This window comes from Nycticebus coucang, chromosome 15 (assembly GCF_027406575.1).
Source record: "Nycticebus coucang isolate mNycCou1 chromosome 15, mNycCou1.pri, whole genome shotgun sequence".
Lineage (NCBI taxonomy): Eukaryota > Metazoa > Chordata > Mammalia > Primates > Lorisidae > Nycticebus > Nycticebus coucang.
In genome coordinates this window covers 30,264,017-30,336,105 of record NC_069794.1, presented here as the reverse complement: position 1 = coordinate 30,336,105, position 72,089 = coordinate 30,264,017, and the positions used below count along the sequence as shown (strand labels likewise).

General features: G+C 37.9%; 1 non-coding gene across 1 annotated transcript; it reads left to right on the top strand.

Moving 5' to 3' along the window:
- The first annotated feature begins 46,703 nt into the window (after nt 1–46,703).
- LOC128567080 (U6 spliceosomal RNA) lies at nt 46,704–46,807 on the top strand. The gene has a single exon (XR_008374752.1). It is a non-coding gene; the product is annotated as a U6 spliceosomal RNA (small nuclear RNA).
- The last annotated feature ends 25,282 nt before the right edge of the window (nt 46,808–72,089 follow it).

Genomic DNA, 72,089 nt, shown 5'->3' with positions numbered 1-72,089 from the left:
GGTCATCAAAAGGACTTTGGAAGATTAAAAATGTCAAAGAAGAAACAGCCATAAAACGCAAAAAGGAAAGATGGGATGATTAGAACCTAGAGTGACCTAGAAGGCAGTTTGGGGTTGTGCTGTGAAGGGATTTTTTTAATTCCTTCAACAATTAGTTATTGAGCATCTTCAAAGTATAGGGCTATGCATTGTGAAGGGTCTAGCTATGCTGTTCACATGTAGCTACTGTTCATCTGTGACTATTTAAATTTAAATGAATTAATATAAATAAAATTAAAGTTTAGTTTCTCAGTTGTGCTGGCCATATTTCAAGTACTCAATAGCTACAATGTGTCTAATGCCTACCATATTGGACAGTGAGGATACAAAATATTGCCATCACCACAGGAAGTTTTATTGGAGAATGTTGGCACAATAGTCAAAGGTGTGGTCTGGATGTTTCCCATGCTTGTTATCCATTTAAGGAAATGAGGTAAACAAAGAGCTGCACTCCCAAACAGTGTATGGTTTGAGCAATTCAAGAGGTATAGACAAGGCCACTGAATGAATTCTGAGAAGAAAAGATCAAATTACATAGGATGGTTGGAATAGAATCACAGAAAAAAGTAGAATTTGAAGTCGGGGCTGAAGAAAGCATGAGTTTAGCAATTGTCTTAGCTTGGGCTACTAAAATATAACATTGTAAACTGAGTGGCCTGAACAGCAAACATTTATTTCTTAGAGTTCTGGAGGCTGGAAGTCCAAGGTGTTAAAAGATTCAGTGTCTGATGGGGACTTGCTTCTTGGTCAGCTGATGGCCATGCTCTCATTGTATTCTCTTATGGCTGGGGGAGAGAGAGAGAGAGATGGAGAGAGGAAGAAGGAAGCTCTCTCGTGTTTCATCTTATAAAGGCATCAATTCCATTCATGGGGGCTCCACCCTTACATCTTCAACTAATCCTAATTATGTCTCGTAGACCTCAACTCCTAATGCCATCATATTAGAGGGTAGGGTTTTAACATGTGTATTTTGGTGGGTGTATACAAACATTCAGTCCATAAGGACAGCTGAAGACAAGGTGAAAGCATTCTGTAGAAAAAGGAAGACGTGAGTTCAGGGGCAGAAACGGAGGGCAAGTAGGTTGGGCAAAGAGCTTAGCCGAGGAGTGTGTGAGAAGACACCGGAATTCACTGGTGTGCTGATTGTGAAAAGTTGTGAGGGCTAAAAGTTTAGACATTTTTCTGAAAGGACTGGGAAACCGCTAGAATTTTTGAGTAGGAAATGTGATCCAAATGTTATTTCTGGGAGATATATTTGGCAGCAGTGTGCAGACTGGATGGGCAGAGAGAAAGTTGATAGACCATATTCAAGCCTGTTGAAAATAGACCATATGTGCAGTTGTAAGGACTTGAACTTGAATATCAGCAACTTACTTTGGACACATACTATAGTGAATCTTGAATTCAAAAAGCCTATTTTATTTTTTTTTTTTTGGCTGGGGGTAACAGCATTATTAGATATCCAGGTCCCCATTATTTCCCTAAATGACTGCTAATTTTTACATCTCTCTTTCATATTCCCCCACAGTTGGAAGGATGCAGAGTGCCCCAAATTCATAACAGAACAAGACAAGAAGATACAAGAAGGTAGGGTCAGTGGGAAAAAGTAAGGATGTGGAAAAAATCCAGGCTGAAGAGTGAACTAGGATCAGACCATTTTATAGTGGAAATCACCTGAGAGAGTAAGTGAGCTGAAATATTTATCATAATAACAGCCATCCCCAGTGCTTGTTCTGCAGCGAAACCAGCTAGCAATGGCACAAGAGATGCTGTTGTGAGTTTCTCTTCTCAACTTTGCTTCAAGTGAGGCCTCATGTTGGGAGTGTTTACACCACAGAAATTGGCAAATACTACAGATCAGTGCTGCTTCCACCCCCAGCTGTGCCCACAGAGCTGCTCACTACTATGTCCACAGAAACCACACAGGTAAGACTGATTTCCTTTTTAAAAGACAAGACTAGAAACCAAGGACACCATTGCACCTGAGCAACCTTACCAGGGGCTGGGAGGCCAGTTCTTCCAACCTCAAGTTTATAATCCCAGGTGTACGTATGGATCTATGCTCTGAGGTCGTGTATATGCTCAGCTGCATATACACATGAGTGAAATGTACCAACGATACCAGGTATATCTGCATATACAAATGAGTGAAATGTACTAACTATACCATATATGTACTCAGCTGCATATACAAATGAGTGAAATTTACTAACAATGTCGTGTATACCCTCAGCTGCATATACAAATGAGTGAAATGTACTAAATGTTTTTAGTTTATTCTTCCTTTCTTGACTTGGCACACTGCCATTCAGGAGTCCCTGAACAGAAGAGAGACTCTTCTGATTTCATGGTATATACATTTTTTGTAGCTTGACCTGTGACGTATGGACAGGAGAGATGTCTGCGAGGTTACATTCTTACTAAGTGGTGCATGTTGCATGTCCCTCTTTACGTTTGAAGAATAAAATGTATTTCTTCTCTTTTAATGGACTTAGCCTCCGCCGTAGCTGTGTGCTTTTCTTACTTCTCCCGCTGCAGCACTGGGATCGATACCTGCCAGAGCTGCTGTCTTACTATAACTACCAGCTGCGTTAGTTGAGTTTTTATTATGTACCAGTGGTACCCTCACCACTTTCCATGCACCATCTCATTTAATCCCCACCACCATTATTTCAGTTAGAAACTGTGGGGATGCCCACCTTCCAGATGAAGAAATTAGACTTGAGAAGTTAAGAGACTTGCCCAAAGTTATAAAAGCAATTGAGTTAGGGTGTTAATTTAAATCTCTGCCTTTATAATTCTGACTCTTAATACAAATGCCTGCATATTAAAGAACACTGCAGGGAGAAAAACCCTTTTTTGATAGTGATGAGGGCTGCCAGGTGCATGACAAATGGCAGCCTCAAAGGCTTTGGTGATCAGGAATAACAAGGCCTTTTTCATTGTGTGCCCAGGAGAGTGCATTAGGCCAAGGTGCACACAGGCACACTAAGGTGCTGGTTCTGGAGATCTGACATCCTCCAAAATCTCACAGGGGTTGAACGGATTAGGTAGATCTAATAAAATGCTAGTGAGAATTCCCAAATCAGGGTCCCTAGATTGAGAAAATCTATGACCAAGTTTTCCTATTTTGCCTCACCCCAAAGTCCTAAAGTTTAAAAACAACAACGATAACTCAGACATTTCTGGGATTTGTAAGTCAGAAAAGAATTATTTCTGAGTTGCATCCTACACAAAGGGTTGTGGGGAGAATAATTCATTTTGCGAATATTTAGAATGTTACAGCACAGGCAAAGGATTCTAGGGTCAAAAATGCATAAAACCTGCTGCAAAAGGCACCAGTTACAGCTTTTGGTGAGGTTTCCGGAACTAATGCCATCTCGTGAATTGGGTATGTAATGTGGCAAACCCATCAGTTTTTATAATGTCATGTTTATATATCCACACTTATGCATGGACATGCATCTATTATAGTAACTTGGTAAAATAACCAGAGGGCATGGCAGTTCCTGCCTAGACTTGGGTTTTTAGACATGCTTCCTTTATTCTCAACACCCGTGCACGTGAGAGACTGCAGCTTGAGCACAGACTTGGCAGGCAGAGACTGTTCACTGTTTTCTCAAATGCTCTTCCTTTCTCTGCAGTGGTACCTATTTGGGGGCCACTAAGCAGCCTCACACTCGCCTCTCCGGCTTCTGAAGGGTATTGAAAACTTGTTTGGAGCACATAATTTATGCTGTGCTGAAAAATAGCCGAGGCCGTAATGGTGCCCAGAAAATCCAAGTTCTCTGAAGACCAAGCTCACATTAATATGCAGTATTTCATTTACAATCCCCTCCTAAGTAGGTTCAAGAGGATAATGCCTTGTTTGAATAATAATATAGCACTTTTTACTATTCAAAGTGCTCTCACATAAATCATCCATCTCAATTTATTTTCGAAACAATGAGGGAGATAAGGCTAGGATTATTACCTACAGAGACTCAAAAGCTCAGAAAGGTCAAGTGACTTGCTCAAAGTCACCTTGCAAATTCTCACAAAGCTGAAATTAGGAGCTGTGATTCTTCATTCCCAGTTCAATTGGGTCTTTTAAATAGAATGTTAGTCCCCACAGCTTCATGGGTAGAATACTGAAATTCTCAGGCCCAGCCTCTTGTCTCTAAGTGTTTCATTTCTGTAGTTTCCTTTCAGCATCATTCAGAATCTGCATCCTTTTAAAATGGCAAGGAATTTTGAATTAAAAATTATAATTTCACCTTTTATTTTAGTAAGTGACTTAAAAACCCAACCTGAGAGCATAGCAATTTATTAAACTAAATTTACAAAATGGAATACAAGTTTCACATAGCAAACTGATTCTCACTATTTGTTTTTCATCCTTCTGTTCAATCATAGGCAGAAGTCAATGAGAAAGCACTTGATAATCTCTGCAGCACTGTGACAGTGAGAGCTAATGTAACAGGCTACACGTGTCAGAAACTGGGAAATTCATTTCATTTGTACTTTAACAGTTTTAACTAGAAACTATGGTTAGAAATGGCACTTTGACTTGATCACATAGTATCTATGCCCAGTCCCTTTTCATACATTTCATTTTAAGATTCTTCTAAATACATGTATATTGTTTTACCTAATGCATAAAGTGATTATATATATGTGTGTGTGTGGTATGCATATACACTAAATATGTGTAGTGTGATACTATTTTCTTGTATTTTTTACTTGTAATAACTTCTTGTTATGTTCATATTTCCCCCCTCTGACCCATAATAACAATAACATATTTATTCAGCTTTTATAGATTTTACCATGTTTATATAATTGCAAGCAAAAATATACACAAATGTACATGTGTACATGTACATCTATGCACAAGCATAATCGTGATTGTTTATGATCATTGTTTTATAGATACAAAATTATATCATAAAAGGTTCCTGCAACATACTTACCAATACCAATGGAAATACTTCTGCCATATCCAACAGTCTCGTTCTGTTTTCTTATCTCTGATGGTTTCATGATATTCCTTGGTAAGAACACACTGCCTGAATCTAACCATTCTCATATCCATAGGTGTTCATTTGTTCTACTCAGTTTCTTTTGAAACAATGTTGTATTAAATACGTTCAAACAACACTGCATAAAATATCCCAATATAATATTGCTTTTGTTTCTATAAGATGATCATAATGGGAATTCTGGATCAAAGAGTATTTTTAGTTTAAAAGACTTTGCCACTTTGCTTTCTAAGAAAGACTGCAACACGTCTCATTTCCACCAACACTGTACAAGAGTTCCTGTACTCTTTTATTCAAGACATATTATTTCTTTTAATCCAAATTTGCTAGTATTCTTATACATATTTCTCCAGTTTGAGGCCTAACTGATAGTGATTTACCATTGTTCCTTGAAGTCCCCCATTTTTGACTGCTAGTGAAGTTACCCATCTTTTCATGGAATTACCCATCATTTCGATTTGCTTTTCTACCAACTGTGTACAACTATCCCATGTCTATAAGTCAATAGTTTTTCCTTTTCTTTATTTGTAATATCTGTTATAATACACATATGTAATAGCCTTTTGTCTATTATCTAATTTACAAGTATTTTTCCCATTCTGAGCCAGTACTTTCACTCTACATATTATTATCTTTCACCAATTTAGTTTTTTGAAAGTATAATTTGTCTACTTTTATTTTATAAATTCTCACACATGAGGTCACCCAAATCCTTTCCAAATATATATATTTTAATCCTTGTATTAACTGATCTTGTTTTTAGTCTATCTGGATTAAATGCTGCAAAATTGGAGTTCATGTTAATTTTCATCTGGTTTCATTGCTAGCAATAAAATAAATAATCCATCTTTCCCCCAATGAATTTCATGACTACTTTTGTCTTTATTAAATTTTCATACTTACTGGGATTCTATTATTTGATTCCCTGAAGTTTATTTTTTAAAAAAAAATAATTCTTAAAGTTGATGGAAAATAGGCCAATTAATTCTGTCTGGCACCATCATCTGCCTGATTCAAAGGGCTACTAAGGAAAAGGTAGGTGTTACAAAATAAGAGTACAAGGTATGGAATTCCCATTGCAAACAGCTCATCGGGAAGAAATCTGAGAGCTAAGTTACTGGTTATATGTTTCATAAAGATAAGCATGATGACAGAGAGTGTTTGAATGTCAGTGGAGACAGAAGTATGAAGTTGTGCAGTCCAGTGTGGACCCTACCTGGCATCTATTCTTCTTTCTGTTCACAAGAGTCTGGACCATGTCAATATTCATAATTGTTTCAGCTGTTATGTAATTGGTAGGTGTTGGCTCTGGGACTGATGCCAGAGTAACAGTAGATTTACAATGACAATACAGTCAAAATATATCTTTGTCAGCAAAGTATTTGACAATGTCTTGGAATATCCTGATATACATTAGAGAGAGCCAGACTGAATGAATGTTTTTCTTAGCCATGAATTTAATGCTAATTTTTTTTATTGAAGCCTTGGATGAGAACATTTAGGGGTGGGGTCATCGCATTTCCAGATGACACAGAGCACTGAGGAATAATTTCACCACAGGTAAAAGAATCAAGATTTAAAAGCACCTAAACAGGTTATAACCAAATTGTGGCATTTGCCGAGGATATTAGCAAAGTTACCTAAGTTGTTTCAAAACTTAAATCATATAGGTAAACATTACATTCAGACATTACAAATATTATAAGGTATTTATGCATTTGTCATCTTTTTCAGCTATAAGTGAACTACATGTTGTGGCCAGAAATATGTAGGTAAATATGGTATCTCTCTATTTTACACTAATATAAGATTCAACCTCAGTATTCCAAGTATTAGAGAGTATAGTTTTATGAGTATTCTTATTTCAAATCACTAGATGTCAGTTCTGTTCAGTAAATGTGTGACAGGTGCCTATGATGACTTGGGCACCATAGAACATTCCAGGTCTAAGAAAATCATACCAACCTTGATCTCAAAGAACTTAGAGTTTAAATGGGGCATTGGCAGTCCCCCAAACACACAGTATAAAGGTATTCACAAGAAGGGCACTATGGTACCTATCAGCTATAAAGGTTATTAATGGATTTTTTTTTAGATAAAGTCTTAACTCTATTGCCCCAGGCAGGGTGTTTTTAGTAGAGATGGGGTCTCACTGTTGTTCAGACTGATCTTGAACTTCTGAGCTCAACCAATCCACCTGCTCTGGGCTCCCAGTGTGCTAAGATTACAGGAGTGAGCCATCCATCGTGTCTGGCCTGTTAATGGCTTTTCCTTTTTGTTTATGCCACCTTTACCTGAAAGATGTCCCTTGCTCCCTCTTAACTTTGCCATGTAGAAGTGAGGCTATGAAGCTGTTTTCATGCTGGTGAGGAGTCATAAGTCTGCCTTTCCCTGACTAATGGCTATAAAGCAGCAAGAGTTTCCTAACTGGCATGTTGAAGAACAATAAGGATCATTTAAACACAACATGTTTATTTATGAAACTATCATAAACTACAGGTTCAGTTTGTTGGGCCTTCTGATAATTAACCCAGATTTATAATGGAGAAAGCCAGGCTATTCCAAATAATTTTGTAATTGTTTTTCCTACAGGAAAGAACCAAGGCACACAAACCAACCAAAAGAATAGTATCAACGTTTTCTTCCTCATAAAAGCAAGAGTTGAAAGGCATTCTCTACCTGGCCATTTGCCTTAATCTGCTTCTTGTAGGCAAATACTCATTCACAATCAATAACATCTGAATTTAGAAATAATCTCCTTATTAATGAGGCCTTACTTTTAGTAGGATTTCTCAAATAGCAAGAATGTATTAAAACCCTTCAGGTTATCCCCATATTATTTTTCCCAAACTGTTTTCTTCAGAATACCAGACTTGGAAGAATACAGTGGTAAAGGGAAATAAAATAATAGGAAAATATTTCGTACTTTTTACCCCACTTAGAATTTTACATTGTACTTTATTGTATTAAGTACAATACAATGACTTGATTTAGCCAAACATCTTACAAAAACTAAAGAGCTTTCTACATAAAACACCTGTCAACATACCTAGGAACTTGGAAAATACTACATTAGATAATAAAAAGTATACATATAAAATTTGATAATAAAAGTGGTGAAAATTTGCTTGTGGTATTAACTATCTAGTTGTATTGCTTTCAGAGGCTTTATTCTGATTTCTACTGACAATATTCACCTCCCCAGGAGAGAAATTATATAGGAGGAAAAAGTACTCAAAATTTAGAAAGGGAAAGAGGAAATGAGGAGATTGTGTGTGTATGTGTGTGTGTGTACACATTTGTCTTAGGAGAGACTCTGGGTGAGAGAATGTGAGAACATTTTACAGTTGATATTTTCTTCAATTAGCATTTAAGAGCACTGGATAAACTGCACTGTTTTTATAAATTTTAAAAGCACACTATATAATCACAAACCAATTAAGCTATTCCTTTGACAGATAATGGCATGGGGTTACAAATGTTCCAGACTCATGAAATGTACAATGCGTGGTGTTATATCACTTTAGAAGGGTATTAAACCTTCAACACCTGTGCAGTGGGTAACACGAATGTCCCAGTTTTACAGGTAAACAGGCACAGAGAGGTTAAGACACTTGCCCGAGGTCACAGAGGAAGAGGAAGTAAGAGACTGAATCTGGAGCAACTTTCTATTCTCCATTCCCAGAAAAAAAAAAAAAAACTACTACACCCTGCTTCATCTTGTCATGGAAGCTTAAAATATTTGATATGGTTGTCTTCACTTTTTTCCTTCCAATGACCGCGGAGAGGCTTCCTGGATGACGGCAGCCAGCTTGTCCTCCTTCACCGCTGCCCCCTGTTTTTGCTTCCCGCTGCTGCAGCGGCAACTTCTACTCTCTTTACTTGGCTTAGGAAACTCCAGTTTGGGGGTTTCTGAATTGCTGGCCTTTCTGTGACGTTTGATGCAACAACCTTCTCTACCTGCAACACCATCACTGACCTTGGTGCTCAGTGAACTTTTTCATTTACGTGTGCAGTCAAATTAAATTTGCCTGGCCTTTGAAAACGTCCATCTGTTGAGTGTATAATTTGTATTGCCATTTGTTCCACAGATGTGTAACAGGACAAATACCTGTCCAGGCTTACAAGGGATTCAGAAATGCTTATGTTAATTACGCTGGTAGAAAAGAGGTTAAGGGCGATACAATAAATCAGTCTCCAAATGGTTTCACTTGGAAAGGCTGGGGAGAACAGGGTTATTTTTATCCTAGGATGCTTTTAATTTGAATCAAAAATGCTTTACCACATGTTCTGCCACAAGTTCAAAAGGATTGGTAACAAACATTTAATCTTTTTCTTCTCGGATTGGCGCTAAGCCTTCATCAAAAAGCGTACGTAGTCAAGCAGCTTATCTCTACTGAGCTGCTTCCCCTAATGTGTTCCTAATTATAATCGTATATGTTGCTCACTGTGGCCGACGGAACAATATGGCAGTAATTTCTTTACAGGCCTCCCTGCTCTTTGAACTGTGAATACAGAGGGCTAGAACAGAACCAGATCAATGGAATTTGAGTACTGGCAAATCAAGCCAGATGCGATCTTTAAAGAATGATTTTCCAGCTGTTTCCCAGAAAGGGACTTCGACAGACAGCTGGGGACTTTATCATTATCCTCGTGATCACGATCATCGTCATCATCATCGCCACTAAATAAACTCACAACTCTGTACAAAATGTGCAACTATTCCCCATCTCTTCCCAAATCACCACTCACCATAAAGTCTCCCAAGTGCTTTGAAATGGGAGCCGTGTAACACAGATAAGCCTGTGACTGATGATGTGGGAAGGGAGACCTAATAATATTATATTGACACTCTGTATTTGTCAGTGCGGTGTGATGTGCAGCTGAAAACCATGTCCAAACTTTATTCGTAAGATACCAAATGCTCACACCATGTCCGTGTGTTTGTAAGAGGGAGATAACGTAATCCTCATTTTCTTGGTCAAAATGGCATGTTGTTGCTTTGCGCATGTATCTTTGTGTCTCCTGCGTCACTGGCACCCTGCCTTGTCTGAGGGAATATCCAGGCAATGCTTCTAGGAGGGGTCAGTACTAGCTCTGTGCAGCGCCTCGTGTTGCAGGGAAGGAGAGCAAACTTAGTACATTCCAAGGAAGTTGCCACAGTCCTCAAAGAGGCTCCCAACTGAAGAAAACTGAATACATGAGTTTAAAATGATCATTCCTGTGAGCAATTTAAGAATTGTTCCAATGAAAAAGAACATCCAATAGCAAAGAAACTCGTGGGGTGAGTTGACGTGCAACTTTCAGAGTTAGCTGGTGTATGTAATATGATTTATGCTCCCTTTAAAAGCCTACCTCCCTCATAAAATTCCCTCCCCTCCAGCCTGCTCTGCTGCTCCTGTGTCCCGCTCTTGGTCTCCCTTTTCCAGGACTTTCTGTGGATATCTCATTTCTACTGGGTTATGACATTGTATCTCCAGGAAGGAATTTGAGAAGAGCTGGGATTAGTCAATCAAAATTAAACTCAATATAATCTGTTGTCATCTAAATAAGGTTGGTCAGGTAAAATACAGAGAGGGTTGACATAGGAGGTCAAGGTCAGGAGAATGAGACTATTTAGTGATTCCAAGACCTGGGCAAACGAAGAGTAAGAACTGGGATTTGTTTTGTGGAGTGGTGGTCTTAGAAGAGGAAATCTGGAAGAAGGGGCAGGGAGAGGTAGACATGAAAGACACACGGCCCATAGGACTTTGTTCATACCTGGCTTATAACATTGTCTTCTATTTATTTCAACTTTCGTATTTCTTGTATTAGCTTGTTCATTCCATTAAGACAGGACCCACGAGCTTGGTGGCAGTAGCTCAGTGGTTAGGGTGCCGGCCACATGCACTGAAACTGGTGGGTTCAAACCTGGCCCAGGCCTGCTAAACAACAATGACAGCAACAACCAGAAAAAAGAAAGAAAAAAAAAAATAGCCGGGCATTGTGGCCAGTACCATAGTCCCAGCTACTTGGGAGGCTGAGGCAAGAGAATCACTTAAGCCCAAGAGTTTCAGGTTGCTGTGAGCTCTGATGCCACAGCACCCTGCTGAGGGCAACATAGTGAGACTCTGTCTAACAAAAAAAAGACAGGACCCACCAATGGTCTTTTGGTCATCACTTATTCCTCAAAACTTAACACTTGAAAAAGAAAAACAAATACTACTAATACACTTTCAAAGTGCTCTCAAATCAGACCCAGAGCATGTGGGTGATGAATCATGAATAATTTAGTTTCATTGGCTTAGCCAAACTAAAAGTTCTAGAAACTATACCACTTTATTAGGGGACAGAGAAAAATAATTTCTTTTAATCTGACATGTATATATATACACATTAGTACATAAATATTATCTGAATGGAAGTGAAACCATGCAATATGTTTTAGAATTGTTTTTTCTCAGGTCACACAGGTAGTAAACGTGAATTGCCTAAGACTCTGGTCTCCAAATATTTGTGATTTAATACTCTTTTATTAGTTAAAAAAAATTATAAATGAAGAAAACTTTTAAGCATGCATCCCCAATGTATGTATATTTATTCATAAATTATGCATGTACTATTCTTAATATTTGTATTAAGATTTAATTTCTTTCTTTTTTTGCTTTAGGTCAGAAGAAATTAAAATAAAAATTAAAATGACATTTGTCCATCCCCTGCTGGCTCAATTTGCTCCCGTCCTGGGTGGGTATACCTCACCTTGGAACAGACCACAGTTCTGAAGTGACTGCAAAGTTGTAGATGTCATTATTACCAAGCTTCACCTTTGCCCTCCTCTTTAGGACACAGGCATGCCTGTGGGCATGGGCAGAGAGCTGCATTTGGCTGTGCATGGTAAATGCTGGAGACCTGCCTAAGCAAGGGAGGGGACCAAATGCCCAGAGCAATGAGAGAAGCAGGGGTTTGGGGGCTCTACAGTGTCTGTTTCTTCTTGACAGATATTTTAGCAAGTGTAGCCAGTGTATCTCCATACTAGGGTTAAGAGAACCAGTGTCTTCTAAGAACATGTGCTTTGCAAAAATTAAAAGTGAAACTAACTTTCATTATGAATCTATTATACTTCCCTGTTCCTAGGCCATAGTTTGGTGAGCACACTTAAGAGATCCATAAATAGAGGAGGGGGAGATTGGGGTGCTCCCACATAATGGGCACAATGTAAGAGTCTATGACACATCTCTTGGGTGCAGGACACAACTCTACCTAACAAATGCAAACATTGTAACCTAGTTGTTTGTACCCTCATACTAACCTGAAATTAAAAAAAAATAAGTTGGATAAATAGGGTTAAATGGTTACCTCTGAGGCGCATCAGCGGGCAGTGCAATCAAGCATGGGTAGACAGAAGATTGCAACTCTCTATTTCTTTGAATGAATACAGAGATAATTGCTGTATGTACTTTATTTCTTATTAAATATCACTGATTAAGTAGATAAAGAAAAATAGTAGAGATTACACTGGAAATGTTTGAAGATATTTAGAAAAATCCTCAAATTTGATTTACTAGAATAATTTAAATAATCCAGTATATATGGTATTGGAGACACAAAGCTCTCTCGAGAGATTTGTTGTAATAAGGTTCAACTCACTGGAGCAAGTTGTTACAAAATGTGGTCTTCTTTCTTTAAATCCAACTTTGGAAGAATGAATACTGTGGTACTAACAAAAAAAAAAAAAAAAGCAACTTTCTTTCACAAGTGCATAACAATTCTTGAAGTTTTTATAAATATTTTATGCCAGTGGGGTCATCTCAAGTTCTGTAAAATCCTCCATTATCATTTTCATGGAAAACAAATCAATTCTAATTTAATTCAACAATTACACATTGATCGTCTAAAATGTGCAAACATAACACAGAACATGCATTTTACAGGAGAGTTGGGCTGCCCTAAGATATGCCATAAATCATCTGCAATTTTATAAAAAGGGAAGCCAGGCATGTTCATGGAGTTTGTTTTTATAAACATGAAGTGTTTGGGCATGTTTGATTTTTCAGTTGGGCTGCTCAGCCAAGCTTAGTTAACACCTTATAAAAAGTGAGTTGCTTCTCATTTCCTTAGTGGAAAGCAGTGAGAGTGGTAGTTAAGATCTCCGTATCAGCTGGAGGCCTTCTACTGCATTCCTTAACCATCTGAGGTTGGATCTAGGATACAAATCCATCTAGTACTTGAGACCAGAGAACGCGTTTCTCCTGAAAATTTACACTCTCTCCCCATAAATGCTGGACAAGTAAACTGTTTAAAAGCAGACCTTTGTTTCAAGTCTGTAAGTTGGAAGAAAGGTCCAATTGATAACCATTTATATCTTAATAATGTCTTGAAATATGTAGCGGGATGATCATTTCTACAATCCAGTTGGTCTTCAGAACATGCTGTTCTTTCTGCATCTGCATGGATATCACTTTTCCTAGTAATATAATGTTAACTTAAGAATGTGATAAAACAGGAAACATGCTGGAACTTTTTTTTGTCCTCTGGCCTTAACAAGCCACAGCTGTATCAGCAGCTGGCCACTGAAGGAGACTGGTCCTAGCCTCTCTCAGCGTCCTTTTTCAACTACTAGATCAAAAGGAAATAGACCAGGCAGAAAGTTTTATCATCAAAGCCTACAGAAATCTGTGGGAACCAATATTTTCATTTAGATTGCTTCAGCCTCATCAGACTGAAAAGATTTTTCTCTAAGTGGGACAGAGGTTGATGAATCAGCCAATTTGAAAAGCTTTTTCATCCTCGCTGAGGTTATCAAAGAGGAGGAATATGGTGTCAAAAACTTTGTTCACCCCTACAACATGCTTTGCTGACCTGCCAGCTTATTCTCTTATTGATTATTTTAAAAGTTGTACTAATTACCACAAGTGATTGTTTTATGGCATTTTTACTGAAAGTAGTTACCACCCAGTTAAATAATGAACTCCCAAATTCTTCAAATGTAGAGAAAGCTAAGGAACAACTACTATGAGGGAATGAATACCTTATTCACTTTTAGAAGGAATAAAATAAAAATTGTTTCATTTGAAGTAATAAAAAATAATTATTTATCTTAATTCTCTTAGATGACACGTTTCAGTATAATTGTTTGCTGAGTTCAACCTGTTGAAAGAATTCTTTTATGCCTTCAGAGATATGTCAACAAAAATTCTGTTTTTATTTTTAAACTGTATATTATACCCATGGTCATCTCAGGGTTTTTTATGCTAACTTTATTTTTAGCATTTTATTAATATATGAAACGTTTTGCAGTGGGGTGTGTCAGGATGATGATAAGTAACCCACTTCCACATGCTTCCTGGATTACTAGTTTTCATTGTAATTGGTATCTTCATCTCCATTCTTTTCTTCCTGAAGAATAATTCTACTCACAACTTCCAGATTTATCTTCTTGAAACATTGATTTTAATCAGTTTCATAGCTACTCAAAAACCATCAATAGCTCTTTCATGTATATATGATCAACTTCAAAGTTATTTTTTTTTAGGTTTGTATCCTGTTTCTTTAATTATTCTCTTGTAGTCATACCCAACATCATGAAAATCTCCTATTAAAATTTAATTTTAGGCTAAGTATTTTTTCTAGTACTGATATTATCCCCGGGAGGGTTTTAGATAATAATGATCTAGTTTGTTTAAAATATTAAACAATACTGTATTGAATATAAATGAGGAGATTCATCATAATGTTCTTAAATTTTTCATGTTTGCCAATCACATGCTTTCTTCTTGGGATTTTAAAGCTAAAGATATATTTTTTTTAAATTTCAGATTAATATAAGGGTACAAATGATTAGGTTACATTGCTTGCATTTCTTAAGTAAAGTGCAAGTTGTAGGTGAGTCCTTCACAACTCCAAAATTCTTAATTCTGTATATTTATGTAGTAGTCCTAACCTGTCTTGACTCTACCATCATTTACCAGTAAAATTTCCTATTTTCTTTCTTAGTCTCATGAAACATAAAAACCATTCACTAGACACAAATCAAGTTTTATGGTATTAGATGTAGCAATGACCTTTAGGATGCGACATAAAAGCACAGGCAACAACAACAAAACATCAACATTAAAAATGTCTGTGTATCAAAACACTTAATCAACTGTGGGGAAAGACAACTCATAGAATGGGAGAAAATATTTGCAAATCATGTATCTGATCAGGCATTAATCCAAGATATATGAAGAGCTTCTATATAATTCCACAGTAAGAAAGTGAACAACTCAGTTTAAAAATGGGCAAAGGACTTAGACATTCTTCCAGAGAAAGTATACAAAGGGCCAATAAGCATATTAAAGGAAGTGCAATGTCACTAATCATTAAGGAAACAGCAATGAAGGATAGGGCATGGTAAAGGGACACAGGCGTTGGAAAGAGTCAATGGGCCAAAGCTGGAAGAATTTGAGCAACAAAATAAATAGTGTAGTATTGGATTCAAAGTGTACGTATCTATGAGTCTGTACTAATATCAATGTATGAATAAATGAAAAAAAGGAGGAGATGGGACAAATCTTCTGTACAGAAGCATTCTACGTAGTGTACATAGACACTCTCTATGGAGGTGGAACTTAACTTCCCTCTCTGCCTGGAGGAGAGTATGACTGACTTAGTGAATGGAGTGGAGAAAGGGGATAAAATAGTAATTTTGCAGTGGGGCTACCTGGTGAGTAAGGTTCAGATCACCCATTCGCTTCTGTGAAGTTATGAGGAGGCCTTTCTCTGTGACGTTCGTCCCCCAAGGCCATAGCCCCAACCTAACCAGGAGAGAAATAGACAACCTCCGTGCAGGGGCATTTTACAAAATTCTTGAGTAGTGCTCTTTGGAGTTGTCAAGGTCCAAAGACTGACAGGAAAGACTGAGAAGCTATCACAGGAAACTAAGGAGACAAGAGGAGTAAATGCAATATGGTAGCCTGGATGGACCCTAGGGCAGAAAAAGAAATTAGTGGAAGAACCGTAGAAATCTGAATTAAATCTGTAACTTGTTTAATAGTGTGTGCTAATGTGAATTTCTGGGTTTTGAGAAATAAACCCTGGTTATGTAAGTTGTCAATTTAGGAGAAACAGGGAAAAGGGCATACAGGAACCCTAGGTTTTCTGTAAACCTAAAAATTATTTTAAAACAGAATTTCATTAAAAAAATAAGTTTCTTGCTTTTGGATGATAAACTATAACTATCTCATAATAATAGCCAGTCAGATGTTTGGAAATATTTCTTTAAAAAAATAAGCAAAAATTTAGAAAAAATGAAATAATACATAATGTTTATTGAGCAATTATGACAGGGCCTAGTAAATGATGTGTTCAGTAAGTGATACATGTTATTACATTGTTTTGGAACTACTAATACTTGGATGTGAAACAAATAAATAAAAATTATATTTTGGGTAAAGAAAGAAATAGTATTTCTCTTATTATATATTATTTCTACGATATGGTATTTGTCCATCCATGAAAACAGTAAAAAATCAAACTGAATGATTACTATTAGCATAAACTAACTATCATCATTAGAAAAGTTTAATGATGTGAGTTAGAATAAGATATATATGTAACATGTACATTTAATAACTTTCCTATGCACCAGGATTAATCATATTCATAAATAAACTGGGAAAAGAGCCCATCAATAAAATCAAACAGCCCAAGGTATGTGGAAATACTAAAAGTGCCCCCAAATAGAAAAATCAACAATTAACTTATGATTTATATATATATGACATAAATATTATGTAAGTATTTATCATTGTGTTTTCACAATTTGTACTGTTTTCACAATTTGTAATTCAGGTGTCTGACACTATAGAGTTAAGTGAAAATTCAGCAGAGTAAAGCATTTGATCAGTAGTTACAACTGGGATAAATCATGCAAGTAAAAAGCCCTAAAACTGTTCTACTTGATAATCAGAGAAAAACAGTAAAATAGTAAAACTTCTCAGGAGAGGTGGAGCACAGAGCGACTAGCTTTAAAAAAGATGAGGAGCCTGGTTCTTCATGTCCTCCTCTTCAGGGAGGGTTTCGGATGTAAACGGGCGTGAGCCATCTGGTCATTCACAGTTGCTGGCTTCTTTTTGTAAATTTCAGGTGGTCCCATTAGTGAGAAGAGACAAGAAGGTTAAGTTTGAGATGGACATTAAAAATGGACAGAAGGAGTTGGCGAATAAGCCACTGAATAAAAAGCAGAGAGAGTTTAGAACTAGTGATGTGAATTTGGAGGTCATCCAAGGCTGGTTAAAGCCAGAAGCCTCAATGAGATCATCTATGAATGTGAGTTTAAAGAAAAGGGAGCTGAGGACTGAGCCCAGACCACGGCAACTATTTTCCCTTTGATTTGAGTTTAATAGTTTAATTTAGAAATAAAAGCACTCACTGCTTTAACTACATTTTAAGGATTTCGCATGCTTAAAATTATGAGTTACTTCGAACCTCCACAGGAAAGAATGTTGAATAACAGGTACCCTTATACATTGCTGGTCGAAGCCCAAGTTGGTACAACCATTTTGGAAAACAATTTGGCATTATCTAATGAAGTCCAGGGTTAAACAATTTTTTTTTTTTACTCAGTTTGTATCTAAAGATAAAAAACAATATGCTTTTATGTGTATATGTTGAATCAGTCTGAATATTCCTGCCTGTTTAGAAATTCCTCTTTCCCCCTAATTCTTTTTTTCAAAGAATAAATAGCAAAAGAAAAAAAGAGAAGGCAGAGGGTGACCAATGAAGCTCCCCACTATATTTCAAAGACTCTACGACTCAGGCTGACTCATGCCTCAACTGCTAGCCTTTAAAATGTGTACATTAAGCCTTCACTGGTTATTTACTATAGACATAGTTAGCGCAGCTAATCTAGGATGATGGGAGTATGAGTTACCGAGCTAGAACAGGTGTGGCTGGAGCATCCTGGGTTTGATGGAAAGGCACTATCATGACAAACCCTGGTATTGTCCTTCAAGCTTTGTACTTTATGCCAAAGATCATAACACTCCCATATTCAGTCAAAACTACTTTTAACAAATATCTGCTTTTTAAAAAAGAGACTTTTATGATAAGCATAGTACTAAAAATACCCCCCCCCCAAAATTTGTATAGCAATAGCTTTCTTAAAAAAAAAAAAAATCTTTGTGTCAGAGTGTGAAATTGATCAGAAAGTTTTGTCAAGTACATACACAATGCTGGTTCTTTGCAATTTCTAGAAATGCTGAACAGAAGTGGAAATCTGCTGTGACATGTATTCCATAATAAAATTGTCCCCACAAGGACATTGCTCTGGAGGCGATGCTGAAGAATCCTTTCAACATTGCAGTGCAATTTGACACCCATCCCCAAAGGCAAGGCTGAGCCTTAAGCCACTGCATCAGCCTGAGTTAAACGTCCTTTTTTCCTCCCCTTTCCCCTGTGCTCTTTATTTCTATTAAACTTTGTAAATATATGCTTTGCAAAATTAAGAGTGAGAGAATGCAAACGCTGCCGGAAAGAATGAAGAGTTCACAGGCTTAGAACAGAAAGGGAGTTACTAAACTACTAAGTTCAATTAACAAGTGAAAAATGAACGAAGTTGTTCCAGAGTGATTTTTAATTCTGTCAAATAAAGAGGAATCAGACTGCAGGGTAAACTCTTATTTATTAGTTTTGGTTAATGAGTTTTTCCATAAGCTCAATTTCTTAAATTTTATTGAATCAATAAAGTCACCTTTGGAAATCTGGTTTTTCCCACCAGAGTAGGATTTTAATTGGGCGTCCAGCAAACATCCAAGGGCTGTAAAGTGACTCTGTGGAGGTGAAATGGTCTTTGGGTTCTATTATTAGCCTGGCTGACAGGGTTGCACAAGTCCTGCCTTGGAATTTAATCACTGCTATGTACCTGTTGTGTGCTAATTTTTACCTTCAGGAAGATGCTACGGTATGTTCCTTACACTTATTACCAGGGAACCATGATAAAAACATAACATCAGATTCTCCCTTGAAGAAGGAGTAATATATCCTTTTTTTTCTAGCCTCTGACTAGGTAGAACATCGTTATGTGGGGTGCATGCTGATGGGTCCCAAACCACTACTGAGAAGGACCAAGGCTAGGATGTGACAACCCCTGTATAGTACAGATAGCTTTTCTGTGTTCCATGGCCAAAGGACACTTCCTACCCTAGTCAGCTGCCTTAGGAACACCTGCCTTTGTTTATAAGACAGTTAAAAGGGGAAAAGCGTGATGGAAGGGCATAAATCTGTCTCCACGACTCAAAAATGGCATAAAGAATGTGCTTTGAAGACAGCTGGCCAGTACTTCCTTCCTTATTTCTGAAGTTGTTGGTGCAAAAGAAAATTCCCTTAGTGTGGCCCCAAGGGCTCTCATTTCTGTTGCATTGTATGTTTTCAAAGACAAAAAACAAAATGAAATCATGAGAGACTGAAGATTGTCAGCTTACTCCTGAAAAACTGCCTTGATCAGGTAAAATGTTCCAGGATTTGTGGTTGTTAAATGAAGGTCACGTGAGGTGGGACAGCAGTAGCACCCCCAGAGTTGAGAGGAATTGGTTTTCCGTCCTGTTCTCCAGATCAAGCAATGGGCGGCTTTGCATGATCAGGGCTTCGAGCCATACGTGGCAAGAAACCATGTGTATTCATACTTCCTTCTCTTTCCAAATACTCCTTCTGTAGTTCCACATAACAAATGGTAATCCCAGGGGTAAATTTGGGTTTTGTGGGGTCTGGAATATATAAAGTGTAAAACTCTTCCCAAGAATTTTTTCCCAGCTATTGTGTGCTGTACCATGCTGACTGCAGAGTAACTGTAGGCTCAGTGTTGATGTGAGATTCATGCCCCGGCTCTGGAGAGCTGTGTTTCTCTGGTGTTTTCTCTAAGCTGGTAAACCTAAGACACGTGTCATGTGGACAAACACTCAGGCATGGCTGCGGATGTGTCATTCTGTGCGCATGGCCTCACGGGCACTCCTCTGCTTTTCCAACTTACAAGTGTTTATCATGGCAGCTTTTGTGTCCTGCACGAGGCTGATGCCTTAGACTAAGGTGTTTGACTTGCCATTTCTAGCCTCAGCATGTTTTCTATCCCCTAGTAAAACCTGGCAAGAAGCCACATGGCCTAGCTATCCTCAGAGGCACGTGGAAGACTGCTCTGCTGCTCATCTTCCTATTACCTCCAAGGTCCAGACCCAGAAGGTCAAGTTGAGAGAAGTTGAGAGCTCTGTTGTAGCCCCCCCCAAAAAATACACCCATCATCTACTCACTTGACATTCCACTGGAAGAATGTTCCTGATGAATCAGCAGTCTCCTGGGAACCTCATCCTGTTACATGTATTTTTTCCCTGAAAGGATTGATCTCCTTGATCAATTGATATCACATATCAATATTGATATCACATATCATCAAACATTATCAAAAGCCCAGGCGTTTGAGGCCAGCCTGGGCAACATAGCAAGACCCCTATCTCTAAAAAACAAATAAGCAAAAAGCTATAAACTTCTGTCTTCAGATTTTATACCAAACATTTTCTACTGCCATTTTTTTTATTATTCAAGGGGGAAAAAGAGAGCATTAAGAAAACATCACATCATCCAGTGTATTGGAAAGGAAACAGCAAATACCCCAAACTAGATTTTCTTATGGGTACATATCCTTCTTTCCATGAATAATAGTCTTATGTTTTCCTCAGCATAAGGTAGAAATTTATCTGCAGTCACTTTTTTCCCAACGGTTAATAGTAATGCTTCTATCACGGTTGCTTTTCAAATTTGCTGTACAAATTGGTCATTTATTCTCAGAGCACCTTCCTAAGACGCAGCCTAGGCTTAAGAAAGGTTTTAGAGGGGGCGAGATCAGGAGGAAAGGTAAAATATTTGACTTACAAATCATGCGGCTATTAGTTTTGAAATGGCCTCAGACAGTTGAAAATAAGACAACACATACGTGTAATTGGTGTCCCTCACGAAACCAACTTACTGAAACAATTACAATGAAAATCACCAGCCCTTTAAAGTCATCCTTCATTAAGACCTTCTACTGTTTCTTTGGCATAATCTCTCTGCAGTCTCTGGAGGTGCAATGCACCAATTGATAAAATGAGACACTCAATACTTGAGCATCCCTGATGATTGCAGACAGCCAGTGCCTCCGTTTTGCCTGTGGGATATTTTGGTAAAGGTCAACCCCATGAAATGGAAACATGGCTGGTATGGAAGTAAGCTTCTGAAAATAATTCCTGTCATACTAAAAAAAAAAAAAATCCCCGGTTTTAGAACTTTCTAATTTTGTTGGCGACTGCAACTTTAGCTCTCCTCCTTTATATGATATTTTCAGTCCTTAACATTCTAATGCTTTTGTGCCTTTAAAGAAACACAATTCATCCAGCCTGTCCTATAATTACCTAATAGTGAATATCAGGCTTGGATACACTTCGGGATTTCAGGATTTTTCTAACACACCTGGAAACACAAAATGGACACATCCGTTATGATTATCAGTGGTTTTTTTTTTTTTTTTTAGTTATTTAATTGTTTTTGATCATTTTCTAACACTAAGTTGCTTCCACTGTCATTCCCTACAAAGACACTCAGAAATAAGAACAACATATCGGACTTCGGTTTTTCTGTTGTTGTTACCGGACACTACATTACAGGCTTCTGCTGAAATTTCTTACACAAAATTACTCTTGATTTGTGAGCAAAGGTTTAAAAGGTTAAAAAGGGGGAAATTGGTTCAATATTTCAAACACAATGAAACATTTCTTTTGTCACTTTATTTCCCTGCTGTATTAATTTGTGGTTACACACCTTCTCCTAGGAGATCCCCAGGGAACCCCAAATCTGACTCTCTATGATCTGACACATGAACCCAAGCATTTCTCCCAATAAATTACATCTCATGTGTAATAAAACAAAATTGCTTTCTTTGGGGTACAGGAGAATGTCTCAGGCATCAATAGGCCACATTTTGGTTCACTGCTCACACTCGGCCTGACGATGTGGATCTCTGCAGCCTACGTGGGTCTGGGAAGAGGAATGTTGGGTTCGCTCACTGGACCAAACAATGCTGGAATGTTTTTTTCCTGTCTATTCACTTAAACAATGTGCCATTCTGTACCTCATAAGCACTTAATTTATTCCAACTCTTTGGCCTGACCTGTAATCCCCCATTCCTTACCCATCTGACCCATCTGTGTTTTATTTCCCACTCATTGGCATCCAAAGAGCTAGGCCCAGGCCCTGTTTGGACAGAGATTGGCAGTCTTCCCTCTTCCTGCGCCACATCCTCCGCTGGAAAAAAAAAAAAAAAAAAAAATGACCATCAGATCAGAGAACAGAGCCTGCTTTGTCCCCTGCAACAGGGATCTGGAAGCATTTTCAATCATTTGCACTCTATACCCACTCAAACGCATTAATGTGATCAACATTAAGCCTGTTGTGGGCATTTTTTCCAGCAAATAGCTTGCTAACATTCCAGGCATGTACTTCCCTGAAAACAAGACTGAGACAGGGCCCTGAATATTCAATTGGAAAATCACCAAGAGCAAAAGCTTAGCTTGGCACGGCTGGTGTTGATTCTTAATAAGTGACTTCCTAAAGCTGAGGCATGGGGCTTACAGCGTCAATGACTTGTTTGAAAAATATTTTGTAGGTGCCTCAGAACACTCTATTTCCTGTGGTATGCGTCATATTGTGAGCTATTCCAAGACAGCCTGGTTAAGCACGCTAACCTCCCCCCACCCCAAGATTGTGGTGTTTAACTAAAAATGTCTTTATACAAGATGAGCTCATAGCTATTAGTGCTGATGTAGTTTTAACTGCTTGGATACCAACTGCAGTCGCTTGAAAATGTGCTGAAAAAGGCTAACCCTGAGCAAAAACATATCTCACCCTGTCTAAAATGGCGAGATGCAGTCCCAGTGGCAGCGTTTCTTCAGGGGAAAGAGTTCCAGATTGAAGCACAATGCATACCTTTCACTTTCATTAAAAAGACTTACTGTTCTTAGTATATTACTAAAGTCAAGGTGCTGAAGACATCTGGAACACTGGAATAAAATTAACCCTTTTTATTGCTTCGAGTATTTTGTATAACTTGCCAACAAGCAGAGCTAAGGTAATTGGAGAAAACAAGAGTATCTTTTCAATCAAATTTCCAAAAAGGAAGCAAAAAGAAATCCACAGACCTAAAATTCTGCCCCGTAAGTTAAAGAAAATACGAGTAGGATGTGTGTAAGGCAAATCAGATAGCTTCACAAGCATTTAGAAGTCAAGAGATGGGGGGCGGTGCCTGTGGCTCAGTGAGTAGGGTGCTGGCCCCATATACGGAGGGTGGCAGGTTTGAACCTGGCCCCGGCCAAACTGCAGCGAAAAAAAAAAAAGAAGAAGAAGTAGTCTAGAGATGGGGAAAGGAACAAGCATCATTGAGCACCTCCTGTGTGCTTTACACAGCTTTGGCATTTCAACACACTTGGATAAGGTGTTCTTCACAGCAGTTACCTAGATGTTACGGCTTTCATTTTGCAAACAAGGAAAGAAAATCCCAAGGAGATTTAGTAAATTCCCCAAGGTCAGGCAGTTGATGAAGTATAGAAGCAGCATTCAAAACTAGGTCAGTGTGAGAAGCAAGCTGTGTTCTCTCCCTGATCTCACCACTTACAGATAAAATTATTCTCATCTCTATTCTGGTTGTAATTGTCTACTTGCTCAAAGGATGTGGGTTGGCCGTAGTGTCATGGGCTAGAACAGGAGATGAATAAAAATCTGTGCTGGATTCTTTCCTGCTTTTCTCCAATGAATAGGCACAGAGAGGCTAGTTTGGGGCCCGTACCCAGTAGGTGCCCAGTGGCTATTAAGTGATTAGACATTGTACATGCCATCTCTGAATGATTTGTGTGTCTACAATAGGGCCTTTTATAACAGAGAAGAGGAGGATTGATATTTTCGACACTGCCTGGGCTGTGTTTGCCTCAGGGCAAATAATTTTCCTTGGTGCCAGGAGCAACTCTGATGTGGCTGCTCTGCCCTTAAGTGGCCCAGGGCTTTGAGTTCTGCAGCAAGGCCTTGCTGGATCTGGATGAGGCAGGAAGTAGCAAGTGAAGACCAGGGAAGCCAAATTGTCAGGAGAAGAGACGCCCATGAATGTGCCAGTCTCTACGTCACTGAAGAGGCAGGAGAATGCCTCTAGGAAATGACCAAGACATTTTCTGAGGCAGTGAGCTTGGGACACATGCTCTGGATGGACAGCATTACCAAGGGAGGAGAAGCGTCTGTTCCCCTCCACGTTGAAGAAGGACCACAAAGTAGAAAAAGGGGCTTTTGTGCTGGGTATTATCTGTGAGTAAGTTAGTGCTCTGTCAAGCTCACGGGCCACAGAATGAGGCGCCACGACTAGAAATCATGAGTGTATCTTTTATGACCTGATATGTTTAGTGCATTCTCTGAAGAAAACTTGTTTCTTCATTGAATTTTGCAAAGTGGACAACTTTTATTTTCACAATATAGTACTTTAAGAAATATAAAACTTAAAAACAGTGCTGTGACTTTTTCCTCACGCTGTACAATTTTATAAGTTAGTAAAAGTATCAGTGCAAAATGTCCCAGAGCTGAACGACAACTATGAGATTGGGTTTCTTTGCTCAAGCTATAAGTAGTTTGTATTTTCTACCTGAGCCATTAGAAGAAAGCTTCCTTCGTATTAACCTGGATGGAAGTGGAAGACATTATTCTTAGTAAAGCATCACAAGAATGGAGAAGCATGAATCCTATGTACTCAATTTTGATATGAGGACAATTAATGACAATTAAGGTCATGGGGGGGAAGGAAAAGCAGAGAGAGGGAAGGAGGGAGGTGGGTGGGGCCTTGGTGTGTGTCACACCTTCTGGGGGCAAGACATGATTGCAAGAGGGACTTTACCTAACAAATGCAATCAGTGTAACCTGGCTTATTGTACCCTCAATGAATCCCCAACAATAAAAAAAAAAAAAAAGAAGAAGAAAGCTTCCTTCAAGTAACTACAAAATACTGAGCTGTTATTTTAAAGCAGTTCTGACTTTGGAAGTTTACCGCCCCTGGGTAAACCCTGACATTTGGGATAAGCCATATAAGTATGTTGCTAAACTAAGAAAATGTTAATAATTCTTAGGAATATATGGGTTTCCTTAATTGTCATTTTTTTTTTTTTATTTTGGAGACAGTTTTATTCTCTCGCCCTAAGTAGAGTGTGGTGGCATCATAGCTCACAGAAATCCACATAGTTTCAAGCCATCCTCATGCTTCAGCATCTTGAATACTTTGGACTGTAGGTGCCTACCACAATGTCCACCTAATTTTTCTATTTTTAGAGAGATGGAGTTTTGCTCTTGCTCAGGCTGGTCTTGAACTCCTGACCTCAAGCAATCCACCCACCACGGCCCCCCAGATCCAGAGCGCTAGGATTACAGGCTTGAACCCCTGCACTCATCCCAATTTTTTAATTCTTATTTAAGGTCTAAATTAGAACTATTTAATAAAAAGGCAACATTAGGAAAAAATAGATGTCTCTAATAAAAGCAGATAAAGTGAGAGGTGGTCAGAAATCAGTTCAATTCTGGTCTTTCACAATCAGAAGTCAAATTTCTTTTGCACCCAATGCTTTTGTATTATTATTATTATATTTCTTGCAAGCTGATTTGCTCTCCTGCTAGAAAGAACACTTCTTTCCTTAGCGAATAGGAAGAGAACATGTAAGCAAATGTGAAAAGACTCAGCTTGTATGATCCCTCACAATGTTTCAGCGCAAATTTAGAAATACTGGTTAGAAGTAGCTGAAGTCCTAAACCCCTGACGTTCCCGCTGATTTGCGTTTTCTTTGAGCCAGCTCCACAGCAGACTTTTAAGTGGACCACAGACATAAATTCACTGCGGCACTTATGTAAGGACTATGTTTGAAAGACGTACCCCTTGAAGCAAAGCTCCATGCAACTTTCTTTGCCAGGGCTGTGCACACAAAATTTCAGGAAACAGCAGGTCTTAATTAGGCCTCCAGTTTATAGTTTCACCTGAAAAAATACATTTAAAAAAAATCATATATATTTGGTTGTCGAAATTTTTCACGTCAATAAATTCTTGCTAATTAATCACATTAATGGTGCTCCTTAAGAATTGAAACAGAATCAGAAAATAAACCAAATTCCCCATAAATATCCAACATAAAGGCCTATTCACTGATGCCCTTTTTGTTTCTAAGAACTTGACAAGTGTTTTTTGCTCCCTGACAGGACACACACGCGCATGCACATTATGTCACTATCTGGAGCTGTCATTATCTGTACAGGCAAACAATTCTGGTGACAATTTTAGTACTTCAGGATGATGTCATCATGTGGGTACTTTGCTGCTTGGTGCCCATGTGTATGAGTGTTTGGAGATTAGAGCCTGGAAACCTTCAGCATCATGTCACCTCATCCCAGACGCACTCCCCAAAGGAGAGAATGAACCACGTGGTGCAAAGAGAAGCTAAACAGAGAAAGCGGACACTCAAGGTACAAATGGACTTACTCCTGTTTGTCCCCTGTGGCATTCTTCAAAAGGATGATCATTTTTGATACAAAATTAGCCTCCCTAATACCCTGTTTGATTCTTTGGTCTGCTGTACAAAAGAAGGGTTGCTTAAATCCCCTTCAGAATTATAAATAAATAAGTCTAAAATATCTCCTCCCTCTGTGCCATGTTTTCTGAAAATAGTACTACTGCTGTGCATTAAGAAAGTAACCTTCCAAACTCATAAACTCTACTTCCCCCAATTCTTTGGTGTGTGTTTATCAAGATGTTGTACTGAGTATTCTTGGTCCGATTTAAAATCTTATTTGTTACTGTTCTATGTGTAGCAGTCAGCCAGTTCTCCAATAAGATTTCTGAATCTTTTAGAAAGAGAAAGCATCAGTTACTATTTTTGATAAATAACTAATTTTAAATCAGTGAAATGGGAATATTTCACTTTCAGGCAAATAGATGTTAATTTCTGCTAAAACTTTCATGTATATTACTTATCTCTATCCTTAGGGGAAAATGTCTATAAGAATTTTTGCTGTAATTTTTTCCCCCATTGCCCACAAATATTTGATTATAGCAGAAATATGGCATTTTATAACATCCCTATTCAGAGATTCTAGGAGTGCAGATTTAAGTTGGTTTTATGTTTTATGGACAAAGAGGAACATAACAATGTTTTAGTCACTACTATTTGCCTTTTGATTTCTCTTTTGAAGCTTGGCTCTTTTTTTGTGGGGAGATTTTCATTTACTATTCCTTCCTGCCTTCCTTCCCAGCACTTCAGTCTTAGATTCTTGGCTCAGCAATTTGAGGAAGGATAGGTAAAACATAGTATGTTATATTGAAAGAGCATCTTCCCTGGCCCCAGCTAAGCCTTCCACTGTGTGTTTAACTTGCACAAAACCTCTCAGTCCAATTTCTTCACCTACAAATTGAAGAAATGCTATCATATATTCACTCCACAAACTTTCAGTGAGTGTCAATTATAGGTAAAGCACTAGATTATGTGCTCTTGACACAAAGATGCATAGCTGAGTCACTGGCTCTTGAGTCTCTTATACATTGTATGGTAGACATGTAAAAGATCAGAGGGGGGATAATACTGACAGATAGATATAAAGCTGTGTATCACTTATTGACCCGATACATTCTGAGAAATGCATCTCATCATTTGGTAATTTTGTTGTGTAAACGTCTTTAAGGGTATACTTAAAACACAAATCTAGATAGAATAGCCCACTACACACCTGGGCTACATGGTATGGCCTATTGCTGTGAGCAGTTGTAACATGTAAGTGTTTATGTATCTAAAAAGCATCTAAAAACAGAAAAGGTAAAATAAAAAATGGTATACTCTTATGGAACCACCATCACTATGTAGTTCATTGTTGACCAAAACATCATTATGGGATGAATGGTTGTACTTCCCCTTAAGGGTCAGGAGGTTTGCTACTCCATTATTCACCAAAGGAAAGAAGTAGGAATTAAGAGAAATATTAAGTAAAGAACCACATTTCAGTTCCAGGAAGGGGGGTGAGAGTAGAGTGAGGGGAAACAGAGGCAGAGAGAAGCACAGGGTCCTTTGTTCATCTATATTGTCATTACAATTCATGGTGAGGAACAGAGGAAGAATAAAAAGGACAGGTTAGTTGTAAAGCCAAAAACAGATGTCAAGTAGACCTGTGTCTCATTTCTGGTTTGGGACTGTGGATGGAGATAGCCTGTCGAAACACTCTTTGTTGACAATGAGCAGTCACAGTGAGAGATTATGGAGAGAGAGAGAGAGAGATACTCTCTCTCCTTCATTTTTCTTGCATCTGTTGGCTACACTGGAGATATTCCAAATTTCCCACATGTCCTCAGTGATAACTGCAGGCCTCTACTAAGGCTGCAGAAGTAAAGGCTGAAGAGAATCCTTATCAGAGGTTAAAGAGAGGACAGCTTAGCCAGGTGTTACATGGAGCCTCAATCTGAAGGCCAGAGAGAAACGAGATCAGGCTAAGACTGGGGGGTGAACTGCTGGAACTTAGCTTGAGCGAGAGAAGGAAGAAAGGAGCATGACATCAGCTGTGGGACTTCACAAGCAGATGCAGAGAGGAGAGAGACCAAAACAGATTCAGGTAAAATGACTTTACCTTGGCCAGGGGCTGCTGGGAGCCAGAGAGGAGCACAGGACCCTGCCCTAATGCAAGCTTTGCCTTGTTCTCCTTTGTTATCTAGGAAACCTGTGACTCTAGTGAGAGAACCTGATAAGGAGTTTCAACTTTACATTGACTCTTTACCAAAAGTGCTCAGAATTAACCTAAAAGGAGATGTTTTAAACTGGAAGAGATTGAGCTACTCTGTATTGGCAGGGTAAGGTCTTCTCCCAGCTCAAGGGTCATTACCCTGGGCGCTTAGAACAACATGAAGATCTGACATGGATTTCATGTACATTTTTGCCCATCCGTATTATAATGGTTATGATACAGATGTGTTCTATTTTATGGGAATGTAACAATAACATGCTTTTTATGATGTTTCTTCATTTTTCAGGCACTCTTCCATTCCTCATTTTATTATTTTATTTTATTTGAGTACGTATAAGAGGCTCACAGAATAACCATCATTACTTCTATTTTATAGGTGAGATTCTGAAGCTTAGTAATGTTGGCTTGAACCTCTTCATCTATAAAAGAGAGATAATAATACTTAGCCAAAGTCTCATGCCTTTTGTGAGGATTGAAAAGGAATGGAAAAATCTTAGGGATGTCTGATTTACTGTGATCCTAAGGACAACTAACAGCAGAGGAAACAAGATGATACTGTGATCAAAAGGACTAGCGTACAAATATTGCTGTCAGATCGCAGGTATGTATTTCACTTAGCAAGAATATCCCCATGAATATTTTAGTAAATCCAATTCATACATGAAATGCAAGGGCAAGACTCCTGTGGAATGAAATACTGGAGGGCTTCAAGTGGGTTCAAGGAATAGAACTCTTTTTGTGATGTTATAAAATAAGCAGTGATTTAGAACAACCTATTTAAGTTTAATCTTCAGCACTTAGTGGATCCTTGTTTGATAGGAAATAGTAAATATGTCTTATTCTGGAAGTTCAAATTCATCATGTTTTTCCAGCTATCTTAAATCTGTGAAAGATACGATAGTTAGACACTTCTTAAGGAATATAATTTAATTTATACCCACAATTTCTGTAGAATAATAGAAATGTAGTACACATTAATCTTAAGATCTGGATCACTGGCAGAAGGTCAAGATCACCTGTAAGCACTTCTCTTTTAGCCTAACTTTCTCATGGCATAGGAATCGAAGCAGCCTCCTTCCATTGGCCAGCAGGGCCCTACGAGGTCTAGTCCCTACTGACTTATTCAATGAGATTTCACATCACCTCCCCTTCAAGTTCCTCATTTTCCTGGATGAGGTCTTTGCACATGGCTTCCCTCTGCAAAAAGCTCTTCCCTTCCCAGAATTTTTTTTCTTTTTCTCATAACTTAGGGCTCTGGATCAATGCTCCCTCTTCTGGAAGCCTTCTTCGATCATTTTATTTAAATATTACCCCATGTTATTTTCTACATTAGTACCCTCTTCTTTTTATGTTAGTTCATATTTTATAATTACTTGCTTAATGGTCATTTACTGTCATCATCTCACTGAGCAATAAGAAGCCAGACCCTTTGTTTTGCTCACCATTGCCCAGCTAGTACTTCTTGAAATGTAGTTAATAACTGTTGAATGAATAGAAAAATGACGAACAAACTGGGTGTGTAAAGTCCTTCACCAAGTGTATGCTTAATAAAACTATTTTTATTACCATAGTATTGGTGGTGTCCAATCATTATTGCTATATGTGAATATAAATTTAGGGGTAAAAATCTAAAGAATGGTGAATGGTTCTGGCAGTTTCTACATGATTATGTTATGTATATTCTTAGGCTGATTCAAATTATGAATAATTTGAATTTTAAATCCCAAAAAAGAAATGCAAATGAACAATAAATGTATGAAAATATATTCAAACCAGCTGGATATTAAATAAATGGATATAGAAAAAACAATGAGATATCATTTTTCAACTGTAAGATTGGCAAAGATAGAAAAAGTTAATATAATTCTATATTGGGAAGCATATGAAAAAAATAGACCCTCCTGTATTTTTTTTTCTGAAGGTCAATGAGACAATACATGGCAAAGATGAAAATGTGCATATCTGTTGTTCTAGCATTTCATTCCCCAAAAGTTATATTATTAAAAAAAAGACAAGATAAAATAATTGTTATATATGAATGTTTAATCCAGGATATTTTATTTTTTATTTATTAATTTTTGTTTTTGTTTTTTTTGAGACCGAGTCTCACGATGTCGCCCTCAGTAGAGTGCTGTGGCGTCACAGCTCACAGCAACCTCAAACTCTTGGGCTTAAGCTATTCTCTTGCCCCAGCCTCCCAAGTAGCTGGGACTACAGGTGCCCACCACAATATTTTTTGTTTGCAGTTGTCATTGTTGTTTAGCAGGCCTGGGCTGGGTTCGAACCTGCTTACCTCTGTGTATGTGGCTGGTGCCCTAACCATTGAGCTATGGGTGCCGAGCTAAATCCAGGATATTATACGTGTATAAAAAATTTGAAACTTACTCTACAGGTATTATAAGTACTTTATTATAATGCATAAAATTTGAGGATGACTTTATTATAAATAATGCTCCCTTTATAACAGCTGGTGAGTGTAAATTGGTACAAGAATCTTGGAAAACAACTTTATGTTTAAAGTTGAACATAAACATGTCCTATATCCTAGAAATTCCAGTTTTTAGGTGTGGATCTTAGAAAAACATGCACATGAGCCCAAAAAGACTATTCTTAAGGAAAATACAATAGCTCAACCAAAATACGTGACTTTCAGTATTGTTTAAAGTAGTTCAAAATTTCCATTACATATTTCTTTCTTGGATCCATGTGTTATTATTAGAGAATATGATTTAATGGTATCTATTCATAGATTATTATTGATATTTGCTTTATGGATTGACACATGGTTAATTTTTTAAAAACATTCTGTGAATTCTAAATTAAAATGTTTATTCTTAAATTTTGAGCACAGAGTTCTATGTACATCTATTGGATCAAGTTTGTCATATTGTTCAAAATTTTTTTAAATATGTTTGTACGTATTGGAAATTTATTTAGTTATGAGTTAGTTTTTTCTTTCTCCCTCTGAGAAAAAGGCCTTTCTTTCTCAGTAACTGATAATTTCAATATCTAACGTCCTAATTAGAGAGGGTCTAATTTCAGTTTTGATGTCTTTGGTCAGCTCTCTCAAATTGGTTTTATTGGGCCTGTGTTTTGTAATTGTGGGTTATGAGCTGATCTTTCTCTAGATTCTATATTCAGCAATTATATGAGGCCTAGATGGAGAGCATATGTCTCTCTCTAACAAGTTCTTTTTTTTTTTTTTTGCTAGGCACCACTTAAATTTGGCTATAATTTTAAATTTATTTCTCATCTTGGGATTTCTTAGACCAGGTAAATTGTAAAAATTTGAGTCCCACTCCTGTGTGGGATTAAAAGTTGACTTTGGTTCCAAATTGTTAGAGGAGATTTTTTTTTTCCCCACAACGTTTGCAGCTTGAACAAAAATATAGCTTTATAACCTTAAAACCTCTCTGCTTTTCAGTGGATTTTTCAAATATACCTTTTAACTGATGATGTGGCTTTCCAAATCTTGAATTTATGCAAATAGGCTCTTAGTTCCAACTTCTATTATTTCATAGACTCAAGGCTATGTCTTCAGTCTCCAGTAATTCCCTTCATGTTTAGTTCTAAACCTCTGAAGTTCAGGTATTTACCAAAGTTCTAATATTCACTGCACGTTGGTCTCAGTTTACCACTTTGGTTCCTATGTGTGATAAGTATTTTGTATACTATTTTGCCAGATTTGTTATGTGTATTGAAAGGCCTTTGCTAACACACTTGTTTCATCCCATAGGTGTGAGATTAAATGAGATAATTTGTATGCAGCATTCTTTTCATTGCCTGAAATATATATAAATCTAGAGGTCTGGGTTTTGAATTATTGGACTGAAAGAAGAAAAAAGTATTTGGTGTATACTATAGGTGACAAGAAATTGTCTAAGGTTTCTATTCTATTTCCTCAAAAAATTGTCTTACACTGTCCTGAAGATTGAGTACACAATAAACATTCAATTAGATGAGAAAAATATCTCCAAGAGTTATCTGGATGTGCAGGGCTTTACATAGAAGTAGTTGTAAATAGGTATGTAGAAATATTAGGCTAAGAGTGTCATTTCCTGATAGCCCATGGACTTTGAAAATCTACAGAGGAAAAGACTTTCACAAACAATAGGGATATTTCTTTGTCCTTCTTTTTTCAATCTAATTTTCTTTCCATTGAAAGCAGCTGTGCTTTTTCTTACTCTGACAATTCAGAAATCAGGGTAACTCATTCCTCATAAATGCTTTAGAATATGCTGGCAGAAGCTGCTTCTGACAGTAGGCTGCTAAATGTTCAATAGTGCTTGATTATACAGAAGGTTAAAAAGACCACTGTGATTATTTCCTTCTCTGTAAAACTATCCCTTGTTTTATTACAAAAACGCTAATTCTTCCAGAAACCAGAGATTATCTAAATAAGCTAAAGCAGAAGCAATGTTATGTAACAAGGGCAAGTTCTTTTCTATATTTTTTTTCCTGGGGGATGGGTGACATTACAAAAAAAATTTTTTTGTAATGATATAAATCTCATACATTCAAGTCATGCATTTAAAGTGTAAAAAACAGTACAAAAGAGTAGTTTGTAGGCTAGTCACAGATACGTGCCATCACCATCAGGAAAATAAATCTATAGAACATTTTATCACTTCAAAAAGAAACCCTGTACTTTTTACTAAGCAGGTTTACTTTAGTTTGAATGTGTCCCTTCCAGAATTCAGGTGTTGCCAGTGTGACATTATTAAGAGTCAGGGCTCTTTACAAGTTGATTAGGCCATGAGGGTATCTCCCTCATGAATGGGTTAAATGCCATTATAAAAGAGCTTGACTGAAGGAGTTGGTCCCTTTTTGCCATTCTACCTTCTGTCATGTGAGAATAGAATTCTTCCTCTCCAGAAGATGCACCATTCAAAGCACCATTTTGAAAGCAGAGTCCCTCTGTTGCTAGTACCTTGACCTTGGACTTCCCGTCCTCCAGAAAGGTAAGAAATAAATTTCTAGCTGGGCGAGGTGGCTCACGCTTGTAATCCTAGCATTCTGGGATGCCGAAGGGGGTGGATCGCTTGAGCTCACAAGTTAGAGACCAGCCTGAGCAAGAGTGAGACCCTGTCTCTAAAAAATAGGCAGGCATGGGCAGCACCTGTGGCTCAAAGGAGTAGGGTGCCAGCCACATATACTGGAGGTGGTGGGTTCAAACCCGGCCCCTGCTAAAACAGCAAAAAAATAAAAATAAAAGTAAAAATAGCCAGGCACTCTGGCAGATCATGTGGTCCCAGCTACTTGGGAGGCTGAGGAAAGAGAATTGCTTGAGCCAAAGAGTTTGAGGTTGCTGTGAGCTATGATGCCACAGCACTCTACTGAGGGTGACAAAGTGAGACTCTGTCTCAAAAAAAAAAGAAGAAGCAGAAAGAAATTTCTGTTCCTTTGATGTTGTTTTGTTTTCTAATTTCAACCTTTTCCATACAGATCCTTTTTCTTTCTCAATTTTTCTAGTTTAATTATAATTTCCCATTGCTGCCTTTTTCAATAGCTAGAACTTCATTTTTGCTAGTGTTTCTACCGCTATTATTTGGTTTTTCACCCAATTTTATCACGTAAAGTTTTCTGTTTGCTTGTTTTGGTTTGATTTATAGCATTTTTGTCTTTCCTCTCTACTTGGTGGAGGTGGGGTACTGTGTCTGATCAGGTTAGCAAAGAGCTGCTGACCTCAAGGGAACCACCCAAATGGGCACCCCCAGAAGGTGGGGTTTTTTTAAGGTTGTGTCAAAGTACCCTACTATACACCTATATTGCTCTGTCTCCCTCTTTCTGTGCCTCTCTTCTTTTTGTCAATATTCCTTTTACCCACCCCCTCTCCTTTCTCTATTTTTCTTTTTTTTTCTTATCACTCGGTCCTCCTTTCTTTCATCCCTTTTTTCTCTTCAATCTTCTCACACTTCTGGTCCTGTAACCCTTAGTCCACAGGCACGAGAACTTAAAGAGCAAGAGGAAGTGAAAGGAAAATTAGGGCAAGGAAACAGATAAAAGAAATCACCCATGAGGAAGAATCAGCAGAAAACTCCAGGCAACATGAAGAACCAGTCCAGAACAACCCTGCCAAGGGACCATGAGGTAGCTACTGCAGATGATTCCACCTATAAAGAAATGTTAGGAATGACAGAAAGGGAATTTAGAATACACATGTTGAAAACAATGAAAGAAATGATGGAAACAATGAAGGAAACTGCTAATAAAGTGGAAATTAACCAAAAAGAAATCCAAAAACAGAATCATATAAGAGATGAACGATATGAAGAATATAAAAAGGATATAGCAGAGCTGAAGGAAATGAAACAGTCAATCAGGGAACTTAAAGATGCAATGGAAAGTATCAGCAACAGGTTAGACCATGCAGAAGAAAGAATTTCAGAGGTAGAAGACAAAGTTTTTGAGATAACTCAGATAGTAAAGGAGGCAGAAAAGAAGAGAGAGAAAGCAGAACATACACTGTCAGAATTATGGGACTTTAAGAAGCATTCCAACATACGAGTTATAGGAATTCCAGAAGGGGAAGAAGAATGCCCCAGAGGAATGGAAGCCATACTAGAGAATATTATAAAAGAAAAATTCCCAAATATCACCAAAGATTCTGACACACTGCTTTTAGAGGGCTATCGGACCCCAGGTCGCCTCAACTCTAACCGAGCTTCTCCAAGACACATTGTGATGAACCTGTCCAAAGTCAAGACAAAAGAAAAGATTCTGCAAGCTGCCCGGAGTAAGCGCCAGTTGACCTACAGGGGCAAATCCATCAGAGTGACCGCAGACTTCTCTAATGAAACTTTACAAGCAAGAAGACAATGGTCATCTACCTTTAATCTACTTAAACAGAACAATTTCCAGCCCAGAATTCTGTACCCTTCTAAGATAAGCTTAAAAATTGATGGAGAAATCAAATCATTTATGGATATACAAACATTGAGGAAATTTGCCACAACAAGACCAGCTCTACAGGAAATACTTCAACCTGTTTTGCATACAGACCACCACAATGGATCAGCAGCAAAGTAAGAACTCAGAAATTAAAGGACAGAACCTAACATCCACACTGATGCAAAAGATAAAACTAAGCAATGGACTCTCACCAAATAAGACGAATAGAATACTACCACACTTATCAATTATCTCAATAAATGTTAATGGCTTGAATTCCCCACTGAAGAGACATAGATTGGCTGACTGGATTAAAAAACACAAGCCATCCATTTGCTGTCTGCAAGAAACACACCTGGCTTCAAAAGACAAATTAAAGCTCCGAGTCAAGGGTTGGAAGACAATTTTTCTGGCAAATGGCATTCAGAAGAAAAGAGGAGTTGCAATCTTATTTTCAGATATATGTGGATTTAAAGCAACTAAAGTCAAAAAAGACAAAGATGGTCACTTTATATTGGTCAAGGGAAAAATACAACAAGAAGATATTTCAATTCTAAATATTTATGCACCCAATTTAAATGCTCCCAGATTCTTGAAACAGACCTTACTCAGTCTGAGCAATATGATATCTGACAATACCATAATAACAGGGGACTTTAACACTCCTCTTACAGAGCTGGACAGATCCTCTAAACAGAAATCAAACAAAGATATAAGAGATTTAAGTGAGACCCTAGAACAACTGTGCTTGATAGACGCATATTGAACACTCCACCCCAAAGATAAAGAATATACATTCTTCTCATCACCCCATGGAACATTCTCCAAAATTGATCATACCCTGGGACACAAAACAAATATCAACAGAATCAAAAGAATTGAAATTTTACCTTGTATCTTCTCAGACCATAAGGCACTAAAGGTGGAACTCAACTCTAACAAAAATGCTCGACCCCACCCAAAGGCATGGAAATTAAACAATCTTCTGTTGAATAACAGATGGGTGCAGGAAGAAATAAAACAGGAAATCATTAACTTCCTTGAGCATAACAACAATGAAGACACAAGCTACCAAAACCTGTGGGATACTGCAAAAGCAGTTTTGAGAGGAAAATTCATCACTTTAGATGCCTACATTCGAAAAACAGAAAGAGAGCACATCAACAATCTCACAAGAGATCTTATGGAATTGGAAAAAGAAGAACAATCTAAGCCTAAACTCAGTAGAAGAAAAGAAATATCCAAAATCAAATCAGAGATCAATGAAATTGAAAACAAAAGAATCATTCAGAAAATTAATGAAACAAGGAGTTGGTTTTTTGAAAAAATAAATAAAATAGATAAACCATTGGCCAGACTAATGAGGAATAGAAAAGTCAAATCTCTAGTAACCTCAATCAGAAATGATAAAGGGGAAATAACAACTGATCCCACAGAGATACAAGAGATCATCTCTGAATACTACCAGAAACTCTATGCCCAGAAATTTGACAATGTGAAGGAAATGGATCAATATGTGGAATCACACCCTCTCCCTAGACTCAGCCAGGAAGAAATAGAGCTCCTGAACAGACCAGTTTCAAGCACTGAGATCAAAGAAACAATAAAAAATCTTCCAACCAAAAAATGCCCTGGTCCAGATGGCTTCACACCAGAATTGCATCAAACCTTCAAGGAAGAGCTAATTCCTGTACTGCAGAAATTATTCCAAAAAATGAGGAAGAAGGAATCTTCCCCAACACATTCTATGAAGCAAACATCACCCAGGAAAAGACCCAAACAAAAAGGAGAATTTCAGACCAGTCTCACTCGTGAATATAGATGCAAAAATTCTCAACAAAATCCTAGCCAATAGATTATAGCTTATCATCAAAAAAGTCATTCATCATGATCAAGTAGGCTTCATCCCAAAGATGCAAGGCTGGTTTAACATACGCAAGTCTATAAACGTTATCCACCATATTAACAGAGGCAAAAATAAAAATCACATGATCCTCCCACAGATGCAGAAAAAGCATTTCATAAAATCCAGCATCCTTTTCTAATTAGAACACTGAAGAGTATAGGCATAGGTGGCACATTTCTAAAACTGATTGAAGTTATCTATGACAAATCCACAGCCAATATTTTACTGAATGGAGTAAAACTGAAAGCTTTTCCTCTTAGAACTGGAACCAGACAAGGTTGTCCTCTGTCACCTTTACTATTCAACGTAGTGCTGGAAGTTCTAGCCAATAAAATTAGGCAAGACAAGGAAATAAAGGGAATCCAAATGGGAGCACAGGAGGTCAAACTCTCCCTCTTTGCTGACGACATGATCTTATACTTAGAGAACCCCAAAGACTCAACCACAAGACTCCTAGAAGTCATCCAAAAATACAGTAATGTTTCAGGATATAAAATCAATGTCCACAAGTCAGTAGCCTTTGTGTAAACCAATAACAGTCAAGATGAGAAGCTAATTAAGGACACAACTCCCTTCACCATAGTCTCAAAGAAAATGAAATACCTAGGAATATACCTAACGAAGGAGGTGAAGGACCTCTATAAAGAAAACTATGAAATCCTCAGAAAGGAAATAGCAGAGGATATTAACAAATGGAAGAACATACCATGCTCATGGATGGGAAAAATCAACATTGTTAAAATGTCTATACTTCTCAAAGCAATCTACGTATTCAATGCTATTCCTATCAAAATACCAACATCGTACTTTCAAGATTTGGAGAAAATGATTCTATGCTTTGTATGGAACTGGAAAAACCCCCATATAGCTAAGGCAGTTCTTAGTAATAAAAATAAAGCTAGGGGGCATCAGCATACCAGATTTTAGTCTGTACTACAAAGCCATAGTGCTCAAGACAGCATGGTACTGGCACAAAAACAGAGACATAGACACTTGGAATCGAATTGAAAACCAAGAAATGAAACTAACATCTTACAACCACCTAATCTTCGATAAACCAAACAAGAATGTACCTTGGGGGAAAGACTCCCTATTCAATAAATGGTGTTGGGAGAACTGGATGTCTACATGTAAAAGACTGAAACTGGACCCACACCTTTCCCCACTCACAAAAATTGATTCAAGATGGATAAAGGACTTAAACTTAAGGCATGAAACAATAAAAATCCTCCAAGAAAGCATAGGAAAAACACTGGAAGATATTGGCCTGGGGAAAGACTTCATGAAGAAGACTGCCATGGCAATTGCAACAACAACAAAAATAAACAAATGGGACTTCATTAAACTGAAAAGCTTCTGTACAGCTAAGGAGACAATAACCAAAGCAAAGAGACAACCTACACAATGGGAAAGAATATTTGCATATTTTCAATCAGACAAAAGCTTGATAACTAGGATCTATAGAGAACTCAAATTAATCCACATGAAAAAAGCCAACAATCCCATAGATCAATGGGCAAGAGACATGAATAGAACTTTCTCTAAAGACGACAGACGAATGGCTAACAAACACATGAAAAAATGTTCATCATCTCTATATATTAGAGAAATGCAAATCAAAACAACCCTGAGATATCATCTAACCCCAGTGAGAATGGCCCACATCACAAAATCTCAAAACTGCAGATGCTGGCGTGGATGTGGAGAGAAGGGAACACTTTTACACTGCTGGTGGGACTGCAAACTAGTACAACCTTTCTGGAAGGAAGTATGGAGAAACCTCAAAGCACTCAAGCTAGACCTCCCATTTGATCCTGCAATCCCATTACTTGGCATCTACCCAGAAGGAAAAAAATCCTTTTATCATAAGGACACTTGTACTAGACTGTTTATTGCAACTCAATTTACAATCACCTAAACGTGGAAACAGTCTAAATGCCCACCAACCCAGTAATGTTTTAACAAGCTGTGGTATATGTATACCATGGAATACTATTTAGCCATTAAAAAAAATGGAGACTTTACATCCTTCGTATTAACCTGGATGGACGTGGAAGACATTATTCTTAGTAAAGCATCACAAGAATGGAGAAGCATGAATCCTATGTATTCAATTTTGATATGAGGACAATTAATGACAATTAAATTTATGGGAGGGAAGCAGAACGAGAGATGGAGGGAGGTGGGTGGGGCCTTGGTGTGTGTCACACTTTATGGGGGCAAGACATGATTGCAAGAGGGACTTTACCTAACAATTGCAATCAGTGTAACCTGGCTTATTGTACCCTCGATGAATCCACAACAATAAAAAAAAAAAAAAAAAGAAATTTCTGTTCTTTATAAATTTCCCAGTCCCTCATATTTTGTCATAGCAGCAGAAACAAACTAAGATAACCTTCTACCTTATATCCCTTTGCCCCTAATCCTAAGTAGCCACTAATCCATTTCCCTATAGATTTCCTTATTCTGGACAATCATGTAAATGGAAACTATTATACATAATACATTTTTTTTTGTTGTTGTTACTGGCTTTTTTTTTTGCTTTTAGCATAATGGTTTCAAAGTTCATTCATGTTGTATCAATACTTCATTTCTCTCTATGACCAAATAATATTCCATTGTATGAATATGCCATATTGTATTTATCCATTCATCAGTTGATGGATATTTGGGTTGTTTCTACATTTTGTCTATTAAGAATGATGCTGCTGTTAACATCTGTGTGTAGGTTTTTATGTGGACACATGTTTTCATTTCTCTTGATATATGCTTCGGGGTAGACTTACTGGGTCTTACTGTAATTCTATCCGTAGTTCAATCATTTGAGGAACTTCTAGACTATTTTCCAAACTTGTGGCACCATTTTACATTTCCTACAACAGTATACTGGGGTTCTAATTTCTCCATGTGCTTGTTAATGCTTGCTATTATCAGTCTTTTTGATTCTAACCATCCTAGTGGCTGTGAAGTGGTCTCTCGTTGTAGTTTTGATTTGCCTTTTCTTGATGACTAAAGATGTTGAGTGTCTTTTCACAGGCTCATTGGCCAGTTATAGATCTTACTTGAGGAATTGTCTATTCAAATCTTGTATCTATTTTTTAATTGAGGAAAGGCATAGTTTTTTTTTTTTTTTAAGGATTTCTAATGTTTTTTTAAAAAATAAAACCTAACAACATGTATTGTGGAGGAATGAACATCATGCTTGCAAGGATCGTCACCGGTTCTTAACACATCATAGAAAACGCTGAGAGCAAGACATTCTCCTGGCAAGCATAGAGATATCTTGTAACTTGGAGGCAAGCCCTCAAGTACTCAGTGTTTCAGAATGAGATGAGATCGGTCACTCGATAGTAAGCAGGTATTAAACCTTAAACATTTTATGGTACTTCATCGTGGGAAGTGTGGAGAAAGAGCATGTAGCTCCTGCACGTCATTACTTAGCACTCTTTACACCCGCTGTGTACCCCCTCAATAAATAGCCACTGCAAAAGTTGTTCAGGGTTCTCCTGCACCTCGGGTGAGCCTCAGCTCTTGCAGCTTGTACTCTCAATCCATGTCCTGGCTGTTTCCTTCATGTGGCTCTGACAATGCATAACATATTTAATAATATACTTAAGAAACTTCTTGATTAAAAAGAATAAAAGAGCCTAAAATTGGAATTCTGTTGCAAAACCTAGGTCATTGCAAAGATCCTTCAATGAAAAGACCTTCAAATAATAAAGATTATACATTGCTCATCACCTTTGTTCTAGATTTCAGCGTTCCCCAAGGTCTTTTACATTAGGACTTAAATCTGCATGACTCAATGAATATTATTTACTAAAATATTCTATTTGAAAAAATGCTCATCATTCCTAATTATTAGAAAAATGAAAATCAAAACCACCCTGAGATATCATCTAACCTCAGTGAGAATGGCTCACATTATAAAATCTCAAAACTGTAAATGCTGGCGTGGATGTGGAGAGAAGGGAACACTTTTCCACTGTTGGTGGGACTGCAAACTAATACAATCTTTTTGAAAGGCAGTATGGAGAAAACTCAAACTAGACATCCCATTTGATGCTGAAATCCCAACACTGGGCATCTACCCAGAAGGAAAAAAATCTGTTTACCATAAGGACACTTGCACTAGACTATTTATCGCAGCTGAATTTACAATCGCCAAAATGTGGAAACAGCCTAATTGTCCACCAACCGAGGAATGGATTAACAAGCTGTGGTAAATGTATACCATGGAATCCTATTCAGTCATTAAAAAAGATGAAGACTTTACATCCCTTGTATTAACCTGAATGGAAGTGGAACACATTATTCTTAGTAAAGAATCACAAGAATGGAGAAGCCAGAATCCTATGTACTCAATTCTCATATGAGGACAGTTGATGACCTAGTGTACGGAGGATGGGGGAAGGGGAGATCAGAGAGAGTGAACAAGGGAGGGGGGTGTGGGAAGGGGAGAGCAGAAAGAGGGAAGGAGGGAGGGGTTTGGGGGAAAGTGACAGTGTGTGACACAATTTTGGGGACGGGACACAATTATAAGAGGGACTTTACCTAACAAATGTAATCAATGCAACCTGGTTCTTTGTACCCTCAATGAATCCCCAACAATAAAAAAAAAAAAAAAAAAAAACATTCTATTTGACTGCCAAGTGTTTTCCTTGCAAGGTATTGCTGTGGTTGTGGGATATCTTCTCAGTTTTTCACTTATCTATTCCCCTATCAGCGCTTTGAGGATAACTCGAGTAAATAAGAAAGGTGTTTTAATTTTTTTTTTTTGAACAGTATGCATCCCCTCTTGCTTTGCTATTGACAGAAGCCAATTTATCTAGTAACCAGAGGTCATTGATGTCTGACACGGGGTCACTATGACTCTCACCCCCCTGGGTGCGGTGCAGCAAGCTTTCTCATACCCTGTTGATCTTACCCATTTCATGTCTATGTGAATGATAACTGTAATCCTTGGAATTTCTAGCAGTTTCAATTTCAAGAAGTTGATCATTTCTTAAATATGTAAATAAATAGGACTTAATTTCCTTAGTGTTTTAAAATCTTCATAAATAAATTCACACATTTTTTTTTCTGACCTGGCATCTTGATCATTGTTTCAGAAGACATGAGCTATCCTTAAAAAGACCCTAAAATCACCAAGGCAATGTTGTACCATGTGCAGGACCTTAGTAAATTAACTGATCACCACCTTCTTCAAACTAATCATCTATAAAAATTGGTTTAATATTTATTCATAGTCTAAAGAAAAATAAGTTTTCAATTAGTAAAAAGAATTATATATAATAGAGGATTTTCCCCAGCTATTCTGGATTATATGAGAAATGATATATGATAGAGATGAATTGGAACATTGGTTATAATGTCAAAATTTATAAATAACTAAAATGTCTGTCAATGATAGTTTATATGCTACTTACTGTTCAACTACACAATATATAGTAATATCAGGCCAGCCATCTAAAAAAACATGCAATTCTCTATTATGATATGGAAAAATTTCCAAGGTGTTTAAGGAGCAAATATACAAATTTCAGAACAACAGTGTAGCATGTTACCATACATGGGCAAAAATGTTTCAGTGGATAACTTTAGAAATGCAAGAATATCTCTTGACATTTATTAAAATTAAGTGTCTTTGAGGAGTCGGATGGTAGCTGACACAAGGAATAAAGGGAAGCCTCTCATTATCCATCATACAGTGTGTTTTCATCTTATGTACATCAACTCTATTTAACAAATTCACAAATATAAATAGAGCAAAATAAGGAACGTATCACATATTTTGTTACATGTTATTTCCAACATCATACAGTTCTTTGGAGGTACTTCTAAAATTTAGGCAATCATACATGACTCCTTCCTAGTAAAATGGACTTGACTTCCATGATTAGTTTTCAGAAATTCCTCTGAGACTGCTGATTTGTACGACTACATCCCAGCAAATGTCGAGAATACCGTTCTCTGGATCGAGAGTATATCTGTGAAGACTGTTTATTTTTTAAAACTATTTCCCTTCAAGGTACTTTCTACTTCGATGGTTATTTAGGAAGTTGAATGAGAAAACCTGAATTAACTGGCACCATATTTCTGATTTATTCCAGTAAGGTTTATTGACATTTCTGACTGGAGCTCTGGGAACTTGCCCGTCTAAGTTGCTTCTTAATCCTACTGTGGTTTCACACCAATGTAAGAGTTTTGCTAATGTTATATTACTTAAAACTAAGTAAAAATAAAGTAAAATAAGACTCTAAAATCTTGTTCCAATTTCATCCCAGACAGAAATTTGAACATGTAGGACCCTTATGAGGGGAGCAACTGTTTTTAAACCCATGATTACCTAAAATATCTTCTTAAAGATGGCATTTATATGAAAAAAAAAATAACTCAAGGAGCATTAAGAGATGTTAGGAGAATTTATAAAAAAAAAAAGGTGTAGAGTTGATTCTTCAAACCCTTTACAGTTTGGGTTAATTATATTATGCTATCTTTCTAAGTTAATTTTATTTTCGTTTAATGATACTTATTATAAGTAAGTATAACCTGTGATACTATGATAATGATAATGATCTATGGTAATGATGATAAAAATTATCCTACTATAGAAAAAAAACTTTAGGGATTATGACCAAAGATCTTCCTTCAAGTTTTAAATAGATTTTCTCTTCTGTTTATATGCTTCTTTGTGTGTGTATGTGTGCTTATGTTAAATATAGCCCTTTGGCTTTGTTACAAATGAATCTGATTTTTTTTCCAGTTATCCAAATAATTCGTATATGAATTACTTAAGGGATTTTTATCAGAAAGACTTGAGCTTACTTGAGAAAGTCTTTGTATATAATTTTTTTCCAGGAAATGGAGCCAAATTACTGAAACACTTCTAAAATTTTTCAAACTGAGGTTTAATTGGGGATAAATACACCAATTCTGTGTTATTTAATGTTTTAGTTGGGGATTCTTTTATCCCATGAGTATCAACTAATCTTATACTCTGAAAGCTGTAATATGATTCATTTTTTATAAAAAAATTTAGTCCTATTGTTCACCTATGGAAAGTACAAGTGAGCAGAGTAGCTTCAAGGAGATAAACCTGACAGGTAATACCTTAGCCAGGCAATCAAGGTCAACGTTAATGATGATAAGTAACGTTGATAGTGTGTGCACTTGACACATGTGATAAACATGACACTTTACCTCTGTGGTATCCCTCCCCAAAGCACAGCCCCGGTTTAATCATGAGAAAAATAATGGACAAATCTTAGTTGAGGGAAATTCTATAAATACCTGACTGATACTCCTCAAAAGTGTCAAGATCATCAAAACCAAAAAAATGTCTGAAGAGCTGTCACAGCAAAGAGAAGATTAAGGACACAACAACGACAGTTGACCCTTGAACACTGCACAGGTCCACTTACATGTGGATTTTCTTCCACTACTGGCACCCCTGAGACAGAGGGCCAGGACCAACCCCTCCCCTTCTTCCTCCTTCTCAGCTTACTTGATGTAAAGACGACAAAGATGAAGACCTTTATAATGAGCCACTCCTACTTAAGGAAGAGTAAATGTATCTTCGTAATGATATTTTCTTTTTGCTCGTTTAAGAATATAGTACTTAACACATATAGCATACAAAATATCGTTAATCAACAGATTAAGTTATTGGTAAGCTTCCAGCCAATAGTAAGCTATTAGTAATTAAGTTTGGGGGGGAGTCGAAAGTGACACCTAAATGTTGGCATTCCTCACCTCCATGGTTCAGGGGTCAACCATAAATATCATGAAATATTGTGAATAAGATCTTGGAACAGGAAAAAAGGATGTTATATTTTTTAACTAAGAACATTTACATAAAATAAGGACTTTATTTAATTTCAATATTGGTTCATTGGTTACAGAACATGTCACACCAATGTAGGCAGGATGTTAATAATAGGGGAGACAAGGCAGAGAATATGGGAATTATCTGTATCATCTTACTATTTTCAGTACTAGAACTATTCTAAGAAATTAATGTTTGTTTTAAAAAAATAGTTCAGCAGGGCTCTTAAATTTTTTTTTTATTTTTTACATCTGGCTGGAAAAAATGAATACTAATAACAGACCCCGTGGCCATTGTTTAAATGATAAAGGCATTTAGTAACATTGCTTTTGGCTGGGTCTGGGTTTGAACCCACCATCTCTGGCATATGGGGCTGGCACCCTAGTCCGTTGAGCCACAGGCGCTGCCCAGTAATCCTGTTTTTAAGTTGTGATAAATATGACCGGAAAAAGTTACTACCATGCATGTTCATAGACTTCTGCCTTTTTCCTCCATACCCAATACCTCATGGAAGGGCAGAGAAAGGATAAGAGTTTGAGCAGACGTGTTCTTACTACAGACGAAGTCAGAGCTGTAGGGGAACAGGGCTCTTCAGGACCTGCTTGCTCATGGCGAGGACGTTGTTTGCATGCAGGTGTGTGTGTGTGTGTGTGTGTGTGTGTTGGGATGCTGGCCATGTGTAGTTTGAAGGTTTTCTGCAATTAAAGGCAACATAAAGACTTGAGCAAGCAGAATGGCAAGGAGAAAGAGATGGACTTTTAAGGTCAAGGAGAGTGAGAAGCTCCCAGGAATTTCAGAGACCAAAGAAACGAAGATTTTTCTTTGAAACTACCATCAACCCACTTAAATGATTGAAAGAGAGATGAGAGTAAATACTGGAATAGTGTTGGGCTGGTGGGCCTATTCTTTAAATGCAATCCGCTCTGGCCCTGGACCATGTGGGTTTATGTGTTTCTTTTTCTTTCTTTTTTTTTTATTTTATTATTTTTTTTTTATTAAATCATAGCTGTGTACATTGATATAATCATGGGGCATCATTCACTAGCTTCACAGACCGTTTACCAAGTTTCACACATACCCTTGTAAGATGCACCGCTGGTGTAACCCCACCAATCCCCTTCCCTCTACCCACCTTCCCCCTCCCTCCCCACCCTTTCCCCCTTCCCCCTATTCTTAGGTTGTAACTGGGTTATAGCTTTCATGTGAAAACCCTAAATTGGTTTATATGTTTCTAAGCATCATAGTGTTCACTTGAACAGCACATAAATTAAAATTGGATTGATACAGAGATTAGCATGGCCCCTGTGCAAGGATAACGGGCAAATTCACGAAGTGATCCATATATATAAAACATAAGTGTTCTAATTATGTTACATACATACATACCTATGTATTTCTGCTTTAAATGCCATTTTTTAAAACGCAGGACCAGACTTGCATACTTGCAATGAATCTTACCTAATATATAACTCTGTTCGTGTATTGGTGGGTTCAAATCACTAATATTTGTAAAGAAGTTGCAAGATACTGGCCTGAGTTTTCTTTCCTTATAATATCTTTGGTTTTTGTATTAGGGTCATGCTGGCCTCATAGAATGAGTTAGAAAGTATTTACTCTGTTTTTATATTCTGAAAAAGATTTTTAAAATTGATGTAATTTCTTCATTTCTGTTACAATATATTCAATCACTAGCATTTTTAATTTTTTCTAGAATTTTCATTTTTCTTCTTATGTTATTGGGTCTGTTATTACATATTGTTACTTTTCCTTAAATCCGATAGCATATTAATCACAGTTTTTTAGCATTCTTGGTCAGATAATTCCAACATTCCTATTCTATCTGATTCTGATTCTGGAGTGTCTTCAGACTATGTTTTTTGCCTTTTAGTATACCTTATAATTTTTTTCTTGAACGGTGGACATGATGTCCTCTGTAAAAGAAACTGCTTTTGATAGGACTTTAGTAATGTAGTGGTAACGTTTGTAGGGAGGAGAAGTCTTGTATGTCCCTGTAAGTAGGTATCAGTTTTTTTGGTGAGCCTATGCTACTAGACTGAGAATTTCACTAGTACGTTTCAATTTCTTCCCCACTTTGGTGAGACAGGATGGCCAGAGCTGGCTGCTCCAGTAAGATGTGTTAGGCTCTTGAGAAATGGTTTCTCCCTATGGCTGGCCTTGTTAAGAACAGAATGCTCTGGTGCATTTCAGAATGGTTACTTCTCCCCTCCCCCTGCTGGAAGCACTGGGAAATTTTTATCCAGTATTCCTCATGAGAACCTGGTAAAGCTCCTAGAGGTAACACTCTATCGATTGTGGGGGTCACCTGGACCCCTGGAGTTCCTAACTTCAGACTTGTCCACACTTAGCCTCCGGCAGTTCATCGATTGCCATTCGGATTTTCCTCCTTGGGTGCTGGTTCTCCTGTAAGTTGTGATTCTCTGTTTCTCTGTTTCTCCAATTTGGGGAGCAGCAGTTTGCCCTGTGACCTCACTCCTCTGAAGGCTATAAGAAAAATTATTGACTTTTCAGTTTGTTCAGGTTCGACTTGTTGGAATAGAGTGGTGACTTCTAAGTTCCTTCTGAGTCAGACCAGGAATCAGAAGCCACTCTAACCCTTATAAAAATCCTCGCATTCATCCACAGTATCTGTGGAGTCCCATCAGTTTTGGCTATTGCCGGCTTATAGTAGCCTAAGTTTAGATTTCCCTATTTTAAAAACTTGGATAATTAGGGATACTTTTGTTATGTCCTGGTACATCCGGTTCTCACTCCGTCCTACAAACTAAAACCATCAAAGCCTGATTGTCAGCGTCTGAGACAGCAGAAGTTTGACTGTATTACATGACTCTGCCTGGCCCGTCCCTCCCAATAAACAATTGCTCACTGTGGGCCCAGGGTCCCCACCCAAGGTAAATGACTCAGTTGCAATTTCAAAAATATCAAAAACAAGCACAGAATATTTGTGCAAGGAGATAGAACAATAAAGCCTACTTTAACCAAGTCATGCCTCATTTAATTATTATGGCGCTGAATGGCATGGAGCAGTATCCTAAGAGCAATAAACATCACTATTGCTGTAACCACTGGAGATACTGTTCGGTATTGAGTTTCCGGTTTTATCACCTCTGTTTATTCTCTTCCTCTACAGATTTTGTCCTAGCACTCATCAGACTGTGCAATTATTTTGCCTACAGACATTTAGTGATTTGCCTAGTTTCAGCTTGTCTCCTGCAGAAGTTGTATTAACAGCACCTCTTTTATTCTGGATTTCAGTGTTCACCACTGAATTTCTGAATCATCGAATCTCTGGAGTTTCATCTTTCTAGTTTCAAAAATATTTGATGACTTGGAAGAGAGAGCGAGAGAATCATTTAAAGTAAAGTTAGTCAGAGAAAGCAACTTTGGAGACGGCTCATACCTAGAAGGTGTGTCTTTCACCTTCCTTCAACTCACCTTGGCAAATCTCTCCAATGCCCTCCAGACTTGGTTCCAATGTCACTTCTGCAAGAATATTCCTACTTCCCCTGTGAATGACTCTTCCGCTCTGGCACGGGGGTCTCCGCCTATGACATAGCGTAGTTTACCTGTGCACGTCTGCTCTTCTACGTATGCTGTGAGTGTCTGACAACAGGAGCCATCTTTGAGCAAACAGAGCCTATCCCTCCCATGATGTATGTCATTTATTTATTTCAGAAGATTTTTATAGTTGATAAAATCTTATGTTTTATGAATGTTCCACATACATTATATATGTTCTAAGCAAGACCATCAACACCTTCAACACTTACCAAATCCCATGCAGTGTGGGGGCCTTTTTTCTGTATCTTCTTCAGCTCCGGGTACATGACACTCGATCAGATGCTCCAATTCCCTGGATTTGAAGAAGATAGATGTCAGTATTTCAGATGAACTCTTTCTTAGTAATCTTCCTGCTCATCAAAAAAAAGCACTAATTATTTGACTTGCACTTTGCTCATATAAACTAAGTTGTTTAGTCTATGATTTTAGATAGCTAAAAATATGTATACAATTGTTAGCTCCTGGAGGGCAGGGAGGGTTCTAGTTTATCTTGCCCTACAGAGCACATTAAACAGTACAAAGTATTACAGCAGTTTTTTTTTTAGAATGTTCTTTTATGACAGGGCTGAATCATGGGGCTGAGGAATTGCTGTGAGCAGGTAATGCCCTGCAGCTCAGAAAGCACAATGCGGAGTTGAGGCAGGAACACTCTCAGTGCACTGCACACTCTCCATGCCAAACTCTCTCCCACCTCGGCTCTTTCTTTGTGATTTGACCAGAGGAGAAAGTTGATAACATTCTCTTGCACATTTTCACTGGCAGTGAAGTTCAGTAAATGCAGTGAAAATCCGTTCTTAGGCCTGCAGGCCAGATGGAGCCCAACCCATCCTGCTAAGTGGCTAAGTATTCAGATAAGAAAAAATGATTTGGGACAACGTAAATTCTCAAGTCGAATGCATTTAGGCAAATAAAGGCAGTTTCTTTTTGCTAAAAAAGCTATATATATATATATTTTTAATTGAAGCATTTGGGTAATTGTGTTCTGCCTTTGTGGGCAGCTTTTGAGTTTTTCCTCTTTGCCTATTTATTGATGATGTGGCTGTAAGTCTCTTGCAAGACCTTGGCCCCTGGCTGGCAGTTAACCCCTCCTCCCTCAGGCCTGACATCCTATGTGACTCCACCCGCAGCCTCGCCTCATAGTTCCCTGCCTGCCTCACCTTCAATAACTTCCCCCTACCCATGGCCACACCCAGACCTTGTCACCTCCAGATTGGGCCAATTCTCAAATAAAGTACTCAGAGTCATTCTTACCCACATGTTCCTGACTCTCTCACTCACTTTATTGCTTCCAATACACCAGTTCTTTGACTTTTGGTATCTTCAGTTTATAGAGCCCCTGTCCCTCTCCCCTAACTTTACTCAGACCCTATCCATGGGGTAACTTCATCCCTTTGTTTAGTGGTTTTCTAAAACTTCTTACTCTATGATCTTTCCACCACTCCCTTCCAAACCTCAATACATCCGACTGCTGTATTCTCAGCATTTGCATCCTGCTCATTGCCATTTCAGGAGGAAAAGCACACAGTTGTCAGGATTGGTCCATCATATTCCTACATGTCTAATTTGGGGGTGGCACTTGTAATTCCCTAATGGCACGATTATACTTTTCCTGGTTAACATGTAATCTTTCCAAATAGTATTTCAGCTATGCCTCTCCAAAGTCCAACATCTCCTTAGATCTGGTATTCCATCTCACTGTTAATTTTTAATGTCTCTTAATGTCACTGGCACATGCATGTCAATGAGGTGAGGACTCCTTTGTTTCTGATTCCTCCCTCCCCTGTTATTTCTCTCCCAAGTTTTTGTTTTCCCATTTAGAGCCCTATTTCTCTAAAGAATCGTCTCTACCAGTTATCTCCACAGTGCTCACTGCCAGCCAGGACTCAACTTAGTTTTTGATTCTTACTTCTCTACCCAAGCAGGTTTTTGAAAGGCCACAAATAATTGTAAGTCTTTATCTTGCCAGATCTTCACCTGATAGAAGCACAACTGATTGCTCTCTCCTCCTTGAAACATTTTTTCCCATATTATTTATGTCACCACACTCCCTGCTTTGTATGTTCATTCATGGTTACCTTGCTGTCTCCTCTCCCTCTGCCCAGCACTCTGAAGTTGGTGCTACTCCCAGTGCTGTTTCAGACGTGTTTCCTCTGTCATTCCACACTCTTGTAGGAGGCAGAGGAACAAGTCTCTTACTAAAGACGGGCAGATCCTAATTGCTAGAAGCTCTGAGTAATCTTAAGTGCCAAAGGGCCGTGCAGACGTGATTCTGCTGAGGACTTTGAGATAGAAAGATTATCCAAGATTGTCCAGGAGAGCCCCATGTCATCTCACAAGAGAGAGAAGAGTTGGGGAGGGAGACGTGATGATGGAAGCAGAGGTCACGTGACACAGGAAGCCTCTAGAAGCTGGGAAAAGCAAAGGCAGAGAGCTTCCCCTGAAGCCTCCAGAAGGAATGACGCTTTGCCAACAGCTTGACACTGTTAGAATCACTTCAAACTTCTGGCCTCCAGCACTGTGAGATAACACGTTGTGTTATTTTGAGCTGCTAAGTTTTTGGTAATTTGATAATGTAGCGGTAGATACTAAGACAACTCTTCCCCTGGACAAGTCTTATCTAAGGCTTCTTCATTCTTTACCCATCTTCACTCAGAAGTCTCCTGAATTTGTAATGGTCACCTCTTTGCTGTAACCAACTTACACCTTGAACATAGAATTCCTCATTCATAATACAGTTTAAATATTGCTATTGTAGCAGAGTTGGGTAGGTGAAAAGGTAGAAGATGGCCCCTCCCTTGTCATGAAATACTTAAGCTGACCAAGGTCTGGCTATCTTCACACCTGGTTATAAAAAAAAAAAAAAAACAAAGAAAAGAAAAAATTCCCCATCCCATGGAGGAAAGACCATGGCACAGTACACATGAGAGGTTTTTGTAAGTCTGGCCCCACTATTTTTCTTCTGCCCACATTTCACTGAGTGGATTTCAGTCACATGGCAGTATCCAACCAGAAATGATAGAGGGAAATGTAGCCTACCCATGTGCCCATGAGAACAGAGAAAGCATGGATTTTGTTCAGCAGTATATTAACATATCTCCCAAATCTGTATTTCTAAGTCTGACCTATTTTCAAACAACTGGAGACACATCAACAATTTCTTACTGAATAGCTTTGCCCAGAGACATCTAAAAACCTTGACCTCAACATTTCAAAATGTGAACTCCTTATCTTCCCAGTAACATGCCTTCTCCAGGGTTCTTATGTCAGGGAATGGTAGCAATGTGACCCACACCACAAACCTGGGGCCCTCTCTGACTTCTGTCTCACATTAATCCATTATCAGTCAATAAACAGTGAAGAAAAGAATTACATTTCAATTGTGTCCATCCCTGCAGCATTACCGCCATTACCCTAACCATTCTATCACCATTTCTCATCTAGGCCACAGCAAAGACCTCATAACTCGGATCTTTGCCTCCATTCTTAATCCCATAAATTCATTTTTCACGCTGTAGCCCAAATGATCTTTTATAAATATAAATGTTCCAAGTTCTAAACATTTCAAATTTTTCCCAGTACTCTTAAGATTTCAAAACAGCTGGGCACAGTGGTTCACAGCTGTAATACTGGCACTCCGGAGGCCAAGGCTGGAGGATCTCTTAAACTCAGGAGTTCGAGACTAGCTTGAGCAAGCGTAAGACCCGTCTCTACTAAAAATAGAAAAAACTAGCTGGGTGTTGTTGTGGGCACCTGTATTTCCAGCCACTCAGAAGGCTGAGGTAGGAGGATTGCACAAGCCCAAGTTTGAGATTGCTGTGAGCTATGAGGAAGTCATGGCACTCTGCCCAGGGTGACAGAGGGAGACTCCATCTCAAAAAAATAAGTGAGTGAATGAACGAATGAATGAGTGAATAAATAAATAAATAAATAAATAAATTTTTACAAATACATTGAAGCATAATATGACACATAAGACCCTCTATGATCTCTGTTCTGCAGGCATCTCCTGCTTCACCTCCAGCCCTCCTACCACTCTGTACTTTCATGGCACTAAACTCTTTCAGACCTTTAAGACTACATGCTGTCTCTTGTTTCTGGATCTTTGTGCATCCCATTTTCCTTCCTGGCTCTTTATCCCTCTCCCCTGACATTTTGTTAGTCCCATCTTATTTATCTTTCAGCTCCAATGTCTTCTTCTGAGAAACTTGCCCTGATATCCCCTAAGAACATAAAGCTTACATCACACTCCATCAGCTGTCTTTCCTGAGATACTGCAAGTTATGTTTGGCCAAGAAAAAAGGCTGTCTTATTTTTACCCTCAAGTACCCCTATACTGCCTAGTACATAGTAGTGCTGAGTAAATATTTGTTGAAAAAGTGAATAGATCCTCACTTATGTATTTCTAAGACTTATGAAGCTAGGTAAAGATGAAGACGTTTATATTCTCATGACTGAGGTCCAGTTCCCACTTCTACCCCTAATGTCCTTACTAAAAATTCATAACAATAGTAACTGCTATTGTGGTACAATCCTCAGTCATAAACAGCAGCTATATTTTATGTATATAGATATAGTTATCAAGTAAACCCATTCATAGTGTTTCAAAGGGACACAATAATAACTGAAACTTCTATTCAACATAACAGTAAATGCCAAGCAAAATAGAAGTTTTTTTAATTCAAGAAAATGTTTGTATGTGTGTATAACTATATACATAAAACATACACATATATACTATTACATAAAACAGATGTATATAGACACATAATATGTGTGTGTATGTATATAACGTGGTGTATATATTATCTTGGTCTGTTTCTGCTGCTATAACAAAATACCTGACATTTAGTGATTTATAAAGAACAGAAATTTCTTTTCCATAGTTCTGGAGTCTCAGATCAAGTTGCCAGTGGGCTTCAGTGTCTGGTGAGGGCTTCTCTCTGCTTCTTAGACAGAGCTGTGCGGCTGCATCCTTGTGTGACAAGAGGGTGAATGGCGTGTCTTCACAGGATGGAAGGTAGAAAGGTAAAAGGAGACCAGTGAGTTCCCCCCTGTTCTTTTCTGAGGTAGCTAATCCTATTCATGAGGGCTTCACCCTCCTGACTTAATCACCTTTTAAAGACCTCACCTCTTTAAATATGATCACTTTGGGTTTAAGTAGAAACAACATGTGAGTTTGGGAGGGATGTATACATTCAAACTGTGTATATGTGCATGGATATACAAACACTTTATATAGAATTTTCTTTTAACTCAACCTAATGTGCTTATAGTATCAGGACAAATAAATAAATAAATTTTGTGATTCCTAAACTACTAGTGAAATCCAAGCCATCTGTTAATTCAGAATGAACTCACATAAGAGATCTGGTCCAACACTCTTTTATATGACAAAAAAAGGATAATTATTTGTGAAATCATTATGGCCAAAATGCTGTCTGTTTCTCTAACTCAAAGCAAGAGCATCTCCAATCCTGAGGGATAAAGTGCATTTTACCTAATTTCAAGCTTATAAGCATTTGCTTAAAAAATAAACCATTTTGATATGGAAATTCTTTGAAGAATGCTCACTAAATAATTAAATATATTTTAATGCCCTAAACTATGTTAATATTGAATTAAGAATAAAATTTCAATCACACCAAGGTCTGAAAGTTCAGAATCATTATTCCCTAGGAAAATTCTGTTTTCATAAGAAGTTCTTTTAGCACAGGACAATGTAATCTTTTATTTGACAGATCAAGCAATTCAATAAAATATTATGGGAAGGAATGGATCTCTGTAAGATTTAGGAGCTTTGATTTGTGTGTAATTGGCATATTTCCTTAAGACGTGTCTGTCCAAGATCCGATAGAGGGTTTAGTAAATGACTGTAAAAATACGTGTACAATTGGTCTTCCATGGGAAATGTAGAAGATTTTTATTGGAAGATAAATATAAAATATTTTTCTAATGAAGCCAAGCTAGTTAGTGCCTCTAAGCCAATTCCTCTTCTAAGTAATTTGGTTAGTAGTTTGACATTTTTGTTTATAGTCACATTCTCACAATTTTCTTTGATTTTTGAGCAGCAAATTGTTTAATAATAATAATAATCACATTGTAAAAATTCATTCTGACTGATACGTGGTGACTCTGAACTGTTGAAGGGGGCTACAGAAAGATCTACTCACAAAGAGCAAAGAGTAGAGAAATGAAAATTAAAAAGAAAAATAAATGGCTCCCAGGAAATGAGGAAGAAGAGTGAATGAAGTTAAAAGGCCAAAAAAAAAAAGAAGAAGAAAATGGTGCACATGATAAATGAGGTAAAAGACACCAAGAACTACTTTTGATTTTCCTCAGTAGCAATCAGATATCTATAATTCTATGACACGCTACATCACCCATGATATTCTAGAAATCATCTACTTTGGGTCTGGCTTATCAAATTCAGTTTTGGAAGATCCTTGGCTCTGCCTGGAGTCTCCATAGAGAATACCTACACCACTCTTGCAGGTCTAAACCAACAGTGACCTTTTGCTGAGATAATTAGCTCTGCTCCATCAATTTGGGGACTCAAAGTTGATTAACTCTCAGCATAGTTGAGCTTCAACTGAAGAATTACCCTGAAATTTATAGTGGAAATATTCATTTATTTAACCAATGATTTTTCAGTTTCCAACATGTGCCAGGAGTATAAGTTTTTGCAATTTAAATAAAAATAACAATTTATAGCATTCACTCTTGCCTAAAGTTTTTCTGAATTCCATTTAACTGTTGTAACTGTTATTATCACTCCCATTTTAAAGGTCAAGAAACTGAAGCATAGAACAGTTCTATGACTTGCCCAACACAACACAAACGGTTAAATGGTGGAGGCCTTAGCAAGTGGGACCAGCAGTGTGAACACACAGCATCACATGCAGTATGATGAGGGATAGAATAGCAACACATACAGAAGGTCAAAAGGTAGCAGAGACTCAGAGATTTCCCCCTAACAGAGTGAGGGTGTCAGAGGAGACTTCTTGGGAAGATAATGCCTGATCCACATCCTAAAGAATGGAGAGGAGGGGTGGCACCTGTGGCTCAGTGGGTAGGGCACCAGCCCCATATACCGAGATTGGCGGGTTCAAACCTGGCCCCGGCCAAACTGCAACAACAACAACAACAGCAAAAAAATAGCTGGGCGTTGTGGTGGGCACCTGTAGTACCAGCTACCGGGAGGCTGAGGCAAGAAAATCAAGCCCAGGAGTTGGAGGTTGCTGTGAGCTGTGAGGCCAGGGCACTCTACTGAGGGCCATAAAGTGAGACTCTGTCTCTACAAAAAAAAAAAAAAAAAAAAAAAATGGAGAGGAGTTAGATGGGAGAGGAATGAAGAGAAGACTTCCTATGCAGGTGAGAAGTTTGAGGAAAATTCCAGAAACCAGGAAGAACACAGATATTTGAGGAAAAGCACATAGGCCACAGGAAGAGGAGTATATGATGAGAAGTAGGGGAGAGGTCAGAGTTGGAAGGAGAGAAGTGACTGTTACTCAGGCCCTAAAATGTCTGGTCTTCCATTCAGGCCTTGAGGAGTCATCAAATGATTTGAAACTGGGAAAAACACACTTAGTTCTTAATATTAGAACAAAGAATATTAGAATAAATAATATTGCTTTTTGGGTAGAAGTTTTGTTTTTTAACTTAGTCAGATCTTAGTTTTGAAATCTGCCTTCTTCTCAATCTCTGACAGTGGGTGAATCACTCCCCTGGCCCCCACTGACTTGTTTGTAAAATACTCTAATTACACAGCTCAGAGTAGGATGTGAGGATGAGATGAAACCGTGCTTAGTAATGGCTTAGTAAATGGAGATGCCCTGAATGTGTATGACAAAGTGGAGAAGATAGGAAGGAAGAGCTCATTTCAATAACTCAGCAGTGACACGATGACAACCTAAACCACTGATTCTCAGTGGGGTGGGGGTGGGACACTTGGCAATATTTGGAGACATTTTTTACTTGTTACACCCGTGGGTGGGTGAGGCTGGCATCCACTGGTAAGTGTCCAAGAATACTGCTAACCCTTCTACAATGTATAGAACATCCTCACACTAAAAGGAATTCTCCAGTCCAGTATATCAATAGTGCTGTATTGAGAAACTTTTTCTTAAGGGAACAGGGAGGGAGATGGAATGAAGGAGATGGATTGAAGCAACATAAATGAAGCTAAAACAAAAGGTCTTGGTAAGTGTTTTGATGTGAAAGTTTCCAGAATTATAGGAATGAGCTATGTTTGGTTTATCCTAGAACCCATTAGAGTACCTTACACATAGATGTTAGTCTAAAATGGTTGTTAAGTGAAAAATACAATGAATACAGGAAGGAATGAAGGAAGGAAAACTTCTACTTTTTTGGTTTGGGCTATTCAGTTAAAAGCGGTGTCACCCTCTGTAATATAGGACATTGGAAGTGGAAATGGTCTTGGTAAAAAGGTGGTGAGTTGAGAAACTAATTTGAAATGCTAGAGAACATTCAAAAGTACACATAGACCCAAATGTTTAATACTTAAATGCCTCAATTGTTAAATCTGCCAAATGGGATGAAAATTTTTTAAAATAGAAACATTCATTGAAAAGAGGCCATAAAAAACAATACCAGATATTTATAAATTATAACCAAGATTAAATTCAAGTGGTAGCTAGAGAAATTTACATTTTTACATTTGTTAATTTTTTTGAGGAAATCATATTTTAAAACTTCTAATTATGTGGTTCTTAGGGTGCTACATAGTTCTTCTCATTATTCTTTCTTACTTAACCTCATTATTTTGGCTCTGAAGTGATGTAAAAAATCTACTTATGTCATTTAAGCACTAGATGTAATGGGACTATTCTCACTCATAGATATGGTTACTCGTGTCTTCTTCAGGCTAGTCCCTTCTTCAAGGCCATTCAGTCTCCAAGGACCCACAGGACATTGGCCAATAGGCCCTAGAATCAGAGTAGAGTAGACATTTGTTCCTAGGCATCCTTTTGCCCACACTCAGAAAGTGTCATTCACTGGCCTTGTTAAATGGTTTAGCACAGGAAATTTATAGATACCAGTTTTTGAGGTCATTGTCACTTTCACTGTAGTTATAACACTATTCCTCACACATGCCTTTGCTATAAAGCTCTTTTTAAGCTTCTTCTTACCCCAAAAGTCACCCTGTTATTTCATTTTATAAACCATTGCCTAAAACTATTTAGAGCAGGTTTCCTAGAGCTTGGGTCAGAATGTCCTTGCAAAATGATGCACCACCATGCCCACAAAAGAACTCATGAATCTGGGTCTTCCTATCTCGGAGTGAGTTCCTCACAGGCGAGGGCACTTGCTGGTGCATAGATCTCACCCCTCTTTTCTGTTCCAGTGTTAATGTTAGTGACTTTACATCTCAGAGATCAAATATGATCATCAATTGGATGAATTCTTCTTATATTTTCTAGAAACTTTGGAGTCTTCTTTTTTCCCCAGTAGATATAGCCTATATAACTAGTGTCTGATAATTAAACTTTTGCCACAAAGGTATATTCCAAAAAACCCCCAAATCAGTTATCTTAACAAGCTCCATCCTGGTCTCCGCTGCTGAACTAATTGTCCACATGTCAACAGAATGGTGGAAGTTGTTTGTTGGGGAAGAGTAGGAGGTCTGCTAGGGAAGCTGTAGGCATGTGGGCTATCTTCTGGAAATCAGAACCACCATGTCTGTTCAAGCTGTATGGTCACCGTTGGGTTCCTCTAGGGAAGAATCCAGGGAAAGAAGAGTCTGACCTGAAATGTCAGCCTGGTTAAGGTGGATGCCCCCAAATGCCCCACATTTATCATTCCCTACTTAACTTCCTAATTAATTACCTTTTAGTTTCATATTGGCACTGACTAGACTTTCATCCTCAGACCATCTCCATCTACTATTCTTAAACACAATAGAACTAGCTATTGAAAGCATAGCCATAAAGAGATTGTGCATTGGGTGGTGCCTGTGGCTCAAAGGAGTAGGGCGCAAGCCCCATATGTCCGAGGTGACCGGTTCAAACCCAGCCCTGGACAAAAACTGGAAAAAAAAAGAAGAGAGAGAGAGATCGTGCATTTTGTCTTGCATTCTCTTCATTATGCACCTTTAGCATATTAAATGCTGTCTATGTAGGATCTTAGTAAACCCATTTGAAAGGGAGTTCTGATCAGATCATCGTGGTCTGAAATTATTTGGGGTCATATTTTTAAATCCTAAGTCAATGGCTTGCAATTATTTTGGTCTGACTTTTCAGTCCTAAGTCCATCTTGTGATTTCTGTTGTCAGGGAGTTTGACAATCTTGCTTTTCAAAAATATTGAGACACCCCAAAGAAAGCCTGAAACTAATGCTGATGTCAGCACCTTTATTTATAAGAACTCACACCACCATCGTCATGGAAAACATGCTAATGCTAGACAGAGAGGAGGAGATTAAAGGAGCTGGGAGCAACAAGTCGGAGCTGGATTGCCTGGTGGCGGTATGTGCATGCATGCATAGAAGGGTGTCAAACACATTTTTAAAGTTTTTTAAAAGTCTAACAAAAGAACATTTTATCCATTTGTCAGGTCTATGAGCTCTGCTGCCTCAATTGCATGGGCTTTTTATTCTTTTTAGGTGACTGAAATGATGAAAACAAGTTCCTTGTGAAGTCTCGCCAAATAGCATCAGGGAAATCAGGATCTGTTCATGTACTGGATCAGAGTTTACTTTCTGATGGCGTATTTTCATGTCAAAACGAGTATCTCAAGTTATGTCCTCTCCTTGTCAGCTATTAAATTGCTACCAAGTACTACAGGTTTTGTTTTTTAATTTTAATCTTTGAAATTTCTTCTATTGAACAAATGATTTGATATGTTGATTTTGTGACCTGAATCTTTACTGGATGGGTCTATTTGTTGTAAGTTTTTTTTTTTTTGCTATATCTTTGGAGATTTTATATGTAAGATAACTTTAAGTGCAAGTAGAAAGAATTTTACTTCTCCTTTTCTGACTTAATTTTTTTTTCTTGCCCAATTGCTCTGGCTCAAACTTCCAGTACTGTGCTGAATGGGGAAATGACATTAGCCTTCTTTATCTTATTCCTAATATTAGAGGAAAAAGTTTGAGCGTTTCGGTGTTGAATATAATGGTATCCCAGTGCTTGTCATATGTGGTCCTGTGCTGTGTGGAGATGTGTACTTTTGGATGTAAATTGTTTTGAGTTTTTATCATGTGAATGCATCGTAATTTTGTCAAATGCTTTTAATAAAACCTTTGAGATGGTAATAATTTTTTTTCTCTTTTATTGAAGGAAAGTAAATGAAAGAAGTCACTGGTTTAGCAGAAACCCTAACATGATATTTGTAAAAAGATGTTTGGTGTGATCACATTACTGAAGTTTCTCCCATGGAGAATTAATATGGTTTTGAGAATAGTTCTAGGTTTTTATACTCATTTTGTGAAGCTTCAAGAGGCTTCAGTGTAACACCATGCCCTAAGAGGTCTATAAAGTTGTTGAAATATTGAAAAAGGCCATAATTGTTAAAAGACTCGTTCTTAAACGAAATCCCTTGTGGAATATGAAAATCTACTGAGGCTAAAAGGCGACAGTGTTGCACTGAAGACTGACGTGGCTCATTTCATTGAGAAAAGATCATAAAAGGCTTTATTATGGGAATTAGGTACAGAAATCTTTCATTAATAGGAAATATTTGTCTCTACGCTAAATAAAGTGATGTTTACATAATTTATTATGATTATTCAAAGATTCAATATCTTTTTCTCAACCTTCATCTGAATACTACATTAAATATGTAATTTTGGGGGAAAACACCATGAAGTTCAGTTGTGGGTAATGTAATTTCTCATTTTGTATTATACCCTTTTGTTGCGCACTGAATTCATTTGATGTCATAATCTGAAAATGATTCAGATTCATAGTATGAGCTGTTGTGGTATCGTCTTTGTATTTAACACTGTGGCTTTTCTGGATTCTTAATCCCCGAACACATAAGGAAGAATCTGTGCTAGATCGCTGGTGGCCTATGCAGAGGAAGCATTTCCACCAAACATGGAATTGATTCCTATGAGTTTTAGCTCCAAATCTCAATGAAATCCTGATGGGGCTCGACCTTGTGTCCATCTAGAACCCCTAGCTTTGAACCTAGATTTTGAGCTAGTCCAAACAGCCTGCTTGCTCTCTTTCCCACAGAGTTTTAACAGATATTATTAAAACTTCACTTGTGTTCTTGGTTCATCGCAGAATCTTCTTCCAGAAAAATGTGTTCTTTTGACTTAGAACAGGGATGGAGATGAGCTAGGTATGCCCCCAGAACCACTGAGCAATCTCTAGAGTTTAGAGCATGTAGCCAGGAACTTCTAAGTCAAAGCCAAGATGATAAAATTCGACTTTGGGTATTTAGAAGCAGTGAGTTAGTCTTTGGTTTACCAGGCCTGGTGGGCTGAATAGACATCGAACTGGCCAAGTCTTCCCTTCTCTCCTCTGGCCCCTGGGTTTCTTTGAATCTATATGGGAGCCACAGTTTTATCTTGTTAGTCAGGAGAGTGACATGGTGAGATATACATTTGAAAAAATATATATATTAAAAGTTATCTGAGTGAGAGACCCAAAGGGGAAAACCCTGAAGCCAGAGCAATCATGGCCATTAAAATATTCCAGGTGAGGAACTAAAAACATCAGACCAAGGCAAGAAAGGAATAAAAATTAAGATTTTTATTAATTTTAAAAATTAAAAATAATATCAAAAGTTATCTGAGTGACAGACCCAAAGGGGAAAACCCTGAAGCCAGAGCGATCATGGCCATTAAAATATTCCAGCCCAACGGTTAAAAGAATAGTAACAAAAAATCACTCTCAAAAATGCAGCTGAATAAATCCCTGAATAAATAAAGGGATTTCTTTATTTTCTGAGCTTATCAAAATGGAATGGAAGAAAAGTGCACAGGAATGTAGCAAACAAAATATCCAATGTTGAAATTAATTTTATGTTATTTAGCATCAACTCCTCCCGTTATGCCCAGTTTGATAAAGTCCCCCTGGTGACATATTATCTAAATTATTCATTAGGTTGCTTTGCTTCTGCCTGTAGCAGTTAGTCTGTCTTCCTTAGTGGTTTCTGTCATCTGAGGTGGTGGTTCCCTAGCACATAAAAGCAAGTGATCGTTACCATCACCACCCCTTCATTATTACTTCACAGGATGGACTGCCAAAGATAAAGTATAAATATCCCTTTTCTTACTGCTCATTACCAGTCACATTTTCTCATATTCAGTTTCATTCTTCCCTTCCAAGTAATCGAAATAGGAATAGATATTGATTTTGGAGCGATGTTCCTTAAAAGGAAGAAATAACAAACCAGCCTCTGAAATGTGACATTTAAAAATCTGCATTTTAGGACCTTTAGAGATACCAAACATGGTTCATTTTATCTTTATGGGAACATGACAGGAGATGGATATTTTTTGTTTAGCAGGAAAAAAATTTTTTTCAGCATCTAGAATGAAAAAAAATCTATGTTTTCTTGCTTTGCAAGTCCTTTTACTATTTAAATAAAGAAGAAAAAATTCATCTGCAATTTTTTTTTTTTTTTTTTTGTAGAGACAGTTTCACTTTACCGTCCTCGGTAGAGTGCCATGACGTCACAGGACTCACAGCAACCTCCAGCTCTTGGGCTTCCGCGTTTCTCTGTTTTGATACACAATCTGACAGGACATGGGCTGCAACTCACAAAAATTCTGATTGAAAGGTTTATCTCCTGAAGAAATCCACGCAGATAAAGTGGTTAGATAAAGAAGGATGGACTAGCACATGGTTGAAACTAGTTCTTACATTTTTCATGTAATGGTGTTCTTTTGTTCTCTGTATTAAATATTCTAAATAGTCAGTTTCACTCTCTATATTAATTGATGGGATTAATTAGATTTTTTTGTGCACATGCATCAGTTTTGATTGGCCTAGTTTGAAAGCTTACTGGGGCATGAAAAAAAAATCATCTCGCACACACAATGATTTCTTTCTGGGTAGTCTAAGGAACACGAGACTAGAAACAGAAATGGGAATGTATTCTGAAAATCTCATCTTGCATCAGCAAGCTATCATTTTCAGAAGTAAAAGCCCATTTAGACTCAGTGTGAGGATAATATCTCCTGTTTCACCTTATGTGGAAAGCACATCACACCCCAAACCTTCCCATTGTAGCTTTCTGTGGTCACACACAACACTGCTGATGGTGTGATTTTTCCTGTAGGCAAGAGTGAAAGAAAAGCCTAATTTTATGTGCAATCTTTGCTTGCAAACGGAGCCAGCTTCATGGGGTAGGCTCAGCAGCAGAAGAGCCTTTACTGTCATTGAGCATTAAAATTCTTAATTTTTGAACATGCCTTGCATTTTCATTTTTCTCTGAGTCTCACAAATTATGTAACCATTAGAAATTATGCCACCATTTTTGGACCTATCCCCCTCCCTTTTGGGGCTGATTTAATTATACTTACAGGCTTGAATAACTTGCGCCTCTTGGGTAGCAGGGTCCTGTTTTTATTCCATTTTTGTCATTGGAGTTAGGCTCCCTTCCACCATATACAGAAGGTTTAATAAAATGACACATTAAGTATAGGTAATGACGTGAGATAGAATTCTAAGTCTAGCCTCTATCCTAAATGCTGAATACATTCCTGTGGCTTTAGTCTTCCGGTTAAGATGGAATCTCTGTGCAGGTTTCATGCACTCGGTTGGTTTTTCACCTGCTGGTCTCTTAATGCTTACTCACTTTTAGGCTGAACCTCAATGAATTAGTTCCAGCAAGACTGTGTTTTGGAACACTGAAAGGAGTAAGCCAAATATTCACAGACATATTGATTAATTTTTCCCTTAATTTTGTAACTTCCTTTTCTGTGCACCAGACTTAATTCTTTGCCCACTAACCTGTGATTTAAAACAAGATTAACAGGATTACAATCAAATAATTGGGTCATGTATCTCTACTGAGGGAGGTCATGTTGTTGAGGTGGTTAATGCTTTGGATTTTCTTAGACCACTAGGTTTCTGCTGATTAGATACAGTTAATTTACATATATTAAATTGGAATAATTATGAGCTATTTAAGTTAGATATATTTTTTTTGTTTTTTTGTTTGTTTGTTTTTTATTGTTGGGGATTCATTGAGGGTACAATAAACCAGGTTACACTGATTGCAATTGTTAGGTAAAGTCCCTCTTGCAATCATGTCTTGCCCCCATAAAGTGTGACACACACTAAGGCCCCACCCACCTCCCTCCTTCCATCTTTCTGTTTCCCCCCCATAACCATAATTGTCATTAATTGTCCTCATATCAAAATTGAGTACATAGGATTCATGCTTCTCCATTCTTGTGATGCTTTACTAAGAATAATGTCTTCCACGTCCATCCAGGTTAATACGAAGGATGTAAAGTCTCCATTTTTTTTAATGGCTGAATAGTATTCCATGGTATACATATACCACAGCTTGTTAATCCATTCCTGGGTTGGTGGGCATTTAGGCTGTTTCCACATTTTGGCGATTATAAATTGAGCTGCAATAAACAGTCTAGTACAAGTGTCCTTATGATAAAAGGATTTCTTTCCTTCTGGGTAGATGCCAAGTAATGGGATTGCAGTATCAAATGGGAGGTCTAGCTTAAGTGCTATGAGGTTTCTCCATACTTCCTTCCAGAAAGGTTGTACTAGTTTGCAGTCCCACCAGCAGTGTAAAAGTGTTCCCTTCTCTCCACATCCACGCCAGCATCTGCAGTTTTGAGATTTTGTGATGTGGGCCATTCTCACTGGGGTTAGATGATATCTCAGGGTTGTTTTGATTTGCATTTCTCTAATATATAGAGATGATGAACATTTTTTCATGTGTTTGTTAGCCATTCGTCTGTCGTCTTTAGAGAAAGTTCTATTCATGTCTCTTGCCCATTGATATAAGGGATTGTTGGCTTTTTTCATGTGGATTAATTTGAGTTCTCTATAGATCCTAGTTATCAAGCTTTTGTCTGATTGAAAATATGCAAATATCCTTTCCCATTATGTAGGTTGTCTCTTTGCTTTGGTTATTGTCTCCTTAGCTGTACAGAAGCTTTTCAGTTTAATGAAGTCCCATTTGTTAATTTTTGTTGTTGTTGCAATTGCCATGGCAGTCTTCTTCATGAAGTCTTTCCCCAGGCCAATATCTTCCTGTGTTTTTCCTATGCTTTCTTGGAGGATTTTTATTGTTTCATGCCTTAAGTTTAAGTCCTTTATCCATCTTGAATCAATTTTTGTGAGTGGGGAAAGGTGTGGGTCCAGTTTCAGTCTTTTACATGTAGACATCCAGTTCTCCCAACACCATTTATTGAATAGGGAGTCTTTCCCCCAAGGTATGTTCTTGTTTGGTTTATCGAAGATTAGGTGGTTGTAAAATGTTAGTTTCATTTCTTGGTTTTCAAATCGATTCCAAGTGTCTATGTCTCTGTTTTCGTGCCAGTACCATGCTGTCTTGACCACTATGGCTTTGTAGTACAGACTAAACTCTGGTATGCTGATGCCCCCAACTTTATTTTTGTTACAGAGAACTGCCTTAGCTATCCGGGGTTTTTTCTGGTTCCATACAAAACGCAGAATCATTTTTTCCAAATCTTGAAAGTACGATGTTGGTATTTTGATAGGCATGGCATTGAATAGGTAGATTGCTTTGGGAAGTATAGACATTTTAACAATGTTGATTCTTCCCATCCATGAGCATGGTGTTCTTCCATTTGTTAATATCCTCTGCTATTTCCTTTCTGAGGATTTCAGTTTTCTTTATAGAGGTCCTTCACCTCCTTCGTTAGGTATATTCCTAGGTATTTCATTTTCTTTGAGACTATAGTGAAGGGAGTTGTGTCCTTAATTAGCTTCTCATCTTGACTGTTATTGGTGTATACAAAGGCTACTGACTTGTGGACATTGATTTTATATCCTGAAACATTACTGTATTTTTTGATGACTTCTAGGAGTCTTGTGGTTGAGTCTTTGGGGTTCTCTAAGTATAAGATCATGTCGTCAGCAAAGAGGGAGAGTTTGACCTCCTCTGCTCCCATTTGGATTCCCTTGATTTCCTTGTCTTGCCTAATTGTATTGGCTAGAACTTCCAGCACTACGTTGAATAGTAAAGGTGACAGAGGACAACCTTGTCTGGTTCCAGTTCTAAGAGGAAAAGCTTTCAGTTTTACTCCATTGAGTAAAACATTGGCTGTGGGTTTGTCATAGATAGCTTCAATCAGTTTTAGAAATGTGCCACCTATGCCTATACTCTTCAGTGTTCTAATTAGAAAAGGATGCTGGATTTTATCAAATGCTTTTTCTGCATCTATTGAGAGGATCATGTGATCTTTATTTTTGCCTCTGTTAATATGGTGGATAACATTTATAGACTTGCATATGTTAAACCAGCCTTGCATCCCTAAGATGAAGCCTACTTGATCATGATGAATGACTTTTTTGATGATAAGCTGTAATCTATTGGCTAGGATTTTGTTGAGAATTTTTGCGTCTATATTCATGAGTGAGATTGGTCTGAAATTCTCCTTTTTGTTTGGGTCTTTTCCTGGTTTTGGTATCAGGGTGATGTTTGCTTCATAGAATGTGTTGGGGAAGATTCCTTCTTCCTCAATTTTTTGGAATAATTTCTGCAGTACAGGAATAAGCTCTTCCTTCAAGGTTTGATAGAATTCTGGAGTGAAGCCATCTGGACCAGGGCATTTTTTGGTTGGAAGATTTTTTATTGTTTCTTTGATCTCAGTGCTTGAAATTGGTCTGTTCAGGAGCTCTATTTCTTCCTGGCTGAGTCTAGGGAGAGGGTGTGATTCCAAATATTGATCCATTTCTTTCACATTGTCAAATTTCTGGGCATAGAAGTTTCTGGTAATATTCAGAGATGATCTCTTGTATCTCTGTGGGATCAGTTGTTATTTCCCCTTCATCATTTCTGATTGAGGTTACTAGAGATTTTACTTTTCTATTCCTCGTTAGTCTGGCCAATGGTTTATTTATTTTATTTATTTTTTCAAAAAACCAACTCCTTGTTTCATTAATTTTCTGAATGATTCCTTTGTTTTCAATTTCATTGATCTCTGATTTGATTTTGGATATTTCTTTTCTTCTACTGAGTTTAGGCTTAGATTGTTCTTCTTTTTCCAATTCCATAAGATCTCTTGTGAGATTGTTGATGTGCTCTCTTTCTGTTTTTCGAATGTAGGCTTCTAAAGCGATGAATTTTCCTCTCAAAACTGCTTTTGCAGTATCCCACAGGTTTTGGTAGCTTGTGTCTTCATTGTTGTTATGCTCAAGGAAGTTAATGATTTCCTGTTTTATTTCTTCCTTCACCCTTCTGTTATTCAACAGAAGATTGTTTAGTTTCCATGCCTTTGGGTGGATTCGAGCATTTTTGTTAGAGTTGAGTTCCACCTTTAGTGCCTTATGGTCTGAGACGATACAAGGTAAAATTTCAATTCTTTTGATTCTGTTGATATTTGTTTTGTGTCCCAGGATATGATCAATTTTGGAGAATGTTCCATGGGGTGATGAGAAGAATGTATATTCTTTATCTTTGGGATGGAGTGTTCTATATGCGTCTATCAAGCACAGTTGTTCTAGGGTCTCATTTAAGTCTCTTATATCCTTGTTTAATTTCTGTTTAGAGGATCTGTCCAGCTCTGTAAGAGGAGTGTTAAGGTCCCCTGTTATTATGGTATTATCAGATATCATATTGCTCAGACTGAGTAAGGTCTGTTTCAAGAATCTGGGAGCATTTAAATTGGGTGTGTAAATATTTAGAATTGAAATGTCTTCTTGTTGTATTTTTCCCTTGACCAATATAAAGTGACCATCTTTGTCTTTTTTGACTTTAGTTGCTTTAAATCCACATATATCTGAAAATAAGATTGCAACTCCTCTTTTCTTCTGAATGCCATTTGCCTGAAAAATTGTCTTCCAACCCTTGACTCAGAGCTTTAATTTGTCTTTTGAAGCCAGGTGTGTTTCTTGCAGACAGCAAATGGATGGCTTGTGTTTTTTATTCCAGTCAACCAGTCTATGTCTCTTAAGTGGGGAATTCAAGCCATTAACATTTATTGAGATAATTGATAAGTGTGGTAGTATTCTATTCATCTTATTTTGTGAGAGTCCATTGCTTAGTTTTATCTTTTGCATCAGTGTGGAGGTTTGGTTCTGTCCTTTAATTTCTGAGTTCTTACTTTGCTGCTGATCCATTGTGGTGGTCAGTGTGCAGAACAGGTTGAAGTATTTCCTGTAGAGCTGGTCTTGTTGTGGCTAATTTCCTCAATGTTTGTATATCCGTAAATGACTTGATTTCTCCGTCAATTTTGAAGCTTAGCTTAGCAGGGTACAGAATTCTGGGCTGAAAATTGTTCTGTTTAAGTAGATTAAAGGTAGATGACCATTGTCTTCTTGCTTGGAAAGTTTCATTAGAGAAGTCTGCGGTCACTCTGATGGATTTGCCCCTGTAGGTCAACTGGCGCTTACTCCTGGCAGCTTGCAGAATCTTTTCTTTTGTCTTGACTTTGGACAGGTTCATCACAATGTGTCTTGGAGAAGCTCGGTTAGAGTTGAGGCGACCTGGGGTCCGATAGCCCTCTGAAAGCAGTGTGTCAGAATCTTTGGTGATATTTGGGAAATTTTCTTTTATAATATTCTCTAGTATGGCTTCCATTCCTCTGGGGCATTCTTCTTCCCCTTCTGGAATTCCTATAACTCGTATGTTGGAACACTTCATAAAGTCCCATAATTCTGACAGTGAACGTTCTGCTTTCTCTCTCTTCTTTTCTGCCTCTTTTACTATCTGAGTTATCTCAAAAACTGTCTTCTACCTCTGAAATTCTTTCTTCTGCATGGTCTAACCTGTTGCTGATACTTTCCATTGCATCTTTAAGTTCCCTGAATGACTGCTTCATTTCTTTCAGCTCTGCTATATCCTTTTTATATTCTTCATATCGTTCATCTCTGATTTGATTCTGTTTTTGGATTTCCTTTTGGTTATTTTCCACTTTATTAGCAGTTTCCTTCATTGTTTCCATCATTTCTTTCATTGTTTTCAACATGTGTATTCTAAATTCCCTTTCTGTCATTCCTAACATTTCTGTATAGGTGGAATCCTCTGCAGTAGCTACCTCATGGTCCCTTGGCGGGGTTGTTCTGGACTGGTTCTTCATGTTGCCTGGAGTTTTCTGCTGATTCTTCCTCATGGGTGATTTCTTTTATCTGTTTCCTTGCCCTAATTTTCCTTTCACTTCCTCTTGCTCTTTAAGTTCTCGTTCCTGTGGACTAAGGGTTACAGGACCAGAAGTGTGAGAAGGTTGAAGAGCAAAAAAGGGATGAAAGAAAGGAGGACCGAGTGATAAGGAAAAAAAAAATAAAAATAAAGAAAGGAGAGGGGGTGGGTAAAAGGAATATTGACAAAAAGAAGAGAGGCACAGAAAGAGGGAGACAGAGCAATATAGGTGTACAGTAGGGTACTTTGATACAACCTTAAAAAAAAAAAACCACCTTCTGGGGTGCCGAGTTGGGTGGTTCCCTTGAGGTCAGCAGCACTTTGCTAACCTGATCAGACACAGTACCCCACCTCCACCAAGTAGAGAGGAAAGACAAAAATGCTATAAATCAAACCAAAACAAGCAAACAGAAAACTTTACGGGATAAAATTGGCTGGAAAAACCAAATAATAGCGGTAGAAACACTAACAAAAATGAAGTTCTAATTATTGAAATAGGCAGCAATGGGAAATTATAATTAAACTAGAAAAATTGAGAAAGAAAAAGGATCTATATGGAAAAGGTTGAACTTAAAAAAAAAAACAACAATCCACAACATCAAAATAAACAAAAAAAACAACCAAACCAAAAAAAAAAAAAAAAAAAACAACCAAAAACAAAGCAGTATGTATATGTTATTGAATATTGTCTGTGGAACACGTGTTCTTCTGGGGTATGAGATGTTAATCACAGTTCTGATACGACTGGAGGCTGCTAGTTTCTCAAACCCCAGCAGGTAGACACCCTAAATCTCTCTTCAGCCCACTTAAAAGGCACTTTGAACTTGTTCACTTACTGAGCAGAAGCTTTCTCAGGGAAGTGCTTGTCGCTGGAATCACTGCTGAAGTGGCTATCCACTTACCCTGTGTGTCAAAACTGGTCTCTCTCTGCCCCCGAGGGTTAGGGCTGCAAGGCGGCTCAGACCCTGCCCTTAGGCTACTGGGTTGCTGGGTTACCAGCTCCCACCCAATTCCAACTCTGCGACCCTGAGGGCGGAGCTTGCTGGGGCAGATCACTCACAATGTCTGCCTATGACCCAGAGCCAAACACTATTAGCTCCGTCTGGCTCAGTGGCTCAGACTGGGGCCCTAGACAAAGGCCAAAGTTCTCTGCACTCCCGCTCAGGCTCTCCCCAAGGCAGTTCAGCTGAGTGCCAAGTCCAAAGACACCAAAACAGTTCACAGGTAAGGCCTTTCTGGTTTGCAGTCTCGCTGCTACTGAACTTACAGTTGCGGGCGGATTTAGACGGATTGAACACACGCGACCACTTGCTGGTTTTCCACTGTTTTAGTCCTCCTCTTGGGGTCCAGAAGTCTCTCGCTGACTCCCTGTATCCTCTCAGGGGTGATGATAGGCAGATCCCACCAGCCAGAGATGCCTGGAGTCCTATATCCCCAGACTCACGGTGCCCAGATGCAAGGAAGCTGTCACTTGGCTGCCATCTTGCTCTGCCTCCTAAAGTTAGATATTTTATATAAAACCTAGATTTCTAGCTACTTCTAAAACATGGAAGGGGCTCTCATCAGTGGTCCAGCTGTTCTTTAAGTCCAATTTATTTGTCTTTTTCTTATATGGAGAGTTTTTGTGTCCTGATCAGAAAAATCTTTGCTTATCCCTAGCTTATAACAATATTCTCTTATTTTATTTTCTGGAAAATGTTTTATTTCTTTTTGTTTCTCTTCATAATAAAATTTATCCCTTCTGGACTTGCTTTTTGTATATGGTATAAGAAAGTGAGGTGGGATTTAAGGTTCATTTATATATTTTTTCCCCTTTAGGATATCTAATTCATACAGAACAATTTCCTGGGATTGAGAAGGGAAAAGAAAACACCATTTCCACTGCTTATGATGACATTTTTTGTCACAAATGAAGTATTTGTATATATGTGGGTTTGTATCAGGAATATTTTGTTCAACAAATTTATTGTCTAACCTTTAATAGATAATAAAGTTTGATGGTCACTGTGAGGTATGATACCATGACACTTTATACATACAAATTACAATTTGTGTATAAGTTTGTTTTTTCTGCTCACACCATGATCTTGAAAAAGAATTTTAATATGTGGTATTATAGGTCTTCCAATTTTGTTTTTCTTCCTCCAGGTTATCATGGCTATTCTTTGCTTTTTACATTTATGTTGATTTAAATCAGCTTCTCAAACTCTGCCAAAATACCTGTTGAGATTTTGATTGCAAGTATGTGGAACAATGGATCAATTTGGGAGAAAAGACTTTTCCTGTGCTGGTGAGTCATCTGCTCACGGGAACAATATAGCCTACATTGATTTAAGTTTTCTTTCATTTATTTTGATAATATTTTATAGTTTTTCTGTTTGTTTTGTTTTGGTCTTCTTGAGACAGAGTCTCACTCTGTCACCTTGGGTAGAGTGCTGTGGTGTCATAGCTCACAGAAACCTCAAACTTCTATGTTCAAGTGATTCTCTTGTCTCAGCCTCCTGAGTAGCTTGGGACTATAGCTCACTACAATGCCAGGCTAGTTTTTCTATTATTTTTAATAGATAAGGAGTCATGCTCTTGCTCAGGCTGGTCCCAAACTCTTGAGCTCAGGCAATCCACTGGCCTCAGCTTCCCAGAGTGCTAGGATTCCAGGCATGAGGCACTGTGCCCAGCCTGTAATTTTCTTTCTTGCATACTATTGGTAGATATAATCCTAGAAATTTGATTTGTTGATGTTATTGCAAATAATATTGTACTGATTTTAAATTTTATTTTCT